At 41.3% G+C, this 60,948-nt stretch overlaps 2 long non-coding RNA genes across 5 annotated transcripts; one reads left to right on the forward strand and one right to left on the reverse strand.

The window, feature by feature from the left end:
• The first annotated feature begins 8,707 nt into the window (after positions 1 to 8,707).
• LOC129480453 (uncharacterized) lies at positions 8,708 to 50,388 on the forward strand. Of its 4 annotated transcripts, XR_008657047.2 has the most exons (5): positions 8,708 to 8,897; positions 32,867 to 32,965; positions 47,333 to 47,450; positions 48,245 to 48,362; positions 50,096 to 50,388. It is a non-coding gene; the product is annotated as an uncharacterized lncRNA (long non-coding RNA). The 4 variants fall into 4 exon arrangements; XR_008657048.2 differs by lacking the exon at positions 32,867 to 32,965 and having other exon boundaries at positions 47,314 to 47,450; positions 50,096 to 50,383; XR_008657049.2 differs by lacking the exon at positions 32,867 to 32,965 and having other exon boundaries at positions 50,096 to 50,382.
• LOC129480452 (uncharacterized) lies at positions 30,332 to 42,073 on the reverse strand. Its single transcript, XR_008657045.2, has 4 exons — positions 41,529 to 42,073; positions 40,524 to 41,260; positions 31,241 to 31,456; positions 30,332 to 30,810 (listed from the first exon to the last, which is right to left on the reverse strand). It is a non-coding gene; the product is annotated as an uncharacterized lncRNA (long non-coding RNA).
• Positions 50,389 to 60,948: the final 10,560 nt, after the last annotated feature.

The raw sequence follows: 60,948 nt of genomic DNA on the forward strand, positions 1-60,948 counted from the left end.
GGACTAGGCTAAGTGCTCTTCATGTGCTCCCATGGCACTTATCATGCTGTGATCTCTGTCTCTGCTGTAGTCCCAGCTCTGCCCCCACTCTAAGTTCCTCTGGGACAAAAATTCTTTTTCAGCTTTTTTACCAACGATAGGTGCATAGGCTGTGGCATAAACTGATGTTCAATAAATATCTGATGAGTAAAACATCGTGATAAAGTGAAAGAAATCTGATATATACAATTTATGCAACTATGTGAATGCTTAACTCTCTCATTTGCCATTTGGATAGATTCTTTTAAAATTAATATATGCAATAGTCAGCATAGTCAAGAAACAGAAACTCTGCTAGGTATTTCAGACAGAGGGGATTTAATACAGGGAATTTTTTCACAGATGTTGGAAGGCTGGAAGAGCAAAACAGGAAGTTGAAGCAACTGGTTATTAATACTTGTTGGAAGAAGTTATTTCCCCCAGGGCTGAGGTAAAGCAGCTACCACCCTGAGGACACTAGACAAAAAGTGACATTACCAGAACCTAGTTGCTCAGAAGGAGAAAGGGAAAGAAATTCAACCATATTAAAGACACACATGATTGTAAGATACATCCCAATGCCAAAAATGTTAAAATGTAAAGGAAAAAAGAGACGTGGTATTAACTGATAGACTGTCAAGAATATGAAAGAAATCCAGGCTGGCTAGGGGAATCTAGTATGTTGAATCATATGAAATTGTGAATATTTTTCCATTTTGGCCTATATAAATGAGTTTCATATGTTTCAACCTAATATTTGGGGAGGCAAGAGGCTAACTGTAGAGTACCCTTGTCCTGGGCTTCTATCTCTCCGAGGTCCATTGTCCTGAGCTGTCCCTTCTCTTCATAGCTTCACCCACTCTCCTTCTGAACTTCATGGTAATAAGTTTGTATGTGCTCAGGGGCTGGAGGACTTGAGCGCAGTGCAAAAACAACCATTTGAAAACATTAGTAATTTTAAAGTCAGATGTCAGATATTCTTAAGAAGGGGTTACATAAGTACAAAAAAGAACAAGTAGCATTTTATTGAATGTTTACAATCCTCCTCTGCCAAGTGTTTATCGCATTATCATATTCATTTTATTCCCCAACAAACTCAGCTATGCAATAAGAGCTGACTCTTGTATAGTGCTTAATATGTAACAGTCATCATTTTAAGCCTGTTGACTTAAACTTGACTCATGCACTTGCTTCTCTTTATAAGCCTGTAAGGTAGGTATTAGTTTGAATCACTTGAAATCACTGACATTCGACTATTTTTGACCTAAAAAATAGCAGTTTAAAGTAGTTCAATTTAATACAATCATTTTTGAAGAAATGATTACAGAAGAAGAAATTGAGGCATATGGTGGTTAAATAACTTTCCCAAAGTCGCGCAGCTGGTAAATGGAGGAACTGGGATTCAAACACAGGCAGCCTGTGCTCTAAACTATTACACCCTATTGCCTGTCCATGGGTACCATTTTATCCTCATCCACGAATGCGGAAACTGAGGCTTAGGACAGTTAAGTTACCTTGGCCAGAGCCCCAGAGCTGGGAAATGGTATAGCTGGCCTTCTGGGTCTAACTCCAGAGCCTCCGCTCTGCCCATGTATTATTCCACAGCCATGAATTCCCTGCAAGGGGTGCCCGGAATGGAAAGGGGGTGAATTCTCCTGGCTAATTACTCCGATGTATTCATCATCCCAGTTGAGTAGATATTTACAAAGCTATTTTATTAGATATAACTGAAAATATTGCCTCATAGATTCCCCCAACCCCACCCCACAAAGATAACAGAAATAATGCAAATAATGACATTGCAAATGACCACTGGGGTTGTCTAGACCCTTCTTCCAAAGGCCACCATCAATACATTCTGGATTCCTTTTTGAGAACTGACTTCAAAGCAACATGCTCACATGTTGAAGATTCTCAGCATGGAAAGATTCCCCTTTCTTCTACCTCCTTTTTATAAATCCTGGATTTATTAAGCACATCCTGTGTGACAGGCCTTGTGTTAATTGATGGGGATTCAGCAGCAAATAAAATGGACACGGCCTGCTTTCACTGTGTTTTCAGCCTATCAGGGAGGAAAGACATTACAGGAATATTAACAATAATATGCTTTGATAGAGTAATACAGGGAGCTCCAGGATCATAGAGCTGGGAGATTTAATTCAGTCTGGGGCAGTGGTACCCAAAGTGTGGCCTGCAGACCAGCACTATGGAGAATACCCGGGAGGCTGTTTAAACACAAATTCTTGGGCCCCATCCCAGACTTACTAAATCACAATTTGGTGAAGGGGACAGAGATGGGAAGAGGGAATTTATAGTTGAAAAAGCTCTCCAGGTGATTCTCATGCATACTGAAGTGTGAGAAGCCCTGGCATCCGGGTCTGCATGGTCTAAATGGGGAAGTAACATTTACTCAGTCTGGAAGGGTGAGTAGGTCAGATGCAGGAAGGTGGGAGAAGACTGTTCTAGGCTTAAGGGAAAGTCTGTGCCGACATCAGGAAGTCCAAGAAAACCAGATCCATGGGAGGAGCTGGTGGTATGTGGGGAACACAGGGGTTAGAGATGAGGAGCCGTAGAAGGAACAAAGAGAAACAGAAGGTGGGAGAATGGGATCCTATGAGCTCTCATAAAAAATAAGGTGAGGAAGGAATAGTAAGATGAAGTGTAAGTGACCAAACTTACACTAATCTTATAATAACCCAGCTGTAAAAGCAACATCATAATTTAGAGAGAGTCAACACCTCTGAGGCTACTCTTAAGAGAATTAAGGACTCCATGAACATTTGCTGTTGAGCTGTGTGTGGGAAGAACTGCCAAGCAGTCCTCACTCCCTTTCCCTTTCCCACAGAAGCAGACACTCTGAACCTAAATTAGACCAGTTTGAGTTAAATGAGTTCTTCCTGGCCTTTCTAGGGAGGATTTGTTAATGGGTTGCCCCAGGTGGAACCAGGGGGCTTAGTTGTCTTGCCAGGGAGAAAACAGGTGTCTCTCAATGTGAATTCAGACCACACTCTCCCTGAGACAGTCCATGTGCCTAATTTAGCAGGTCCATGATTAAAAGGGCTGCTATGCCTGCAGCTTGAAATTAAATGGAATTGTGGCCCGAAGGAGCCACATCTATCCATGGTGATGGTATTAAAAAACAAAACAAAACAAAAAGATTTGGGTGGCAATGGGCATTTCTGATCATCCAGCAGTGCTATTTCAGACTGAAAGCAAACTTGAGGCCTTGCATGGGGAAGAAGAATGAATCCAAAGAATAAGACTTCTCCATGTGGGTAAAAATGGGGAGTCCAGGTGCGGTGGCTCTCGCCTATAATCCCAGCACTTTGGAAGGCCAAGGTAGGAGAATGAGGAGTTCGAGTTCAGCCTGGGCAGCACAGCGAGACCTTGGCTCTACTAAAAAATTAAAAAATTAGCTCAGCATGGTGGCAAGTACCTGTAGTCCCAGCTATGTGGGAGGCTGAGGCAGGAGCATTGCTTGAGCCTGGGAGAGCGAGGCTACAGTGAGCTATAATTGTGTCACTCCACTCAGCCTGGGCAACAGAGTGAGAGCCTGCCTCAAAAAAAAAAAAAAAAAAAAAAAAAAAAAAAAAAAGAAAAGAAAAAAAGGGTGGGAGGTGGACAAAAATTTAGACAATACTTAAGTTGCTGGGGGAGAGGGCTCAAAGTAAACCGAGTCAGGAGTGGGAGAGAACCAGGGAGAGGACCTCATTGAGGAGAGGAGTCTAAGTTTTCAGGTACCCATACTGTGAAACTCAAGAAAGTTAAAAGTAAGTGAGACCTCTAGCCTTAAGGAATGGCATGGTCAATGTCAGAAGAGAATTGGAATGAAGGTGGGGGTCCTTACCTATAATTCCCTCTGACATGGACTTACTGTTCTGTGCTTTCACATGTCCGTATCTACGAAGCCTAGTGTGGAGAGTGAAAAGGCAGAAAAATGGAGCACTGCCCACCTGTATCCTTATTTGATACAGAGGAGAAGTTGCACATCTTTGCATGTCTGCACCCAGTGGATTCTGAGTGACCAACCAGTACCTTTGGAAAATAGATCCCCAGCAGATGTGGTAGAAGGAGCATTCCCGGAGGGTAAACTCTGGCTAAAAGTGTAAAACCAAACCCTTTTCTTACCCCATAGTTTGGACAAAATGCCCTCTGAAAGACAATAGGGGACGCTGGACATTGGGGTAACAACTGATTGCCTTGCTGCTGCCTTGCCTCTCTAAGGAGAGGACTCTTGGAGTCCCAGGCCATTGCAGATGCACATCTGAAAGTACGGAGCACACGGTCCCAGAGATCTGGGGTTTGCATAGCCACCTCCTCCTCAGCGATCATTGACTATCCAGTTGGTCAGCACTCCTCACTGAGCTCTCAATATACCCAGAGCAGGAGGGCATCTAGACTCTGTAAAGATACAAAAGATAAAAAACAACAAGACTTAGCTTCCTGGAGGAGCCTGTGCACAGGGCCTAGTGGTTTGTGGGTGTTTTGTTTTTAATCAGTGACTTTTCCAGTGACAGTCCCCTTGATATATTTCAGAATCTGCTCATTTTGTACTGTTCTTCCCATCCCCCACAAGGAAGGAACAGATTCTTTACCCCCAAGTAGGGTTGCCAGATAAAATCTAGAACATACCATTAAATTTAAATTTTGAATAAATATCAAATAATTTTTTCATTTAAGCAGTTCCCAAATATTGCAGAAAATTCAAATTACAGAGTGTCCTGTATTTTCATTTGTTAAACCCTACTCCCAAGGGATGCCTGTTTCTATTCTTGTGAGTGGTTCATTTTGGTTCTTTCTCTTAGGTTGAGATTACCTGGTGATCACTGGTTTTATTACATATGAAAACTTTCTGCATAGTCTTTACAGAAATGGAGGAAAAAGAAGTGATTCTTTCTCAAGTTCTTTGGTTAGACTATTCTATAGGCACATTTTTGTTCTTATCTAATATGGCAGTCTTGTAAGAAAATTGAGGAAAAATGCAGTATTACTAGCTTCCCATGAACTCCTTTCCTCCCTCTGCCCAAGTCTTAACTATACAGCATCACGATGTAAATGGGGGTAGACAAGGAGAGCACAGATGATACCGAAGCAATGCAATCTGAAACTATCAGAAGTTCCACTTCTCACACCCCAAACTCCTTTGTTGGTTAGTTGTGAGTGGGTATTTATAGAGCTAGCACTGTACTTTCATTTTGAGGCAGCAGCTTGCTTTTAGCCTGAGCAATAATTAGATAAATTATTCCCTTCACTTCAGATTATTAATGACTAAAACTCTGCCTAGAGATTTTTGAAACTTTGATCAGCATAAACTAGAAAAACAGTCACTTAAATGCTGCAAGTGATTTTCCATCTTGTAGGAAGTAGAGATATCAATAATCCTGTCCGGGTAGAATCTCTCTTTATCAGACCCGCCAGCCAGGTATCTTTTCACAAATGTAAAGCAAGTACATACCCACTGCTTCTTGCTGGAAAAACAAAAAGAGGAAAGTATCAAGTTACCATCAAATGGGATGTTGTTCAGACTAGAAGCTCATTGTTTTGTTTGGAAATACAAACTGTGTGTTTGCTAGAGTCAGAGCTGCTTCTCTGCATACTTTTTTGGTCGTGGGGCTTGCTTACAGGAGCTGAAGAATTGGATATAGAAAAGAGAAGAAAAGCATGAGATCCAAATCTCATGCTAGAGGAACTGGATGGAGTTTGGCACAGCTTAGCTCGGACTGGACCACTGCTGTCACATGCACGTTGTTATTTGAGACTGAATTACACAGAATGTACTGATGTTGGACTCTGATATGCAGTGATGTAATTGTCATGTTGAGGCCTACGGGGCAAGGCCACCCCCTAGTGGTAGGGGTTGGGATTGCTTCTTATGGAAGAAAAAATTACCACTGTCAATCATTCCAAGAAAAACCAATTACATCATGATTAGGTTAAACCTTAAATAGCAGTGGCTGAAATACACAAGGGTGTGCTTCTCTTTCTAAAAGGACGTCTAGAAGTAGGCATTCGGAGCTATTCGGGTAGATCCTTGTTTCCCAAGGACTCAGGATTCCTTCTTTCTGCTTCATTAGCCTCAATGAATGGCTTGTTCTCAGGGTCACAGGATGGCTGCTGGAGCTCCAGCCATCATATCCACATTGAAGCCTAGAAGGAAGAAAGATGAAAGAGGAAAAATAAATAGCATGTGTGAGTGTATGTGTATTGGAGTGTGATCTTCTCACTGATTCTCCCTTTAAATAGCTTTTCTGACATTCCCCCAAACACTTCCACAGCTGGCTGAGGAATTGAGAAATGAAGCCTTCTATCTGGGCACTTTACCCTCCTAAGTAAATCAGGGTGCTCTTACTAAGAAAGTGGGGGAATGAATGCCAGGCAGCAGTAGTAGTTTCTGCCTCTCTGGGAAGCCAGCCTGAAACTAGAGGGATAGAGAAGTCTTTTCTCTCTCAAAGCCATTTGACAGCTGGGCCCAAACTTTCTGGTGGCAGACATGTGCTGGACTCTCATGTGGAGCTGGACCTGCTACTGAGAATGGCTCTGGTAGGTGTGTTTCAGGTAGCTGCTTTGCCAAAAGTTGAAATTACTTTTGAGGCTGAGCTTTCCTTCCATTATCCATAAGCCTTCGAAGAAGTTTTGTTAATTGTCTGGTGGTGATATGGTTTGTCTGTGTCCCCATGCAAATCTCTATCTTGAATTATAGCTCCCATAATCCCCATGTGTTGTGAGAGGAACTAGGTGGGAGGTAATTGAATCATGGGGGTGAGTTTTCTCGTGCTGTTCTCATGATAGTGAATACATCTCATAAGATCTGATGGTTTTACAAAGGGGAGTTCCCCTGCACATGCTCTCTTGCCTGCTGCCATGTCAGATGTGACTTTGCTTCTCATTCGCCTTCTGCCATGATTGTGAGGCCTTCCCAGCCATGTGGGACTGTGAGTCCATTAAACCTCCTTTTCTTTATAAATTACCCAGTCTTGGGTATTTTATTAGCAGTGTGAGAACAGACTAATACAATAAATTGGTGCTGCAGAAAGCGGGGAGCTGCTGTAAAGATACCCAAAAATGTGGAAGCAACTTTGGAACTGGGTAATGGGCAGAGGTTGGAACAGTTGGGGCTCAGAAGAAGATAGAAAAATTTGGGAATGTTTGGAATTTCCTAGAGACTTGGAGGGCTCAGAAGATAGGAAGATGTGGGAAAGTTTGGAACTTCCTAGGGACTTGTTGAATGGCTTTGACCAAAATGCTGACAGTGATAGGGACAATAAAGTCCAGGCTGAGGTGGTCTCAGATGGAGATGAGGAGCTTGTTGGTAACTGGAGTAAAGGTCATTCTTGCTATGCAAAGAGACTGGTGGCATTTTGCCCCTGCCCGAGAGATCTGTGGAACTTAGAACTTCAGAGAGATAACTTGGGGTATCTGGTGGAAGAAATTTCTAAGCAGCAAAGCATTCAAGAGGTGACAGAGCATAAAAGTTTGAAAATTTTGCAGCCTGATGATGCAGTAGAAAAGAAAAAACCATTTTCTGGGGAGAAATTTAAGCTAGCTACAGAAATTTGCATAAGTAACAAGGAGCCAAATGCTAATCGCCAAGACAAGGGGGAAAATGTATCCAGGGCATGTCAGAGAACTTCATGGCAGCCCCTCCCATCACAGGCCTGGAGGCCTAGTCAGAAAAAATGGTTTTGTGGGCTGGGCCCAGGGCCCCTCTGCTCTGTGTAGTCTAGTGTCTTGGTGCTCTGTGTCCCAGCTGCTCCAACAATGGCTGAAAGAGGCCAAGGTACAGCTTGGGCCATGGCTTCAAAGGGTGCAAGCCCCAAGCCTTGGCAACTTTCATGTGGAGCTGGTCCTGTGGGTGTGCAAATGACAAGAGTTGAGGTTTGGGAACCTCTGCCTAGATTTCAGAGGATGTATAGAAACACCTGGATGTCCAGGCAGAGGTGTGCTACAGGGGCAGAACCCTCATGGAGAACCTCTGCTAGGGCAGTGCAGAAGGGAAATGTGGGGTTGGAGCCCCCACACAGAGTCCCCACTGGGGCACTGCCTAGTGGAGCTATGAGAAGAGGATCACTGTCCTCCAGACCCCAGAATGGCAGATCCACTGACAGCTTACACTGTGAGCCTGGAAAAGCTATAGACACTCAATGCTAGCTCATAAAAGCAGCCAGGAGTGGGGCTGTACCCTGCAAAGCCACAGGAGCAGAGCTGCCCAAGATCATGGGAGCCCACCTCTTTCATCAGCATGACCTGGATGTGAGACATGAAGTCAAAGGAGATAATTTCAGAGCTTTAAGATTTGGCTACCCCGCTGGATTTTGGACTTGCATGGGGCCTATAGCCCCTTTGTTTTTGTCAATTTCTCCCATTTGGAATGGGGGTATTTACCCAATGCCTGTACCCGATTGTATCTAGGAAGTAACTAACTTGCTTTTGATTTTACAGGCTCGTAGGCAGAAGGCATTTGCCTTCTCTTAGATGAGACTTTGGACTGTGGACTTTTGAGTTAATGGTGACATGAGTTAAGACTTTAGAAGACTATTGGGAAGGCATGGTTGGTTTTGAAATGTGAGGACATGAGATTTTGGAGGAGCCAGGGGTGGAATGATATGGTTTGGCTCTCTCCCCACCAAAATCTCATCTTGAATTGTAGCTCCCATAATCCCCACATGTTGTAGGAGGAACCTGGTGGGAAGTCATTGAATCATGGGGGCTGATTTTCCTGTGCTGTTCTCATGATAGTGAATAAGTCTTATGAGATCTGATGGTTTTATAAAGGGCAATTCCCCTGCACACACACTTTTGACTGCCATCATATAAGATGTGCCTTTGCTCCTCCATCACCTTCTGCCATGATTGTGAGGCCTCCCCAGCCACGTGAAACTGTGAGTCCATTAAATCTCTTTTTCTTTATACATTACCCAGTCTTGGGTATGTCTTTATTAGCAATGTGAGAACAGACTAATGCAGTTGAGCTCTGGAAAGTTAATGTAGGGGGTGGGTAAGCATGTCTGGAACTCAGTGTAGGAGGCCTATGTCTCCTTCCCCAAAGCTAGAAGGGTGGTATCTGTTGCCTGACAGAAATTGGCCAGGGAGAGTTGCTGGAGGTTATCAGAGCTCCCTGGGGTGTTTGGCTGAGGCAGTGGCTTGGCAGCTTGAGGAGAGGCCCTGAGCAAAAACATGTGAGCAGGTCAGACATGTTTCCAAACACACTTAGGATGAGCAACCTGGTTTGCTTTGGACTGAGAGGATCTTGGGCCCCAGAACATTCAGTGGTAAAACCAGGAAAGTCCTGGACAAGCTGGGATGAGTTGGTCATCTTAATAATACTCATAAGAAAGCATCTTATAGGGATCTTTAGAATTGCCTTAGGGGCCACGGACTAAGTGCCTGCCATGTGGCAGCTGGCAGCTCAGAGTCACTGCAATCTTATTTTTACTGGTATGCAATGTGGGAAATTTATTTTGATGATGCCTAAAGTTTCTGATTTCACAAACTATATGTCTCAGAAATAAACTGTGTCTGCATTGGATAAGAGAAGAGCAACAATTTAAAAGGCCAGAATAAAAATGGTAATAAGTAAGTGAAATAAAGTGGAAATGTCCAAGTCCCATGGCACTGCATAGAGACCTACTACCCAGAGCCCAGCTTGTGCCTTCTCTCCAAGCTCATCTCCTACCACCACCCCTCCTGTGTGACTCCCTTTTCTACTGCTACAACAGAATGCTACAGACTGGGGTAATTTATAAAGAAAAGAGATTTGTTTGGCCCAGACTTCTGGAGGCTGGGAATTCAAGATTGAATAGCCTCATCTAGTGAGGGTTTTCTTGTTGCATCATAACATGGTGGAAAGCACCCAATGGCTAGGAAGTGTACACACAAGATGACATAGGAAATTGGGCCAAACTCATCCTTTTATCAGGAACACACTCTCTCATGAACTAAGCCACTCTCTTGATAATGGCATTAGTCCATTCTTGAGGGCAGAGCCTTCATGACCTCATCACCCTTTAAAGGTCCTAGTGTGATACCATCACAATGGCAATTAAATTTCAACATGAGTTTTGAAGGGGACATTCAAACCATAGCACCTGGCAAACATCACCTTACCAGCCCTGTCATGTCCTGAATGCATTACGTTATTATGCACATCTCTGCCTGGAATGCCTTTCCCTCCTTCATGAACCTGGTGAACTCTGACTGTTCCCTCTAATTTGCAGCTTAAGAGTCATTTCTGTGGAGCCTTCTCTGGCCCTCCCCAGGCAAAGCTTAGTACCACCTCCCTTCAGCCACCTGTGCACCCTGGCATGTCTCACCACACTGCATCCCAATGGCAGTCTTGGAAATGGTCTGCCTCTTTCATGGACCAATTAGCTCCCTAAGCCTAGGAAGTCCTTACCTTGTAGCAGAACTTCAGGAACATGGTATATATAATAGACACTTACTAGCGTTAGTTAAGAGTCCATCAGTGTGTGTGTGTGTGTGTGTGTGTGTGTACATATTTATTTATATTTATATTTATTGACTCTTTTCTATTCAGGGCATCAGAATGCTGACTGAAATTCTCAATTGGATCTACTCTGTTCAGATTCACTTGTTAAAATACTCAAATCTTTCATTTAACCTGAGACTTTATAAATACACAAGAAAAAATTCATTAGAAATGTTATCCTCATAATAACTAAAACTTACAAACCCAAGAAAAGAATTCATTAGAGATGTTATTATTGAAAATAACCAAATCTGTGATGTGGGATGAACTGTTATTTTTCCCCAACAGCTAAACCCAAGAAGATATATATGAAAAATAACTAACATTTCAGAGTATGTTCAGATACTAACTTTTCGTTGCTTCTCACTCTGGAATTAGAAAAGTATTTAAATGAACATGACTGATGCATTAGAAAAGACAGAATAAGTTAGGCTTTGTTAAGAAAATAAAACCAAAACCAAAACCCAAATCTCAGAGATTTAACAGAGTGAAGGCTTATTTTCTCCTCCCTGCTGTATGGGACCACTTTACACATATTGCCCTCAAGGGCACCATGATGGGAGGAGAGCCCAGGATGATCCCACAGGCAAGTTCCCTTCCCATTCACCAGAGCCCTGTCACATGGCCCCAACCTACCCAGTAAGAAATGCAGAGCAGCCCGTGACCAGTGAGTTGAGAGTCACGGTACCCCAGGGAAGGAGATTCTGACCTGGAGATTAGCACGAAACTCACCTACTAGAGAGTGCTGTCAGAGCTATAGCTATAGAAGGGAGGGAAGGAAGCAGGATTGGGCAGAGGGAGAGGTCAAGCCTCAGGGTCATCTCAGGGGCATTAGCTGCTATTGTGGGGAGTTCTGAAGATGAGATAACTTCAGGGCTATTCTGAGTTGGGACAAAAGAGCTAGACCTTGGTATCCCTAAGTTGGTTGGTCGGTCATTGGAAAGGATATGACCGTGAGTGAGGCAGCTCAACTAAAGCAATTTCAGAAGGGATTCACACCTGAGGGCTAAGCACCAGCAGCTGGGGAGTAAGTCCTGCTCACACCCGTGATGGAGGATCAGGGAGGCTCATCTCAGCACTCCACAGTGCGCATGATGGTGTCTTCTGAGCAGATAGCTCTGAACAGGTTACATCTGAATGTGGCCACGTATGAATCCTCTTTCATCATTCTGGCTTGACATCAGTTGCTGGACTTGGCCTGTGAACCACACCAGTTGTCTTGCTAGCAGTTCCACTACGCTCAGGCTTAAAGTACCTTCTTTATCCCTAATTGCTGTAGCTGTCCCTTCTGACTACCGCACAGATTCAGGCACTGCTTAGCTCCAAAACAAAACAAAATGTCCCGCAAAAATTCCTGCCGGCCACGTGATCAAAGGATGGTCTCTCTTCATCTGTCTTTGCTGAGCTTACCATAAATCATGGATATCTGTCTCTCTTTGAGCTGTCTCTTGCTACGATGGGCCAGGACCCTTCAGAGAGCCTCTTTCAGGTTGGACTTCCTAATCAGCATCGTGGAACATCCACTCCTCCAGTAATAGAAACCATATTTGATTTTTCTGTTTAACCTTTTCATGACCACTACACACCAGTTACACTGGAAATAGTGTAACTCTGTTGAGAAATACCTGTGCAAATTCAGCATTTGTTTACTGGGTCTCCAGTAGCAGAGGATGTTGAGCTCAATCCTCATGTTCAAGAGGATGCTACTAGGACCTCACTTTTACTTGGTCTAACCACATTCTTTCTGTGGAGGCAATAATAATGACTGGCATTTATGGCAAAGCATTTTATACATGATAACTTAATTTTCACAACTACTCTATGCAGAAGCACTATTTCCCGATTTACATCTAAGAAAGTCAAGGCATAGATAGCTTAAGACAGTTCCCCAAGGTCACATGAGGCATAAATAGGGGAATTAGTATTTTAACCCAGGTAGTCTTACTGCAAAGTTCCGGCTCATAATTACTATGTTAAACAGCTTGTCAATCAATATCCAGGGCTTCTTAAAACTCAGGGATTGATGTGTCCCTCAATGCAGGCCCATAAGTCAGCAATGTGCGTTTCTATGGAATCCCTCATAAGGGTCATTTAATGCTTTAAATCTAAACCCTGCATGGAAAACCCAATAGGGAACTAAGCCCTAGCCAGGAACTCCCCTTGTGTGCCAGAAAATAGAAGTGAGTAAATTTAGAGAGGGAGATTCCCCATTAAAAAAATAACATGCAAATTCGTGAGGCATTCCATAGTTTTTAAAAATGGAGATATGTATTAAAATATAAATGTATAGGATTTAGTATTTTTAGCATGGGGCAACTTATGACTAGCTTTTGTGAATATGTATTGTTGTACCTTAAGGCAATAAGGTAGTAAAATACATTTAGACTTGGAGGAGAGGCAGCAACCACTCTTTGTGGGTAGGGTGGGACAAGAAGATGGAACTGTCCCCAACCAGCATTGAGTCTGCTCATTTCTCTCCCTGCACAGACAGGTAGCTATATCCCTCTCCATCCCCATTTGCAAAGGAAGCCTAACTGTCTACACAGTCTCTGGCATCCTCTATGTCCAATTATCTGGTGAGAATGGGAGACGCTTTATAAACCTGTTCTAAATGTTGGACAAACCGCTCCTTTGTCTTTAGGCGTAACAATCTGATGGACTTTCTCCACAGCACATTACCTGGGAAATGGGGCTAGAAGGAAGTTTTGTGCCATGTTCCTCTGATAGGAACGCTAACCTGTCACATTGGCCCCAGTATTAGGATACAAATAGCCCAAATGAGGCCATCCACCAAGCTTAGCAAGCCCTGCCTGGTGATAAAATGTGCGTGCAATAGGCAATATCTGGGGGCGATTTGGGCCTGACAGCTCAGCCTCCAAACCACATTTTGCATGTGTCAGGAAAATGAACACCATGTCCACTCCATGTGGTTTTAGCAATTAGACCTTTATTAATACCATGGAGCAGCTGGAACTAGAAATAGTCTCAAGTGCTTACATTCTTTGAACATACCAATTTCCACAGTGGGTGGCAGCTGTTGAGGCCCAGGTTTATCTATCTTGGGCCAAAATTCTCATACTCTTGACCCCATGTATTGCGCCTGGATTTTGTGGCTCCCCAAAAACATGGCTACAAAGCTCTCTTCTGAAAAATCAAAGCCTCCTCATTAGAGTAAGCATCTTCTCCCCCTAATCCTTTGTCCCCTCCATTGTCATTGGTTCAGATTTTAGAAAAGAACTACTCTTCCTGTACCTGGGGTTTTGTTTCTCCCCAAGTGGGAGTGTTGCTGGTTCATAATGCTCTTACACCTGTCCCCTACCCAAGGCTTCTCCCTGTAACCTTGGGCCAGGCTGGACTTTACAAGAAGACAAGAATTGGTCTAATCCAATTGCCTTTCCAGTGAAACAGGCTCAGTTTCCCCCAGGCATCACTTACTTATGGGATAGCCGATTTCCATGCCAGGACAGCTCTGGGTATTTTGACGTTCTTCCTTGTATTCCACTTAGATCCACTCCCTTAATCTGGCCTCATCGGTTCTGTCTCGTGTTATGTTCACTGAACTTAATGAAACATTGATTTTCAAGCAGACAGTTTTCTTGAGTGTACTGGTCATATATAATCTTCATTTCCAACCACACATTTCCTCATGTTGCTCCAGGGAAAGAGGGGAAAGGGCTATTGAAAGTAACTGCTTCTCTCTAGTCAAGGATAAAGGCCAATTTATCCTTCAAGAATGAAGTCCAATGCTACCTTCTCCAGAAAAATAAGGTATTTATTTTCTCTATTTCTATGAATTTTGTTGTATTAGGTATACTTGTGGGTTAAATTGTATTTCTTCCATAGAAGATACGTTAGTGTTCTAACTCACAGTGCCCCAGAATGCAGCCGTATCTGGAGATGGAGTCTGTACGGATGTAATCAGGTTAAAATGAGGTCATCAGGACAGGCCCTAATTCAATGTGATTGGTGTCCTTCTAAAAAGGAGAAATTTGGATACGGAGACAGATGCACACAGAGGGAAGATGATGGGAAGAGACACGGGGAGAAGATGGTCATCCACATGCCAAGGAAGGAGACCTGGAACAAATTCTCCTTCACAGCACTCAGAAGAAACCAGCCCTGCTGACACTTTGAGTTCAGACTTTTAGCCTCCAGAACTGTGAGACTACACAGTTTTGTTGTTTAAGACCCCCGGTTTGTAGTACTTTGTTACAGCAGTCCTAGCCAATGAATACAGGTATATTATGAGGACTTTAGTCTTTTACTTCTTTTTTCTTTACAAGTTTTTTAAATAGAAAAGTAGAAGTAAGAAAATAAAGCAGAAAAAAATGATGTTCAGTGTCCCTGTTGTGAAAAACTCCTGCTGATATATACATATATATAGTATATATGATATCTGAAATGTATATACACATGCATACATATACAACATACATATACATATATATGTATATAGTATTATATATGCTGAGTTACACCATTCAAAAAAAAATTTTTTTTGAGACAGGGTCTCGCTCTGTCACTCAGGCTGGAATGCAGTGGCATGATCTCGGCCCACTGCAACCTCCACCTCCTGGGTTCAAATGATTCTCCTGCCTCGGCCTCCCGAGTAGCTGGGATTACAGGCACCTGCTACCATGACGGGCTAATTTTTGTATTTTTAATGGAGATGGGGTATTGCCATGTTGTCCAGGCTGGTCTCGAACTCCTGTCCTCAAGTGATCCACCTGCCTCAGCCTCCCAAAATGCTAGGATTACAGGTGTGAGCCACCACTCCTGGCCTCAAATATTTTTTAAAAGTACAAAGAAAAAAGAGAGTGACTAAGAGCGAGCTTCCATGCCTTGACTTCTCTTCTCATAACTGTCAACCATTCTTAACAGTTAACCACTAAATCTCTGTACCCCAAAACTGTTTATACCAGCAACTCCATATCCATTTATCCATCTGTTCTTTTTTTTAAAAAAAAAAGTATACAAAAGGGATCCCATTTTACATACTCTTCTTTGCTTTGCTGTTTTCTTTAAACAATACGTTGGAACTCCATCCAGACCGGCACATACTGAGTGTCCTTATTTCTTCATGGCTGCACAGTATTCCACCATGTGCATGTGCAATGTTTCATGTAACAGGATCTACCCAAGAGCCTGCATTTTCTGCTGGGCTCTGCTAGGGCAGGTTAGGAATGCATCGGAGCACCTTAGGGCTGGTAGGACATTCAGAACTCATCTGCCAGCCCTCTTGTTTTTCACATGAGGAAAACTGGTACACAGAATGGAAGCATTTTGCCTAAAGTGACACAGAAACATAAAAAAAGTAGTTCCTGCTGTTAGAGATGTCAAACATTTTCCATAATTATGTTATTTTTTTGGTTACCAAAACAATATAAGGGTGTCACAGGCCTCATGTTTGCATATATTTCTTAAAATATTTTATTTCCATAGGTTTTTAAAGAACAGGTGGTGTTTGGTTACATGAGTAAGTCATTTAGTGGTGATTTGTGAGATTGTGGTGCATCCATCACCTAAGCAGTATACACTGAACCCAATTTGTATTCTTTTATCCCTCAATCCCCTCCCACCCTTTTCCCCAAGTCCTCAAAATCCGTTGTATCATTCATATGCTTTTGCATCCTCATAGCTTAGCTCCCACTTAAGAGTGAGAGTATACAATGTTTGGTTTTCCATTCCTGAGTTACTTCATTTAGAAAAATAGTCTCCAGTTCCATCCAGGTTGCTGAGAATGCCATTAATTAGTTCCTTTTTATGGCTGAGTAGTATTCACCATAACTTCTTTAACCATTTATTGATTGATGGGCATTTGGGCTGGTTCCATATTTTTGCAATTGCGAATTGTGCTGCTGTAGACATGTCTGTGCAAATATCTTTTACAAATAATGACTTCTTTTCCTCTGGGTAGATACCCAGTAGTGAGATTGCTGGATCAAATAGCAGACCTACTTTTAATTCTTTAAGGAATCTCTACACTGTTTTCCATATTGGTTGTACTAGTTTACATTCCCACCAGCAGTGTAGAAGTGTCCCCTTTTCACTACATCCACGCCAACATCTTTTTTTTTTTTTTTGATTATGGCCATTCTTGCAGGAGACAGGTGATATATCACGTTGTGGTTTTGAATCGTATTTCCCTGATCATTAGTGATGTTGAGCATTTTTTCATAATTACCAAAAAAAAGAACACAAAAAATTTAGAAACAGAATTTTCTAATCTGTCTGTAATGCTTCTAAGTGTCTCAGAGTTTTAGTGGGTTGAACACATTTTTTAAATACGTAAAAATGCAACAAATTCCAAATTGCTTGTCGCAAGAATTGATTGACATAAAGGGAAACAGAAATATAATAGCTGACTTTAAACAAAAACTTTGGTACAGTTAGTAAATGGGATTTTAAAAAATAAGCATCATGATTTAGTAGGTGCAGCTATTGCTTTTCTTATTTGTAATCACACGCCTTTGTGAGGTGATTAAACTTTTTGTTACTAGCAATTATTGCCATTGAAACCAGCATCAGAATAAGCCAAACATAAACCCAGATCTTCCTATTGCTTTATGTTAAAGCAGTGTCAAATTAAATGTTAAATCAAGATATTTTAAAATCAATGAAGCATGAATATCTACATTTAACTCTTTAAAATATTATTAATTATAACTAATAACAATTTAGCAAAAGCAAATGCTTTTTATTTTGATTTTAAAACTTTTTCATATATGTAGTCATTTATGTTTTTATTTTACATATGTTGTATTATGTACATATTGGTACATTAATACATAGATAACTTTATGTGTAAAATATTTACTTATTCTAGAGGATGAACACAAAGTTGGTTTTACTTATATGAATGTAAAATCAAACAAAGTTTGTAAAACTGTAAATTAAACTGCCAGCTGATTTCTTCATAGCAACAATAGAAACAAGTAATGAGACAACTTCAAAGTGCTGAGGAAAAATAACTGACACCCTAGAATTCTATTCTCAGCTAAACTAAAATCCAAGACTGAGAGCAAAATAAGGACATCATCAGGCAAGCAAGCACAGATTTAAATAAATTACTACTCACAGTCCCCTGCTGAAAGAATTCCAAAAGCTCTGTTTCTCTGGGAGAAGGCACAGGAAGTGAGAAGCAAAGAGGAGCAGAGACTGGTAAATATTAAGTATAAAGGCAAATCTAAACAGGCATTGATCCCAAAACAATATAATGGTGACTAGTTTGGGGTTATAAAAACAAGGTATAACTAACATGCTAGACAAAGAGAGCATGTGATTCAAGAAGGAGTGACCAGAATGAATAGGTACTATGGTAACGTCCAGCAGGAGGGCAAAGATATTGATTAACTCTAGGCTTCATGTCAAAATTCCAGTGTGAAGATGCCAGCAAAAATCAGTGTTTCACGGAAAGCATCTAAAAGCACCAAGAAGAGTGAAAAATAAAATTCAATCTCTAATTTTAACAAAGCTTGGAGATGGCTAAAAGTTGAATCACAAGATAAGTGGAAACGCTCCCTTACAGCAGTGGACGTGGAGCAAGGCAGAGCATGGGTGGCAGCATAAAGGGTATCCTGGAGCAAAGTTAGCAAAACCAGCTTCTCAAAAGTGGGCTATGAAACTTCATCCAGTCAGGTGTGGTGGTTCATGCCTGTAATCCCAGCACTTTGGGAGGCTGAGGCAGAAGGATCACTTGAGCCAAGGAGTGTGAGGCTGCAGTAAGCCATGATTGTGCCACTGCACTCCAGCCTGGGCCACAGAGTGGGACTCTGTCTCAAAAACAAAAGAAAACAAAACAAACAAAACAAATCAAAACAAAACAAAACAAAATAAAAACCCTCAATCCAAGAGCAGCGGGAATGGGGCATAAGCAATGGCATCAAGGTCCCTCTGGACCTGACTTAGTTCCAAGAGGAAGAAGAGTTAAAGACAACGGAGGTATAATCATACAGGTAGGCAAGGCACCATTCCGCATGAAGATCTAAAACTTCCAAAACTGTAGACTTTTAAGAATGTAGTCTCAAAATATATGAACCACAAATGACCAGAATCACAAAAAAGTCAAGCAATCCACAGCCACAATAAGATATTTTAAGACAATGCTCAATACTAAATAGCTCAAGCAAACAAAATAATTAGTAAACATACCAAAATTTGAAATAACATTTTAATAACTTGAGCATAACATTTCTGTACTTAACAATTAGAGAATACACATTGAACTTATTTTTGGTTGACCACATACTTGGCCACAAAAAAGTATCTAAAAATAAAAAATGAATCAATCCTACAGACAGCATTCCTTTTTCACACGCTATTAAACTGAAAATAAATTACAAAAATGAAACCAAATAAAGGAACCATATGTTTGGAAATTTTGAAACATTTCTATATAATTAATGAGTCAAAGTAGAAATCATAATGGAGATTTTAAAATAGACCTGAATGACAAGGGGAAAACAGAACATAGAAATTTTGGAGATGTAGCTAAAGCAATACTTTAGAGAGAAAATTATAGATATACATACACACATGCACACACCTGAAAAGAAGAAAGGTTGATAACTAATGAACACATGTAATCAATCCAAGAAGTCAGAAAAAAAAAAACTGTTAATGTAAGAAAATACAAAGGAAAGAAGACACAGATATGGGCAAAAATTAGTGAAATAGAAAACGAGCAACTGAGATGGTCAACAAAGGTCTAAGATTAGAAGAAAAAGAAAGATGGTACAAATGAACCATATTGGGAAAGAAAAATATGTAACAATAGATGTAACACACATTTACAAAAATATGAGACTGCTATATATGACTTTATGCCACTAATATTTAACTTTTAGATAAAATAAAACATTTCTAGAAAATGTAACTAAAAAATAAAAAAGCTGAATAAACCTATGGCCTTAAATATTTAATCAATAACTAAAAATTTAGTCACAAAAAATAGCTGTTACCTCAGATATTTTTGCAGATAAGTTTTCCCCAAGTTTCAAGAAAAATTTGATTTCTATTTTGTACAATCTGATACAGAAAAAAGAAAAGATTGAAAGTTTTTCAACCCATTATATGATATTAATATAACATTGAAAATGAAAACTGGAAAAGACAATACAGAAGAGGAAAAGTGTGGGCTGATGTCACTTATAAATATGTGACATTTTGAAATCAAATATTAGCAAACTGAATCTAGTAGTGTTTAAAAATATTACATTATGACAAAGCTGGATTACTTAAGAAGTAAAAGTTTAACAATAGAAAAGTTATTAAGGTAGGTTACTACACAGACATAATAAAGAAGAAAAAAATATGATCACTTCAAAAGGTGCAGAAAATGCATTTGGTAAAATTCAATACCCATTAATAACCAAAATATTTTAGCATGTTAGAAATAAAAATAATAACCCAATAAAGTGATCTACCACAAATCTACAGTGAAAGTTATGCTTTGTGAATCTCTAAAATAATTCCAGTTAAGTTCAGGAATAAGGGAAGGATGCCTGCTATCAAAAGCCCTTATTTAGCATTGCTTTGTAAGTCCTATTCGGTAAGGTGATAACAAGTAAAGAAATAAAATAAAGAAAGACTCAAAAGGAAGAAATAAAAGTATCATTAATTTTGTTTTGTTTTGTTTTGTTTTTTGGGGTTTGTTTATTTGTTTTTTGTTTTGTGTGTGTGGTTTTTTTTGAGACGGAGTTTCAGTCTGTTGCCCAGGCTAGAGTGCAGTGGGGTGATCTTGGCTCACTGCAACCTCTGCCTCCTGGGTTCAAGCAATTCTCCTGCCACAGTCTCCCAAGTAGTTGAGACTACAGGTGCCTGCCACCATGCCTGGCTGATTTTTGTATTTTTAGTGGAGACTGGGTTTCACCAGGTTGGCCAGGCTGGTCTCGAACTCCTGACCTCAGGTGATCTGCCCACTTCAGCCTCCCAAAGTGTTGGGATTACAGGCGTGAGCCACAGTATTATTAATTTTGGATGCTATAATTATCTAGTTTAAAAAATTCAAAATAAGTAACAGCCAACTATTGAAAGAAATAAGGAAATTCAACAAGTTACCTAATTAAAAACTGATTTTTAAGATGGTCCCCGAACACCTACAATAAATTGTTAGAAAATATCATTTTTCAGAAGCTACTACTTACAATTGTAGCAAGCACTATAAATACCTCATATGGGTAATAAAAATGTATAAATACAGAAAAAATTATAAATCCATATTAAATGATATAAATATAAAAAGGAGGCCTAAATAGAGAGATATATCACATTTACCATAGATAACTACAGTACAAATGGCAAAATTTTTCAAAATTAACCTATTTAGATACATGTCCTTTATCAATTCCAGTAGCATTTTTCACAGGAATCCACTATCTGATCCTAAAATACTGGAAGAGGAAAGACTAATGAAAACCAAAACAAATGTGAGCTAAAACAAAAAAAATAAGGGCAAACACCACACCAGCTATTAAGACTTGCTCTTTAGCTATAATAATGTTAAAATTCTGGTATGGGTGTGGGGATAGACAAATGAACCAACAGAATGGTAGAGTCTAGGAACTGATCCACTTATACATGGGAATTTGTATTTAACAGAAATGATACTTCAGCCAGGCGCAGTGGCTCTCGCCTGTAACCCCAGCACTTTGGGAGGCCAAGGCGGGCGGATCACCTGAGGTCAGGAGTTTGAGACCAGCCTGCCCAACATGGCAAAACCCCGTCTCTACTAAAAATACAAAACGTCAGCCGAGCGTGGTGGCGTGCGCCTATAATCCCAGATACTCAGGAGGCTGAGGCAGGAGAATCGTTTGAACCCGGGAGGCAGAGGTTGCCGTGAGCCGAGATTACGCCACTGCACTCCAGCCTGGGTGACAAGAGCAAAACTCCATCCAAAAAAAAAAAAAAAAAAAACACCAGAAATGACATTTCAAACAGTGGGAAAGTCTGGATCATCCTTGACAATTAACTTTCTGCTTGGAAAAAGATAAAATTAGATCCCTACTCATCACATAAGCAAAAGTAAATTCCAGATGGACAAAAATTTAAATGTGAAGGGAAAAAAAATTTAGAATTTTTAGAAAACAATGTGGGAGAATATCTTGAATGTAGAGTTAGAAACAGATTTATTAACTAAGGGACAAATGCCCACAAACCTTGAAAAGACATATAAATTTAACTACATGAAAATTAAAAAGCTATTTATAATAGAACATGACATAAACAAAATTAAAAGGCAAGATACCATTTGTGAGAACATTTTTCAACTCAGATAAGAACTTCAGAATAAATACAACTATAAATTTATAAGAAAAGAACAAAGGATTGAAACTGATTTCTCTCTCTCACATGCTCTCACGTGCACACACATGCACATACACAACTGGTTAGTAACCACGTAAAAATACTTAAGCTCATGAATAATTAGAGAGATGAAAATTAAAACAATAAAATGTCATTTGTACTTATTGGATAAGAAAAATTGAAAGCCTCACAAATGATGGCAAGGATGTAGGAACACAGGAATTTCTAATCTAGCATGAGTTCAAATAGGTACAACCACTTAGAACGATTTGTCTCTGCTAAGGAAGGTGCAGAAGTGTATTTCCTACTAATCAGCAGTTTCACTTCATGGCATTTAAACTAACAAACATGTGCACAAAGATGCATGCACCGGCATGTTCATTGCAATAAACAACAACGACAATAAAGCAATAACTAATTTTACCCAGTGGGGAAATGGATAAGTAAACTATGGTATTTCACAATTAAGTTAAAATGAATGAACTAGGTCTACACTGTATCCACACAACATAAATAAGTCCCTAAAATGTACTGTTGAGTAAGAAAAGCCAAGTTGCAAGAGAATTTACAATATGATGCCATTTATGTAAATTAAGAATGCACACAAAACAATAGTAAATATTGTTTTGGATATATAAATATGTAGTGAAAGCACAAGATCGTGCGTGGAAATGACACACACCAACTTCAGGCAGAAGTTGCTCTGCAGAGGGGAGGAGGGGAGGGATGTGAGTGAAGGGGGCCAAGGCTTTAGCCGTATCTTTTTGTCTTTCTTTTGTTTCAAGTGATCTGAAGTAAATATGAGAAAACGTTAACAGTTGTTTAATCTGGATGGTAGGCATATGGTTGTCTGTTTTATATTCTGCACCTTTCTGTATGTACAAAATCTTTCTTAATTTAAAAATTAAAATGTAGAAATATTTTTTAATAGCTTAGAACCAGAATTCAAGTCCTTTCCCTCTAAATTGTCTTTAATACAATCAACATTTACGATGTCTCATGAGCCAGGCATGGGAGAGCTAGTTGTTAGAGAGCTGTGGTCCCAAATTCAAACAGTACAATCACCTAACAGGGAGAAAGGGAACAATTATTTCTCATTCTTTTCGGTTATCGTTTGATGCCTGTGACTGAGAAAAACAACTGCAGCTTTTCGCTGGAACTAAATATAAATACGCCAAGAAAAGACCTGTGTGAAGGGCTTTCCCCAGGGTCACATTCTTGGCTGGCGCATCTACGGAGGCAGTCACAGGTTCCATTTGACTGTCAAAATGTCACTGGGTGTTGGTGCCTGTCCTTGTGTGTGTGGCACCATGAGGCCTCTGGGACCTAGGCCATGTCACTGACTGCAGGTAGCAGGGTTCCTCTGCAGCGGCCATGTTCTGTCAGGTGGCCCCTTGGTAGTTGCTACATTGGAGCAGAAAGATGAAGAAAGGAGCTCACATTCTAGTGGGGGAGACAAATACGTAGATCAAGCCATATGGTCCAGAGAGGAGGTAGAAACAACAAGCTAAAAGAATGGGTGGTAGGAGGCTGGGCATGATGGCTCACGTCTGTAATCCCAGCACTTTGGGAGGCCCAGGCGGGAGAATCACTTGAGCTCAGGAGTTCCAGACCAGCCTAGGCAAAAAAGTGAGACTGTGTCTCTACAAAAAATACAAAAAATTAGCTGGGCATGGTGGCATTGGCCTGTGATCTCAGCTTCTTGGGAGGCTGAGCTGGGAGGATCACTTGAGCTCAGGAGGTCAAGGCTGCAGTGAGCCATGACTGCGTCACTGTACTCCAGCCTGGGTGACAGAGTGAGACCCTCTCTCTCTCTCTTTCTCTCTCTCTAAAAAAAAAAGACTTTTCAACCAATCAATACAATTTTTTAAAAAATAGATAATTGGGGGTGGGAAAAAATGAGATTACAGATTTCTTGGTCTTATTTCTGGTCAATGAGTATGTGAAGTTCAGCCATTCCAATTCCATTCTGAAGGGTCATGCGGTATCATCCCAAATTGCTACTGACAGAGAATGCTTTAAGGAAGTGACACAGGAATCTGCTGATTAGGCTTAAAACACTATTCTATTCCCCTCTTCCACCTACCCCCCACCCCCTGCCCAATGCCATAGTGTGGCCACGGTGTTATTCCCACATAGACAACAGGGTCACTCAGTGAGTACAGATACAATTTGGTGAGTAGAGGGATAGAAAGGCAGCCACCCGGCAGGGTTAGGGAGGGAGACAGAGAGAGGGGTTCTAGCAGCAGCAGGTAAAAATATAACAATTAGTGGTGTTTCTTAATAAAGGCCTAAATCAAGAAGTAGGCATCCCAGCTGAGACCAGCTTGCCCGGCACAATAGCAAATGGGATAGCAAAAAGAAGATTCTGAGGCTACCTCACTTTGGGGCAAAGATAAACTACAGATTGAAATCACAATATATGTGTCTCAGAACTTGCTCTATGATTCTGTGGTAGGCTAAATAATGGCCCACAAGGAGCTCCAGGTCCTAATCCCCAGAACCTGTGATTGTTTCCTTATATGGCAGGAGGCTTTGCAGGTGTGATTAGATAAGGGTCTTGAGATGGGGAGGTTAGCCTGCATTATCCAGGTGGGTCTTAAATGCAATCATAAATGTTCTTACAAAGCAGAGGCCGAGAGAGATTTGACACAGAAGGAGAAAGTAGCATAACCACTGAAGCAAGACATTACGCTCTGGCTTTGAAGATGGAGGAAGGGACCACAAGCCAAAGAATGAAAAGAATTCAGCTCTAAAAGCTGGAAAAGGCAAGAAACTGCATTCTCCCCTAGAGCTTCCAGAGGAGCCCAGCCCTGCTGACACCTTGATGTTGGCCTAGTAAAAATGATGATGTTGGACCTCTGGCCTCCAGAACTATGACAGCAAAAATGTGTGTTGTTTGAAGCCGCCAAGTTTGTTGTCATTTGTTACAGCAGCCATAGGAAAGGAATACAGATTTCTTTAGCTGTTTGGATAGAAAAGAGCATTGCAGACGTTTGATATGGAGTTGTTGATGGAGCATTCTCCATCGGGTGACAAAATGCTGGCACCAAAGAAGGCAAAGGAGAATATGTCTGAGTGTGTGCAGTCTGTGTGTCTGTGGTATGTCAAGGCCCCTGGGAAAAAGATTCTGGGACAAAGATTTGCATGCAGGTGTTTACTGGGGAGTGCTGTAGCGAAACAACATCTGTAAAAGGGTGGGTGATGAAGGCTTGAACTGGTGGAGAGTTGCACTCCGATGCAGTAGCACAGAGGCCTCAGCCCAACCCCCAGGGAGCTGTGGAGCTGGGGTAGTCCTTCAAAGATGGCCCAAATTGAGCAAAGGGGCCAAACTTTTGTACCCCTACATTGACTTGTGGTCAGATGCAGGCTATTCCCAGGGAAGGCATTGCAATCTTGCATGAGGCAGCAACCTTTGACCAAGGACAATCCCTGGGGTGAAACTCAGCTATGGGCCATCAGCAGGCCACATTCCCAGCATCTGGGAGGGTATGTGCTTTTGTCCCGAGATGGGCAGGACAGCACACCACACAGTATCTGCTACACCATAGAAGCATCCCTCAACCCTATTTTGTCTGACAAATTTCCTGATGCAGAGATGTAAGGGAAAGTTTCTTATTGACCCTCCTCTCGGGACTTTCCTTCAGAGGCACAGTGCGAGTCCCAAGCTAGTGTGATTCTTTTAGAAACCTGCTGACAACAGCTCAGGGACACCTAGGGCAAAGCTGCTGACATAACTCTAAGTGGTTTGGTCTTGGACTGAGGTTTGAAAATAGACCTTCCAATGGACTATTTGGAAAGCCTTCTGAGAAAGCCCCTGAATAAATACCGTAGCCCCTTGCTACATGGGTTAGGATTGTTTTGGCCAGGTTTTCTGGGACTCACACTGTGCCCTGGCTGATAAACTAAGTCATGTAGAAAGCACAGGATCACAGAGCCAAATCCTATCCCAGCCATCACACCACACCAAGCATCAGCCAACTCCAGCTTCGCACTCCAATGCTGAGGCTGTAGGACACTGATTTCCAGTGAGCCCATACTCTGGAGAGATCCACTGTCAGAACAACTTTAAGCTAATCAAAGGCCTTTGATTTCAGCCTTTGTTGCTCTAAATCCTGCTAAAAGGCTTCATCTGCTTAAATACTGCATTGAATATAATTTAGTGGTACTGTAGTAACTTGGAACCTCCCAGGGACTCAGAAGAGTCACTCTGAACTGAGTGTGATATCTGAAGGTCTGGGGTCTTGTCCTGCTTCTGACAACTATAAACTGTGTGACCTGGGCAAACGCTGCTCTCTGAACCTGCTTCCCTCCCCTGTAAATGAAGTTGAATAAAATTACCTCTAAGATTCTGTCTAGTCTTAATGCTCAAGGAGTCTGTGGTCCCCCTATAAGCATGGAGGTTGCAGAGAATGACATGCGTTTATACAGATGCTTGCACATCCTAGAATCTGCTTTGTTGGGAGAAAATTCCTGCCATCAGATTTCTTTCAAACGGATGAATATATGAATATATCATGCTTATTTGCATCAGCTGCTTTTGCTCAAAACCAGCAGCTCAATATTCCCTGAATCACCAAAATAGATTGCTTTCATCAGCCTGTGAATATTCCAGGGGCTTGTGCATGAGTGGCCATTACAGTTTTAAAAATCCACAGGATTATTTTTTAAGTTGAGTAGAATGGTAGAATAGAAAGCCTGCTAACTTATTTGCCAGAATATTTGCATTGCAATTCGTGTCAACTTCTCACCTTGTGACATTGGCAAGCCATTTAATCCCACTGAGCTTCTGATAGAGATGCCAGTCAAGGTCAGCTCTGCTTACCTCACATGGTAACTGCAAATATCAAATGAAATGGAACTCGTGAGAGAACTCTGGAGCCTGTAAAGCTTATCAAAATGAAAGCAATTATTATCATTACTTTAACACCTTCAAAGCCACACACAGAGAATCTATTCCATCAGTTGCATTTGCCTGGGAAGAATATTTCCTTTTCAAAGTAGAGGATTTCAACCAGTGTTGTCAGAATATAAGCAGAGTGAATATAAAGATTTATTTTGCCAGCTTCTGAACTTCCCAAGAGAATAATTCCCAACAGTAAGAGTTGCTAAAACAGTGTATGAGGTCACCTGCTCTTAGCAACAATTGGTAAAGAAAGAAGTAGCCCAGCATTCTCCTAGAGGACTGGTGCTCACAATGGGGCCCTGCAACTGCAAGGGGCAATTTTTCATGCAACCTGCAGCCACTGAGCCCCTGCTTCTGCATTAGTTTATTCAGTTCTGTTTGCTCCTTCAGAGCACGCATTAGTCGAGTGGCTTCTCTTGTTAAAAGGATGGCTGCAAATGTGAATCTAGTTGCAATACAAAAATTGTAGTCCTTAAGACTTTCCTATCTCTTATTTCTGCTTCCAATTTCCTATTTCTGCAACTTTATTCCTTCCAGATTGCAGCAAGCTCACAGAGCAACTCCTCACCTATTCTCTTCTCCCAATGTGGTCTCTCAGAAAAATCCTACCCATGAAAGAGAAAAACCCACAGAAGGTGTCATCTCCATAAATGCAGCATGCTGCTGTTTGCAGATTTTTAGAAAATATTGAATTCAACTTCTCTTTCAAAATATGACTGAGAAAACATCATAGTAAGCCAGTTGACAGCTGACTTCCTATTCTTCTTGCTGCAAGCTTAAAAGGGCTTTTATAATGCAACAGCGAAGGAAATGCAAACTATATCAAGATTAGAATGGCTTACGAAACCTCTGCTTTTATTTAGATATATTTACTGAGTCTCTATTTTCCCCTTTCCACTCTTGGGAAATACTGATGATCAGTGCTGGTGCCTGAGTGGGAATTGGTGTGACAGGTCTGGAGGGGACAGGCTGAGGGCTGGGCTTAATCAGCATGGATTGGCAGGTGGCCTTGTGCACCATGCTGGTGATGGGGTCTGTTGTTATAGAAACCAGATTCCTCTGGGAGCACACAGGTAGGGGCAACAGGTCTTTGGGAACAGAGTGCAGACAGTAAATCCTAGAACAGTGCTGCAAAATTCAGTGCAGGCTGACAGGCAGACCCATGCACAATGCAACTGAGCATGACGGTCAAGCACAGAAGAGAGACCAGCACTCTGTGTTCAGGGTTGAAGCTCTGTCTTTCCTTCCTCCAGGCAGATGTCGGTTAGCAGGTGTGCTCTGCCCTCTCCTCACCAAGGCAGAGCTTTGCAGGTGCTTGTGATTATGGAGCCAGCAAGAGTTAGGTCTTCTGGGAGCCTTTCAGCAGTACTAGTGTCAGTTACTTGTGGGTTCCTATTTATTTACAGTCAATTAACTGGAGTTTCACACAATGTTACGAAAAACATGGATCCATGTGAGTTGCCTTCCTCTTCCTGCTGTGAATCTCTCTCTCACACACACAAACACACACACACATCCACATCCACAGGGTAACACAAATACAAGTAACAACCTCGACTCACACTCCTCTTTCATATGCCCATCCTCATCAACCGCCCCTTCATGGACCCACCTTCATAGGTATTTACATTTCTCAGGTTAGAGAAGGCTTGTATTTCAGAGAATAGAGCTCACCTGTGTTTTTAAACATTTCAACTAGCAGATGGATGTTTATTTTGGTGTAAGGTGGTTGCCAGGCTTGCAGAAATTTGGGTTTGAAGTAATGAAGCTCCATCTCTTTTCAAAACAGCTAAACTGCCTTGGTTATGATTGTTTGTTTTTTAACTTCCCTGAGAGTTTTCATGGTGTGTGCTTTCAAAATAGCCCTGTCAGGGACTCTGAGGTCGACACTTGCTTGCTCACTAGTTTTTCCAGGATATAAGAAATGTGTAGGCTGCCAGGCAAGAATACACCTGGACAGGGTGGCCTTGCTTTAAGGTGTCTGTGGACCAAGAACCTTTCTGCTCTGTGCCTCTGGATGAAGAATCTTGACCTCAATTGCCACTAAGACTCTCCCAGCCCAGACACCTCATGTTAGAAGTACCCAGTAGGGTTCTTTAACCCATGACTTTGTAAAGACAGCAAAAAAGGCCAACAGAGATTGATTGACTCCAACTCTGAAATGAGAAGTATGTACAGTTTATTACACAGGTAACCAGAACACATTTATATGTCCCACAAGCCATAAATAATATAGAGTAGAGTTCTGGAATCAATTTCCACGGTCTTTTAACCAAGGACTTGTCTGTAGGCAAATATCTCTGTATGATCCTGTTCGGATCTTTGTTCTTTTCCCTGTTCCAGTTCTCATATATTTGGTGCCCTCTTCGGCGTCTCTTTCCATTTAAGTTCTGAGCCAGTTTATGTGGATGGAGCAGAGATACTGCTATGTGTTCACCCAAGTCCTACTTCTGAGCACAAAGGAAAGCTCATTTCCCAGCTTTCCAGCCACTAGATGTCATTGACTGAGCCCTGCCAGTGAAGTACTAGGCTGCTGATCAAGGCCAGTTCCATGAATGCATGGAGCACAGCCTTCCTCACACCTCCCTCATACAGCCATACCTGATTGGGATGGGTGAGAAACAAACCTTTATTGTGTTACTCTAGCGAGATCTAGAGATAGTTTGTTACAACACTCAGAATAAATACTAACTTCGAGGAATTCTTAGTTTCTCTGTCTACTGTAGCTCAAAGTTCAGACTTGGAGAATATTTCTTGTTGACCATAGATGTACCCAGAGCTGCTCTGATCTAATGCAATGCCTACTGTCTGGTGTTCCAAGAATGGCTTCTCTGTATGCAATGCTTGAGTTCTCTGTTTTTTTCTATGTCACCTGAGTTTCATTGTATAGGAGGGGTTTAAGTCACTTAGCTTAATGATGGAGTTATGTTCTGAGAAATGTGTCATTAGGCAATTTTTTCATTGTGCAAGCTTCAAAGAATGTACTTACACAAAGCTAGATGGTGTAGCCTACTTCACACCTAGGCTATATGGTGTAGCTTATTGCTTCTAGGTTACAACAGCATGTTACTGTACTGAATGAATGCTGTAGGCAATTGTAACACAGTAGTGTTTTTGTATCCAAACATTTCTAAACAAAGAAAAAATACAGTAAAAATGTAGTACAAAAGATATTAAGTAATACATCTACATAGGACACTCAACATGAATGGAGTTTGCAGGACCGGAAGTTGCTCCATGTGAGTCACTGAGTTATGAGTGAATGTGAAGGCCTAGGACATGACTGTACACTACTGTAGACTCTATAAACACTGTACTCCTAGGCTACAGTAAACTCATTAAAAATTTTTCTTCAATAATAAATTAACCTTACAAATTAAACTATAACTTTTTTTTTTTGAGACAGAGTCTTGCTCTGTCACCCAGGCTGGAGTGCAGTGGCACCATCTCAGCTCACTGCAACCTCCGCCTCCCGGGTTCAAGCAATTCTCCTGCCTCAGCCTCCTGAGTAATGGGGATTACAGACACCCGCCACCACACCCGGCTGATTTTTGTATTTTTAGTAGAGATGGGGTTTCACCATGTTGGCCAGACTGGTCTCGAACTCCTGACCTGATGATCCACCTGCCTTGGCCTCCCAAAGTGCTGGGATTACAGGTGTGAGCCACCGCACTTAGCCATCTATAACTTTTTACCTTATAAACTTCTAAATATTTTGAAAGTTTTGATCCTTTTGTAATAACACTAAGCTTAAAACACAAACACTCTATGGCTGTACAAAAATATTTTCTTTCTTTATATCTTTATTCTGTAAGCTTTATTCTAATAAAACTTTTTAAATTGTTTTTTACTTTTTAAACTTTTTTAAAAACTAAGACACACACACATTAGCGTAGGCCTATGTGGAGTCAGGATCATCAATATCACTGTCTTCTACCTCCACATCTTGTCCCACTGGAAGGTCTTTGGGGCAGTAACAGGATGGAGCTGTCATCTCCTATGATAACAATGCCCTCTTCCGGAATACCTCCTGAAGGACCTGCCCAAGGATGCTTTACAGTTAATTTTATTCTTTTCTAAGTAGAAGGAGCACAGTCTAAAATTGCAATAAAAAGGATAGCATAGTAAATACACAAACCAGTAGTAACAGTCATTTATTATCATCATCCAGTATTACATACTGTACATAATTGTATGTGCTACACTTTCATATGACTGGCAGTGCAGTAGGTTTGTTTACACCAGCATCACCACAAACACATGAATAATGCATTGTGTGCTACATTATGATGGCTACGTCACTAGACAAGAGGAATTTTTCAGCTCCAGTATAATCTTATGAGATCACCATAGTATATGTGATCTATTGTTGGCTGACACATCATTATGCAAAGCATGACTGTATTAATAGTTCATAGCATTTTGGTACACGCAATGTGAAAAATTCTTCCCCATTGCACAAAATTCACTCACCCCTGGTTCTTCTCTGCTTAGCAGTATCAAATGTTCTCCAAGCTCAGACTTACCTGTTCCCATCTTGGCATGTGAGCCACATAAGCCTATAGGCAAGCCTGGAAGATATCAGCCTTCCTGGACCTCCCATGGGAGATCCTTACTATTCATCTTCAACAGCTGCCCACCATCAGGACAAGTTCTTCATAGTGAGACATCATCAGCTGCCCATAAACTGAGACCTCTCCTAGACCCAATAGGTTCAGGAACAGCTCATTTACTTTTGAGAACTGGCAAAAAGGACAAATATAGATTAGTGAACAGAGCATGGGATTAGGTTGTGACCTGCATTTTAGTCCAGGCTTTCCCACTAACTTGTTGGGTGACTTTGGAGAAGTGGCAACTTCCCTTGGCCTATGTTCCTTATTTTCTCACCTTAATACACAGATAATAAATATCACTTTCTCTGGCTAACCTCTCAGCGCTCTTCAATTGTTACAAAACAAAAATGTATAGCATACATAGAAACATGGAAAAATTACAGTGGGAAAAATATTAAAAATTATTTTAAGAAAGCTCACTTATAATCAGATAGTTTTGTGTCATGGGCTAATCAGACCTCTGCCAGAAAGAGTTGCTTTTTGAAAATGGACATCATTTTCTTGGGGTCTGTTTGACAGTTTTCCCACCTTAGTGCACATATGAAACTGTGGAACAATGATCTGTGTGTAGGAAAGGCATCATCAGTTTTCTGGATAGCTTGTTAGATTAGAGGTCTTGGTCAGTTAGTACTGCATTTGAAATGTCTACTCAACAGCATTAAAGTCAAGTTTGCCTATAATGAAAACTATTAAAACCACGTTTGGACAATTCCATGTCTATGAATTTATCTTATGAGTAGATAAATGTGAGAAATGACACACATAAGAGAATATTCACTGTTTGGAACAACAAAAGAGTAAAAACATCTATATTTGCACCATAAGGGGGACTGGTTAAACCAACCACGGAAATCTGTGCTCTGGGAAAATGTATAGCTCTATGAATGCTGGAACTCTGATACACTGATATGGAGCATTCCCCAAGAAATTTCATTAAGTTAAAATGCAAGTTGCAGAACAGTGTGTAACATATAATACCATTTGTGTCAAAAAATTTTAAAACACGCATTTGCTAGAGAATTCATAAAATATCTCTGGAAGAATATGAAAATGATGTTTTTATTGTTTGCCTCTGAAGAAGAAACTGCATTAGCTAGGAAAAGATTATGAAGGGGCCGTTTGTGTTTTTTACATTTAAAACCATATGAATATATTAACTGTTCAAAACAAAGCAAAAATAAAATCAAAAGCATTAGATCCAGTTCCCTTTTTACAGTGATTGGGTGATTGTAGTAAATATCATAAAATTTACTATTTTAACCAGTTTTTAGTGTACAGTTCGGGGGCGTTTACTACATTCACACTGTTGTGAAGCCATCACCACCATCCATCCATGTCCCATTTATTTTTGATCCAAAGCTGCTGCACATTTCCATAGAGGACAAGAAATTTGTGCTTCCCTCCCCAGGAGGAAAAACTAGAATATTTCTGACAGCTTCTCTATCCTTTTCTCCCCTCTCCAAGGGTAGGTGAATGAGTAAGCTGATGATTTGGAAGAAGGACTGAAGTTCAGCCTTTTCTGGGTTTTCTCTTTCACAGCATCTTGCTTCAGGACACATACATTTTCTGCTCCTCTAACCAGTAAACTTACTTAGGCAGATCCTCCCTCTGCACTGGAAGGCCTGCAGATCTGAGAAGGTGAGGACAATTTGGGAAGAAGGTATGGGAAGCTCATTTGGGGTGGCTCAGAAAGGTAAGCCCTAATGTGTCCAAGATTGATTCTCACTCATCAGCCTTCTAGAAAAGGAGCTGGATGCAAAGCTCCATGGAAATGAATTATAGCTGTGGGTGGAAGGCAGCCAGTCCCAGTGAATCCCGAGGGTTGGACCCGGCCTTCTGAGCAGGCCAGGAGAAGGGCGGTGGCTTCCCAATCATGAATGCTGGGGGAACAGGTCATGGTAATGTGAACCCAGAAAATTTGAGACAGGTCTCGGTTAATTTAGAAAGTTTATTTTACCAAGCAAGGTTGAGCATTCGTGCTGGTGACACAGCCTCAGGAGGTCCTGACATGTGCCCAGAGTGGTCAGAGCACAGTTTGGTTTTATGCATTTTAGAGAGACACGAGACATCCATCAACATATGTAAGATGAACATTGGTTTGGTCTGGAAAGGTGGGACAACTTGAAACAGGGACGGGGCTTCCAGGTCATAGGTAGATAGGAGACAAATGGTTGCATTCTTTTGAGTTTCTGATTAGCCTCTCCAAAGGAGGCAATCAGATATGCATTTATCTCAGTGAGCAGAGGGGTAACTTTGAGTAGAATGGGAGTCAGGTTTGCCCTAAGCAGTTTCCAGCTTGACTTTTCCCTTTAGCTTAGTGATTTAGGGAGCCCAAGATATTTTTCTTTCACACTGCGAAGTTGCCACAGTACACAGCAGCAATGGCCAATCACAGACCTAGCCTTCTGGTTGTGCAACGGGAGGGCTCATGTCCCCCAGCCACAAACCCTGAGCTGCCATGCCAGAACCTTATATTATCCTTATATTGTACTCTGACCTCTACTTACTCCAGAGGAGGGCTTGGCATTTCTTTATTAATGCAGCTCTAAAATTTCTCAGTCCAAGGGGCAGAGTCCCTTTCCTGAAAGTTGATATCTGAGTCCAGCGATCACTTTGCTCTTCTTTAGAAGGCAGTGGGCATGGGGACCCACACACCTGCTGCTATTCTTGTCTTTGTGGTCTCCCCCAGGAACATTGCCCCAACAGAGCGAGTGTGTCTGCTGTCTGCTTGTTTACTGTGTTTATATGACAATTTCCAAGCCAGTGCTACTAGTAATAAAGCTGAGGTTTTCGTCTTTAGTCTCCTGTATCTAAATCTCTAAAGGTTCCAAATTCAGAGAGGGGGGATAGAGGAATGACTTATCATCACCTGCTTAAACACTAAGATTTTTTTCATTAAATTATTAAACTATGACTTTGGCCACCACCTGCTCTTGTAGAGTTTCCCTCAGTTATTTCAGAAAATCCCCTATGACAGACTCTTATGTTTAATAATGATACCTCATGCCCTTGCCACTACTGCCTGTGATCCCAAGGGATCACTGCTCTGTGGTGCATGGTGGCATGTATGATGCTTTTACCATTCGGGCCTCAGGAAAGGGCTCTGCTCTGCCCTTCACCACCAGGACCCAAACATGTCCCAGGCATGTTCTTCTCTCCCTACCACCTTGCTTAGGCCAGGCTGAAAGTGAATTGAAATTGACTCAAGGGTTGGGGAAGCACAAGAAGAGAACTTAGAGCTAATGTAAGATGTGATTTCTCTGAATCTGCAGGCCAACCCACTGCCTTCTGCCTAAATGTTGACCTGCTTACAAAGTACACGCTCATGCCCACCACTGAAAGTACTCAAAGCCTGGTCAGGCTCATCACCAGAGGCCCACAGAAAGAGACGAGTTTCTCCTCCTCTCTAGTCTGTGGTCTACCTTCTCAATCCTTACTTACTGTCATAGGATCTACTTCTTCCCAGGGCAATTGACAGTGGTGATGTTCACTCCTTTCAAGAGAAACACCACCCTCCATCTACTGGGGTTTTACATGTTCCTCTGTGCCCCACTCCCTACCAGGCAATTGCAATGATAACACATTGGTCTAATAATGGTACTTTCTAGGCTAATCTCCAGCCTCTTGGGGTAATAGTAGCTGCATTTTAGAAAGTAGTATTTATTTTACATTTTTGTACTGTAGACTTCTTGAGATGATATCCCAAAAAAACAGAAGTCTTTATCTTTCTAGTTTAAATTTCTATATTTTGAATGACTGAAAACTACTTGCGGCTTTAAATGTTCTGTTTGTCCAGGCTGTATTAACTAAGTTTCAAAAAGTCTCAGCCTGGATACCACATTACATGCTAATCACATGCTAATCCAAAGTCTTTAACATTACTTGCAAGGCATAACTTATTTGGGCTCATCCTACCAACACATATGAATGCATCTCCCATCATCTCAAACACACATATCTCTCCTCAGATCCAGGCACAGTCCTCCCAGGAGAAGCTACACTTGCATATTTACTCATGCCACTCTCCTGTCTGGAATCCTCCTCATCACTCGAAATTTCCCCCATTTGATGAAGTCTTTTAATTTATTCCTTTGGATTCCTATAAGACACTTCTCATTCATCCAACTCATCCATCTACTCAACAGGAGCGCATTGAAGGCCTATGGTATGCAAGATGCTATGCTGATTCTGTGGGGTTTCCATAAATGTATAACACACAGGGCCTCCCCTAAAGAGATTATAATTTTGTAATAAAGTATAGAAACAGCAAAGTCATGTTTCACTTCAAGAATACCTCACATTTCTTTTCTCACCTCAAATCTTTACTACTCCTTCTCTTGTGCCCCATCCCTGACAGTCAGAATAGTCATTCTCTGATTCCAGATTCTCTCCATGTTGTATAGAGAAAATAGATCAGGCAAAGGCTTCCATTCAAGCTCTAGATCATTCTGCAATTATCCCCATTCTTTCCTGCAATATCAGTTTTTCCTTGCTAGTGGCTCATTTCCATTTGCAAATAAATATGCTTAATATTATTCATTAAAAAACCAAAACCAAATTCACCCCTTGGACCCATACCTTCTCCAGCTCCTACCACCCTTTTCTGTTCCTCTTTGCAGCCATACTTTCAAGCAGGATGTATATATCCACTGTCATTGCTTCCTTTTTCTTTTCTTCTTCTTTTTTTTTTTGAGACAGAGTCTTACACTGTCACCTAGGCTGGAGTGCAATGGCGTGACCTTGGCTCACTGCAAACTCTGCCTCCCAGGTTCAAGCGATTCTCCTGCCTCAGCCTTCTGAGTAGCTGGGATTACAGGCGTGCATCACCATGCCTGGCTAATTTTGTATTTTTAAAAGAGATGGAGTTTCACCATGTTGGTCAGGATGGTCTCAAACTCCTGACCTCAGGTGATCTGCCTGCCTTGGCCTCCCGAAGTGCTGGGATTACAGGTGGGAGCCACTGCGCCGGGCCCATTGCTGCCTTACCTCCCAGACTCTCCTAAATTCTCTCCAGAGTTGTTCATCCACCACTCTAAGAAAATGGCACATGTCAGAGTCACCAATGGCTGAGGCTCTTGACCAACCCCACCTTTGTCTTTCTCGACCTCTGCTATGGTTTGGTTGTGGTTTGTCCTCACTAAAACTTATGTTGAAGTTTAATTGCCAGTTCAGTTGTATTGGGAGATGGGGCCTAGTGGAAGGTGTTTGTCTCATGGGAGCAAATCCCTCATGAATAGATTAATGTTGTGAGTAGGTTCTCACTCTCTTAGGAATGGATTAGTTCCTGCAATAGCAGGTTGTTATAAAGTGAGATTACTCCTCCTGCATGGCCTCTTTGTTTGCATGTGCTTGCTTCTGCTCTGCATTCTGCCATGAGTTATAGGAACATAAGCCCCTCATCAGATACAGCTGCCCAATCTTGGACTTTCCAGCCACCAGAATTGTGAGCTAAATAAACTTCTTTTTTATAAATTACCCAGACTCAGGTATTCTGTTATAGCAACATTAAATGAACTAAGGCAACCTCCCAGCTGGGCTTGGCCTGACTGACTCCCATTCTTCCATGGAATCCTTTCTCTAGGTTTCTGGGCCACCACCTGCCTAGTTTCCCTCCTATGGCATTGCCTGCTGCTGGTTGGCCCTCTTTGCTGATTCTGCTTTTATACTAAATTTCTAAATGTTGAAGACCTCAGAGCTTTATCAAGAATCCTCTTCTTTTCCTTCTCTATAAACTCTTTCCTTAGGAATCTTCACAGTCTCTTAAAGATACTAACTATGCACTAATTATACCCAAACTTATATGTCCAACCCAGAACTCTTGAGCTCCAGACCCATTTATGCAACTACCTACATCCATTCAGACGGTAAATGGACATTTCTAGCTTAACCTAGCCAAAAATGCCCTATTAATTGCCGTCTACATTACATCTCCCCAAACAACAACAATCATTTGCTCCATGTCAAGCCTTTCCTATGTTATTGAGTGATGACACTTGCCAGGAGCAGGTCCAGGTTTTATGGTCCTGAAGCTTAAACAATTTGAGGAGCCCTCTTTCACATAAAGAATACAAAATTTAAATACATATTTAGTATAAAAGTATTTGTTTAGTCTGAGAAAAGGAAACTACAATGAACTACAAATTTTAAGTTACTGAAAAATAGCACAATAATCACAAAGTCAAGCAGGACAACATTAAATTTTATTAATTACCTGCCTGACAACTCTCTATAATATGTTTTCCCTACACTTTGGCTGCTTGCTCTTTGATTGCCTTTTTGTGTAACAATAGTTTTATAATATGTTCTATAGCAAGAAAAGGATAAAAATTTAGATCACGTCTCTTGCAAGGTTAATAAAAAATTCATTTGAAAAAATTATGGATAGTTTCAAAACATTAATTTTAGCTTCACAACTCCCTATTGGCATTATTTAAATAAAACGTACTTAAGACTAGATAGTTGCACACTTTGGACTGACCAGAACTGTGTCAATAAGAGTTGTTCCTTGAAAATGGACCTGATTTTAAGAAGGTTTATTGGGCAGTTTTCACTGCCTGGGGCATGTATGTATGGTGATATGGAGGAATGGCCCATGAGTAGGGTCCATATCGCTGCTTATCCAGGTAGATTTTCAGATTGGAGTTCTTGATCACTTAGTGCCACATCCAAAATATCTGCCTAGTACTTCAGAGTTTATGTTTTTTTTTATTTTGAAATATGTCATAGACATGGTTAAGCAATTCCACCTCTAGAATTTATTCTACAGGTAGATTATTTTTCTTTCTTCACACTGCATATGCAACCCATCAGCAATTCTCGTTGGCTTTTTCTCCAAATGCTTTCCTAAATTGAGTTCTTCTTATCAGCCTCAGTGTTCTCCCCTGTTTTAAGCTGCAGTCACTTCCCTTGTGGATGACAGCAGTAGTCTATAGCTATCTTGCAACTTGCTAGCTTATTTTTACTTCCCTATCATCCACTGCCCCTACCTCACAGCACGCAGAAATATATTTCTAAAGCAAAACTCAGCTCTTGTCATTCTCCTGCTTAAAACCTCAGATGGCTTTGAATCAAGCTGAAAATAATGTGCAGCTCCCTCAGGGCCTCATAAATATGGCCTTGCCCGTTTCTGGACCTCACCTTCTTCCACTCTTCCCCTTGGTCATCATGCTCCAGCCCTACAGATCCTTTTTCTGCCGCTCAAACACGCCAAGCTTATTTCCAACAGGACCTTTGCACATGCTGTTCCTCCCACTTAGAACATGCCTGACCAGCTCTGCAAGCCAACTATGCTCATCCTTCAGGCTCAGATTAGGCGTCCCCTCTCACAGGGGCCTCTCTTGTTGCCTTATCTCACATAGCACTCTCCCTCCAGGTTTTTACCATATGCTTCCTTTTATAGCATTTTTTTTTTAGTATCAGGAAGTATCACATTGTATATCTTTTTATACATTTTTGTCTCTACGAGAATATGGGCCCTCGAACTGAGATACACATACCACCGGAGGTACGTGAGGCCTTCTAAGGATATAAGGGTATAAAGAATCAGTTTTAAGGGAATCTTTTTCCAGATACCTAATTTCCATATGAAATTGACCTGCAATGGAGACATTATGCTAGTTCTTCATTTCCCATTTCCCTATCACAGTCATGCTTCTCTTATGTACATGCCACTCACTCAGCCTGAACTTACTGTGGGTATAAAAAAGTCTGGGGCTGGAAAAATGGGGCAATTAAAAATAAAATATTTCAAAAGTAAATGACTTTAATGACAGGATTTAAAAAAAATCTTTTCCCAATCATTATGGTGTTTAATGATTTGCTTCAGGAAAATTAAAAGAGGGCCAAATATTTTTTTCAAAGATCATTAAAAATTACTTTAACATGGATCACTATGTGATTTTCTGAATATAACTTAGAAGGCACTCAAATGATTAAGTTGCATTGAGAAAGCAAAATGTTTTCCATCTAAATTTCCATCTAATTATTTATGTAAACCAAGTTTCTTAATGCTTATATTTATAAAAACAAAACTGAGAAATAGAATTGATGTTGAATCCTCTTATTCTAGCAATAAGTGATTTTATCCATAAATATATAAACCAACTGAAAAAATAGTCCTGTTAAGTTTCAGTAAGAGAGGACTATTCAATAAAATTTTATTTCTCATGTTTAATAAGTACTCACTAAAATTTATAATACAGTTCTGTTGTTTTGATCAATCAGGTTTTAATATCTATTGTAAGTTAACTGAATCCAGATGAAAATTTTAACACTAAGAACTTTACAGTCACAGGAATAAAAATAATGAATTGCAATTTACAAAAGTATATCTGTTCAAGATAACTATCAACAAAAACTTTCAAATTTAAAAATATATTAAGATGAAATTATACAGAATAAATGGATTGGAAATACAAGTTATGGGAGAAAAGGAACAAATTAAAATTTGTGATTATTAAAATGAACTTTTCATACATTTTTAAAATGAATAATGGTCATATAAATAAGAAGAATTGGTTGGACATACAAAATACTAGAAACCTAGCTTCCAAAATTCCATCCAGAGGGTGAAGTGTTATTAGGGAGTTTATAGACTTTTCCATCTCAGTAGGAACAGAAAACTTTTATTACATATACTTCTGTGTGGTTATCACATGTCCAACTCAGGTGTGTTTTCCATCACTTTATGTAAGCAAGCAGGGGCTGCCTGAACTGTCCTTCAACTCCACAGGGCCTACTTCCATGTTAGTCACTCAGTGGTGACAGTCATAAGATGAAAGCAAACAAACAAACAAATGAAAAATTTTCTGTCTTAGCCAGACTGTAGGCAGGAAGGCTCTTTTAACTCAGAGAGGGGTTTCTTCTAGGAAAACTAGATGGGAAGCCCACTCCCATAGCCCACTCCCCTCATAAGAAAGAGAAAGACAAACAACCTTTTCTTTGCTTGAGATGTGGTTTTCTGGAATCAGAGTAAGAGTAAAAATGGCTTCAATAGACAAAGATTCCTGTCAACTAATTGCCATAGAATATAAGACTTAGATCAGCTGCTCAAAGCAAAGGAATTTTTAAGTGGTTTTATGGCCTTAACCATTTGCTCACCTAGGGGTACAGCCTTGTATGAGTCTATTCTTGCATTGCTATAAAGAGATATCTGAGACTGGGTAATTTATAAAGAAAAGAGGTTTAATTGGCTCACAGTTCTGCAAGCTGTACAGGAAGCAGAGCAGCTTCTCGGGAGGCCTCAGGAAACTTTCAATCATGGTGGATGGTGAAAGGGAAGCAGGCACATCTTACATGGCTGCGGCAGTGGCAAGATAGAGAGCAGGGAGGTGCTACCTGTGTTTAAACAACCAGATTTTATGAGCACTCACTCACTATCATGAGAGCAGCACAAAGGGGGATATCTGCCTCCCTGATCCAGTCACCTCACATCAGGCCCCTCCTCCAACATTGGAGATTACAATTCAACATGAGATTTGGGCAGGAACACAGATCCAAACCATATGAAGCCTGCACTCATTTATCCTGGAGGCGTCACCTTTGTTCTGACTAGCCATTCTAGCAGTGACTACACAAGTGGCCTGCATCATTTCCTGACTTGAAAACTGCTTGCATTAAACTGTGCTTTGGTGTTTTGTCATCAGGATGTTATAAGAAACAGTCCCATGAAATCCGTTAATTCATTGTCATATTTATTGTAGGAATATGGTTGAGGGTGTGAATCATCATTTTACACAGCATCTTCCTTATAAGCAGCCCAAGGTAGAATTTTTTTTTCAAGTATCATAATCAGGAATATAGTTTTATTTCTTCTGAGCATCTGAGTGAGTTTTAATCTTGTGGACACTCTGGCCAACATGGCTAAGCAGGTTTTGCCCTGTACTGACGGCTGTGAAGTTTGAGTAGACGGATCAGCCTGTACCAGCAAGTATCCTGGAATTCATGGCAAACATTTTTGTGAATGTGTGCTCACTTGACTACTAGTTTCATTTTTTTCTTCACCATTTTTATTTTTTTCACCCTACTTTTCTCATATACTGAATTAATCAGGACCTTCAGCCAGGTCAGAAACTCAACATAATTGAAAAAAAAAAATAGAGAATATATGATATCTACTAAGAAATCCCAGGAATCAATCTAGCTTCAGCCATGGCTGGATCTGGGCACTAAAAAACAAACAAACAAAACCAAAAATTCTCACATTTCAGCAGTCTCTCTCTCCATCTCAGAGCTCTTCTCTCTTCTGTGTTGACTCCATTCTCAGATTCCTGCCTCCCTGCCTGGGGACTCTGGCTGCACCAGGCTTGTATCGTCCTACAGTTAGAAGTGCCAGTGGAGGCCGGGTGTGGTGGCTTGCTCCTGTAATCCCAGCACTTTGGGAGGCCAAGGTGGGCAGATTATGTGAGGTCAGGAGTTTGAGACCAGTCTGGGCAACATGATGAAACCCCATCTCTACTAAAAATACAAAAATTAGCCTGGTGTGGTGGTGCATTTCTGTAGTCTCAGCTACTCAGGAGGCTGACGCATGAGAATTGCTTGAATCCAGGAGGCGGAAGCTAGAGTGAGCCGAGATGAAGCCACTGTACTCCAGCCTGGGGGACACAGGGAGGATCCATCTCAAAAAAGAAAAAGTTTCAGTGGAAGAAGAGCTTCTCTTTCCCCATCATTTTGACAAAGGACTGAGTTTCTGTGAGTCACTTGGCCAAGCGACTGCAACCAGATGGATGGAATTTACTGATAGGCCAGTTGTGTGTTACACGCCTTCACTCAGAGCCTGTGATGAAATAGTACCAGTTCCACTTGAGAGGTAGATTGTTTCCCCAGAGAAAATAATAAGGGTAAAATGGATATGAGGTAGGCAAAACCACAACCCACTGTGTCCATTTACATTTAATTTTAACTTTTAAACTGAAGCATATACACTTTTATAAGCCCCTTATAAACTTTTTAGAACAAAGTGAACCATGGAAAAATAAATGGGAAATCAAATCGTAATTTGTCAGTTGCTTAGGGAGAATAAAATCAGAACAAAGGAAATTGTGTGTATGGTTCAAGTATTTTATGGCTTTGGGCTCTTAAGGGCTGAATCGTCTGTCAGTGCAACTAGGAACAAATAAATCACATCTGTGGGTCAGCCCCGGAGACAAACTGCAGGTGCCTGCTTCCTGGACTTTCCTTTTATACAGCTACTGCTGTCCAGCTATTCTGACCCCTCTTGGTTATGATAATACTATTCACTCTGTGCTGTTTCAGACAAGCCAATGTTGCTAGAATTCCCGGACCTTCCTGCTTCAGACCTGAATGGCAATCTGTCTTTTATTTGTCTTTGTATATATTTTGTCACATCAATCACGGGCTGAATTTATATTTAACTCTGAGAGCTTGAGTGGTAGGGAGGATGCTGTTGAGCCAATTAAACATTTACAATGGAGGCAAAAGATTACCTTTTTTCTTTTTACAAATGTTGTATGCCAGAGGCAAGTTGGAAGGTTGAATGCCCTTAGTTGCTAGTGGTGATAGGGCAGCCTTTGCCACCAAGTGGCTCGCAGTCTAAGGTAGGGAGTGGTAGAAATGAATAAAACAATTACACTGGATTTGTGCTGTACTCTCAGAATATAGGAAAGTGTCACTTGAGCAGTTTCTCTAGAAATCATGAAGAAGGCAGTGTAATCAACATTCAGATTCAACTGTCTGCTAATATCTTCATAATGTCTCAGGGGACAAACACTTCTTGGACTCCTATAGAAGGATACTGCTAGTATTAACATTAGCACTTGTATTTCATTGTTACGAGGTTGGCTGAGTCTTTACTATTCTCTGCCTCCTTTCCCCCACCTGGGAAGGGGAGAAATTAGGGATAACAGGCATCCATCATTGTCAGTTAACACCAGAAAGCTTCATGATAACCCCAAGCATGGAAGGGACAAACACTCCCTGAGCTCCGTAAGTCCAGAGTTATTATTTCACAAGACAGAGGACCAAAGTTCTGTTCAGATGGGAATAGGATCTCCTCACATAGGATACTGTGGTATTACCAGAAGAAATCAAGTCCTCTTACTGGCGAATAGTGTCAGATTTTAGAATACTAAGGAGGAAACTAACGGTAACCTGAAATGGAAGTCTGTCTTTTCCGTCCCTCTACCTTCACTCCATTCTCATTCAGCCGCATCCTCTCCCCTCATCTGTGGAAACTAGAAACTCATGCTCCTAACCTCACCTTCTACTCTGCAAGATCAGCATGGACTGGCCAGAAGTGAGAGCTGGAGGGAGGTGGGCATCCACCATGAGGCCCCGGGTCCCCGCAGACTGTAAGGACTGCAAGGTGATTAGTGGATGGGGGGACCAGAAGGACAAGGCATGGATAACTCTCTCCTTCATCACAGCCCTGCTTATCACTGCTTGTTCTACTTGGGATCTTTTTTTTTGGTTTTCTTTTTTTAGAGACAGGGTCTCACTCAATCACCAGGCTGGAGTGCAGTGGTGTAATCATAGCTCACTGCAGCTTTGAAGTTTTGAGCTCAAGTGATCCTCCCCCCGCAGCCTCTTGAGTAGCCTGGGACTACAGGCACACACTACCACAGCAGGCTAGTGGTTTTGTTTTTATTTTTGTAGAGACCGAGTCTCCTATTCTCCTCAGGCTGATCTCAAACTCCTAGTCTCAAGCAATCCTCCCGCCTCAGCCTCTGGAAGTGCTGGGATTTCAGGCGTGAGCCACTACACACAGCCTCTAGTTGGGACCTTTAAGGCAACTAACTGAAAGTTTTAGAAAAGAACTACATAGCTTCTTTGATGTTCAATATGTGTTTGTTTTAGGAAAATGGGGCATGGGCATCGAATGAGCATCAGCAGCTCACTTCCTGTGTCTTGGTAGAAACAGGATCCAGGAAGCCAGGATTGTCTGTCCAGAAAATAGCTCTGTTCCAACAGTTTCTACTTCCCAAATGGCTCCCTAGAGTCACATGTTGTGGGAGAGAAGAGGAAAGACTGCCAAGTAGTGTGCTGCATGTCTACCTGTCTGGTCCCACAATGAATTGAACCTTCCTTAAGGAAAAGCTCATTCCTTGTTTGTCCTTCCTGTCTCCCCTTATGTAGTAACCAGACTCGATATCTTGCCCAGAGAGACTTTTCAATAAATAATTATTAATATTTATGCCCAAATCAAAAAATAATAACATTTATTGAGCACAGTCTCCCAGATTGGCTTTATGCTACTGGTGGTAGAAGATACAGGACAAAGTACCATAGGTGAGAAATACTGCTCTTAAAGAGTTAAAAAATATAACAAAAATAACAAATCGCATAGACGTAAAAAGAAAGCTAGCAATTTAAGTCTTTACAATGAGAAAAGCTTAGAGAGGTTCAGTCACATACAACAGGCATATAGATGGTAAGTGATGAAACCAGGATTCTAGCACTCTCCAAAACATCAAAACATTTAGCCAATGAAGGCAGTAGGGAAGGGATTCTGGGGCATTAACCAAATAGCTCCAGGAAAAAGGTTTCTGAAAAATTAGCATCAAACCTGGACTAGGGTCTGATCTTCTAACTCCTGGCCCAAATTATTGTGAGATCTGGAAATTATTTTTTTTAAGCCAAAGATGTCTGAGTAATAGGCCAAGGTCCACGTTTTCTTATTGAGCTAGCTCTTTCTCAATACTCAGCATGGTTAGCAGGTCCTCACACTGTCATTATTTCTGGCTGACTCTCTTAAATGATGTGTTTAAGTCAACAGGTCAACTGTCTTCAGAAACATGATGAATGAGGGACACAGGAGGCTTCTTGCCTAGTTTAAAACTTTCAGGGAGTTGACAGTTTTCAATCAACTTCCCTCTTGTTATCCAAATCTTTATTGGTTTGTTTTTCTTACTGGTGATCCTAAGGCACCCCAAATTTAAGCTTCTTAGGCATCCCACAGCAGCAAAGTCTATTAAAACCAGAACCACAAGTAACTAAAACCCAAGACTCACTGTTGTTAGGGAAAAGCCTCACTGAGAGAGCTGCACTTTGTAGCAGACTTTTTCATCAGTTTGTCCACTCCGCCCACACCCCCTCATCATAAGAGGGAAGCAGATATACAGAGATAAGAGGCCATGTGCCTGGGTTGCTGGCAAGAGGGATGCCCTGGTGGCCCAGCTGCTGGTGCCAGTGCCCGTGGGGCCTGCTGTCCTGTCTGCCCTTGGGTTCCACTTTTCGTCTTAAGATCATTTTAATGGTCCTGAACACAGACATCATTGCTTTTTATCCATTTGTCACTAGAGTCCTTTATTACATTTTGTGAGTTTTCATTTACATCTTTGCTGTACCGCTCTAGGTTTGTGAGTTTACTTACCTAATTAGAGTAGTTACTTGGTTTTGCTTTCATGTAATCAGAACAAAATACATTTGGCTTATCCACAATAGAACATAACAGTAAGCCAAAAAGTAAATTGCAAGTATTTGGGGAGATAGGAAAAGATTATCTTCAGTTATAAATCAGAATTCTATCTCTAGTCACAAATTGTGAAGGGGGTTTCCAAATAGCTTTTAAAAAAATTACTTGTTTCTTTTATTTATACAGTATCACCACATTCCATTATCTTAACTCTTAAAGTCTCTGAACTGGGAATGCCATACAGACTAATTCAATTGTCATTTTACAGATCAGGAAATTGAGTCTCAGAGAGGTTAAATGTCCCATTAGGCTGTTTGGCCCAGGAAAGGTTATTTTAGGCCAGCGCCTCCACCCCTGGCCTTCACATCAGTGGGAAACAGATGTTTCTACATCTCTTCTGTCAGTAGGAATTTCCCTAATTGCTTTGGGCAGGGGATCCCATCTTTGATGCAAGTCTTTAGGGACAAATGGGGGTCTTTTCATTGCCAACAACTCATTTCTACGTGATAGGATGTTGTGAAGTATTGATTGAGGTTTTTCCTGCTCTTGACTTTGATTTATGACACAGAGATAATGAACTATGGAGGTGTAAGTTATCCAAGTCCCTTGGAATTCAAAGAAAGTCCTACTTCTGGCTACAGGATGCCCCTCTCACTTGTCACCACTGACCACAGGGTGCAGTAGAGGCCACCCTGGGGCCCCTTGGGGAGGAGAGATATAAGCGGACTGGAAGCTGGAAAGAGGTTGCTTTTGGGGAGATCCTTCATGTTTAAAGCGAGGCTGCCCCCCTCTCAAGGAGAAGGCCACCAACTAGTTTCTCCCTAGAGGCACTGAAGTGATGCCCAAGAGAACTGCCTTGTAAACTATGGTGGGCAGATGGTCATTTCCATCCCTAGCTGAATGTCTCCTCAGCCTCTTGATATGCTGATTCACCCCAGTGGTAGATGAGCCCTGCGGAGAGATCAGAGGCAGGATAGGGAGAAAAAGAGGGGAAAGAACATCTCCCTCAGGTTCTCATTTCTCTAAAGGCAGAAAAAAAAAAATCAATGCCTCATGTGCCAAAGTCTCCAGAGGAGAGATAAGGTTGGACAGAGGAAGGAGCTCCAGGGCTTCTGGGCCACCACAGTCAAGGGCGCAGAGAAAAACAAGGCACAAGGCCCCTAGCTGGTGGAGGAAATGGGTTTTTGAAAGGGGCTACTAATGCTTTTTGGGTGTGGAAGGGGCTGCTTGGGGCTGAATAACTGGCCAGCGAGGTTCCTTGTGTTTCCAGTTTGTCCAACCCCTGGACAAGGAGCATGGATTCAGGAGAGAAGCTTGCCAGAGGGACCACATCTGGAGAGGTTATCTTGGGGGGCTTATCATTTCTCTGTCCCACATCCCAATACCAGAAAACTAAGTGCAGAGAAGTGAAGGGCAGACCGTTCTTCAGCTGCATTTCCCCCTCCATCCCACTGTTCCATCCCAGGCAACCAGAGCCCCCAGAGCAGCCTGAGCTGGGCAGCAGGGTTGGGAGGAAGAGAACTTTGAATCGAACAAGGCATGGCTGTTTCAAAATGAATAGGTCTGTTTGTTGTTGTTGTTGTTGTTGCTTGTTTGTTTGTTTATTTTGAGACAGAGTCTTGCTCTGTCGCCAGGCTGGAGTGCAATGGCGCGATCTCGGCTCACTGCAACCTCCACCTCCTGGGTTCAAGCGATTCTCCTGCCTCAGCCTCCCGAGTAGCTGGGACTACATGTGTGGCCCACCACACCCAGGTAATTTTTGTATTTTTAGTAGAGATGGGGTTTCACCATGTTGGCCAGGATGGTCTCGATCTTTTGACCCCATGATCCACCTGCCTTGGCCTCCCTAAGTGCTAGGATTATAGGCGTGTGCCACTGCACCCGGCCAGATCTAAGTTTTAAGACCCTGATAAGGCTGTTCCAATAACTAAAAGTGATGAGAAAGTATAGAATCTAACCATGATGCTCTTATCTCCCTGGAATGGAGGGTTTGAAGGTGCCAACATTGACTGAGTGCTCTTCCTGGGTTTTGTACTATGCTAAGTGTTTTGTACTATGCTAAGTGTTTTGTATGCTGCAGCAGTTATGGTGGGTGGTGGATGGACGAGCAAAGAAAAACTAGATTCAAATCCACCATGTGCTTATCTTATGTGCCTGATTTATCTAGCCAAGAATCCAGAAACTTTGAGAAGCAGATAGCACAACAGGGTGGGACGAGGTGCAGTTTTTATATCTGTAGACTTGATTCTGGCCTCCAGAGTCTCTAACAAGTGGTGAACTTCTGGTGACAGCATGCATACAAAGCAAAGTCTGCACAGATCTGAGAAGCTCTTGGCTTGCTGTGCCATCACTTTTTTATACCTGAGATTGCATTACTATTCTGCAAAAACATGCAGTTAAAATCTATGTGCTTGTATTCACAATAGCAAAGACTTGGAACCAACCCAAATGTCCATCAATGATAGACTGGATTAAGAAAATGTGGCACATATACACCATGGAGTACTATGCAGCCATAAAAAAGGATGAATTTATGTCCTTTGCAGGGACATGGATGAAGCTGGAAACCATCATTCTCAGCAAACTATCACAAGGACAGAAAACCAAACACCGCGTGTTCTCACTCATAGGTGGGAACTGAACAATGAGAACACTTGGACACAGGTTGGGGAACATCATATACCAGGGCCTGTCAGGGGTGGGGGCACTGGGGGAGGGATAGCATTAGGAGAAATATCTAATGTAAATGACGAGTTGATGGGTGCAGCAAACCAACATGGCACATGTATATAGCTATGTAACAAATGTGCACGTTGTGAACATGTACCCTAGAACTTAAAGTATAATAATAATAAAGGTGCTTATATTTAAGGATATGTTTATAAATATTGGATTCTCCTGGTTCCTGAACTAAACTTGCTGTCAGGCAGACCATATTCTCATCCATAGGGAAAAATAGAATCATGCCCATGTCTTGCTGATCGTTATCTCTGTCTCCAACCCTCCATTTCCCCACATATACATCATCCTTGTGATCCTGTATCCCAAACAGATGTCACCTTATTAGTGCTCACGGAAGGCCTGTGGAATAGAACACAACTGGGATTAAAGACATTACCTAAGTCACCCAAAGTTACACAGCCAGTAAGTGGCCAAGCCAAATTTTAAACGCTGGCCTGCCTGACTCTTACCAATACTCATACTGCCTTTTTCAGAAGGAGGCACAGAGCTTTCCCCATCTTCTCCATCTGGTGGCTGGGTCAGGATGGGGGCAGCACATTGGAGAATATTGCATCCCAGGGATGTGGTAAGCTTTAGTCTCCAAAGTCCTAAGACCCTTTAGCTGTGGCCAGCGTGGGTCCTCAGAAGGTCAGCCCCCACTCGACCAAGTGTTTGGGGAGAGACTCGAGCTTTGGGCTACCTTGGCGGCCTCTGCAGAGCATCCTGAGCTGTAGATAGCAAAAGGCCTATCAACTCAGACACTGCTCTTCATAATCAGAAGAACCATCCATTTTTTTCAGGTCCCTCGAGTTCCAAGCACTATCCTGGATACATTATATAAATATTATTTGATCATTATAATATGCTTTGAAATAGATGTTATTATTGTTATTTTTTTTTTTTTTAGTTAGGGAAACCAAGGCTCAGAAGAGTGAGTTATCTGATAAGTGCCATGGCTGGGATTGGAATTGAGTTATATGTGGTAGATTGCCTGCATCAAGGCCCTGAGTCTTCATCGCTCCCATTGTGGCCAGGGCACTCTGCTCTGCCAGACTTTGGACTCAAATGACATATTTGGCTAATGAGCCATTGTTTTACTCCATTTGTTAACATATGGAATACAAGCCAATTATACTTCTTGCCCTTATACTCTTCTTGTTTCTCTGACTGTACCATAAGAATATGCTTGGGTAGCCTAGAGGATGAGACAGACAGAGAACGACCAGGCCAGCCCAGTTGTTCACAGATGAGTGAGAGAGCCCAGCTAAGATCAGCAAGCCATCCAGCTAGCAAACCTGCAGCTGACTGCAGATATATGAGCAAGCAGGCCCTTCTGATCCCAGCTCAACATAGTATAACCCCTCAGCCAACCCTATAGGTTCAAAGAAAATAATAAAAAGTGTTGTTTAAGCCAGCAAGTTTTGGGGTGGTTTATTAACAGCAATAGCTGTTGGATACAGTATGTCTCCAAACCTGCACACCTGTGTTTTTTCCTCTTCACTATATGAAACGCATAATCTTAAATCCAACACAGTGTCAGAGGGACTTCATTGTCAGGGTAAGAGGTTGTGCTAGATGACTTCCAAAGTACCCTCAGCGCCAGGATCTATGATTCTCTGTGCAGCAAGCAAAATCTGTCAGCAGTTTTCCTTCATCATTTTTCTCTCTCTCTCCAGGTAACTTTGGGCCACTTTATAATGGCCCAGATGTCTCTGATCCTGTAGTGTGGTGCCCTAGCCTGGTCAACGCTTGGAGTTTTATAACCCTCCAGAGCTTCAGTTTCTTCATCTATAAAATAATCATGGGGCGTCTACTAGTTCTTGCAATTAATCTGGTAAAACCTTTTTCTTCAACAAACACCAATAAAGAGGATCAAAAATAGCTTGCTTTTTTTTTTTCATGCTGGAGAGTGGCACATATCCACTGTTTTATCTAGGGTTAAGTCCCAGGAATATCTCCTGTTCTCTGTTACAATGAAGTCCAAAGGGCCTTGATCATATTGACATTCCAGAGAGCATCATTCAGGTCCTCATATTGATTGAACTTAATAAGTGGGAAGTGGCAAGTAGTTTGGATACTGTAGTAAAAATACATGTATACCAGAGGGAGGGAGCTACATCCCAGGGCGATTCAGATACTCTCCACATTGGTCTAGTTTTTGGGTCCAACAGTCTGAGTCATGCTGAGAAATCCCATCCAAGGTAAAGGACAAGTTGTACTTTGCTTCTCCTACCACTAAGAACAGGCACAGTACTAAATAGGCTTCCTTGGATTCTGGAGGCAACATATACCATACTTGGGACTAATTCTCAACACATTTATTGAGTGACTCAGAATGCTTCCAGGTTTGAGTGGGACCAGAGCAAGAGAATCTGCAGCAGATTCAGGCTGTGATGCAGTGAAAAGTGTTCTGTCATTCAGGACATATGACTCATCAGATCAGTAGTGCTAAAGATAGCTATGGCAGATACCAATTCTGTGTGGAGTCTCTGCCAAGGTCCAACAGAAGAGTCACATCACAGACCTAAGGGTTCTGGAGCAAGGCCATGCCATCTACGGCAGAGAGGTAGTTACCATTTACAAAACAGCATCTGGTGTAGTTCTGGGCCTTAGCAGAGGTTAAGTACCTAAGCATGGGACATAAAACTACAGATCATGAGATGGGTATTATCAGATTCACCAGCTCATGAGGTCAGGCAATCTATTGTACCATAGACATGGTACATTTAGACTTGGATCCAAGCAGACCCAAAAGGTACAAATAAGTTTACATGAATAGAGTGCACAGACCTTCATGTTACCTAGCTCTGTTGCACAAATTCCTCGACCTCAGTTCTCACCTATGACCTCATGGAGATTCCCCTGCAATCAACTAACAGAGGAGAGAAAAAACTCCAGCCTGGCATAGAGATGGAATATCTGAATAAGTACAGCTATCACATTTCAGAAATACTCAGAGGTAGTCCCAAAGGACAGTGCAAAAGGAAAATCCTCCCAGTCAGCAAGACTTTCAGCAGTGTAAATGATCATTCAGTTTAAATAAAGCAAAAAACAGCTTGAGGTACAGACATACACAGAACCTAGAGAAGTGAAACATGGCTTGGCTGGCTAGTAGGGATCCTGGGAAGAGAAAGATTGAAAGACCAGAGAAAAGGAAGTTTGGGAAAGAGTGGTGGAAATGGGAGCAACACACTTGTATCTTTGAAGAGGAGGCACTGAACAGGTAGGCAGGATGAGTTGTCCTATGGATCTAAGCCAGCATCTCCTCTTAGCCACCTCAGTACTTGGGCAATGGGCCCATGAGTGGCCATTGTTGTAGAGATGGTGCTATCAATGAGCCCAAGATTATGGCATTCCTCTTATTATGGCTCTTCCAGACACTGGCATTCATGAATGCCCTTCCTGACAGCTGCAGAGACTGACACTGAGCACTTGCTATGGCACTATTATTGTAATGAAACCAACCAGCCACATGGTAGCATTTATTATTGATCACGTGATTACTATATTACTAGAAAGGGAGGTTTGGATCATAATCCTGCAAGGCACTGTCTGGAAAGCTGTAATCCCAAATGTTGAAATCATGAAAAATCAAATCCCTAAAGTCTAAAATCCCTGATGCCTAAAATTCTGAAGATCACAATCACAGAATAGCTGCATCATGTTAGAACTATTACCTTGATGTTGTCTTATCTGGAAATTAAGTATGGCTTAAGAAGATGTTTATGGGTGCCAAGTTAACAAGGGGCAGATTTGTGGGCTTCATTTTACGTGTCAACTTGACTGGATTGGGAAATACGTAGACACCTGGTGAAGCATTATTTTGGGCGTTGCTGTTCAATCGCCAGTATTGTTTCCACCAAATTTGTGACCTGTATATGAATGCATGCAGTGTGGACTTCCAAGTACCCCAAACAACACAGAATATTGGAAAATTTAATAGGGAACGTTCATGTCGATGACTCATAGAAAAAGTTCAAACAGAGCAATGCCACGTAGAACATGAATATGAATGTATTCTCCAAGAAGAGCGATATTCAAAAAGAAAAATAGCAGCTATTCATCATGATGCAAGATTTCAACGTATAGTTGATGATCGTGAAAGTTAGCTAGGTCTTATGAATGATCGCCATGCAACTGCCCATAATCTATTCCTGTAATATACTTTTTCTTATGTTAAATTTTCTTTTTATGTTGTTTCTTTTCTTTTTTTAGCTTTTTTCACTACTTTAAATTGTGAACATTCTTTTTTACAATTTTTTATGCTATGTGTTTCATCTTTGCATCATTTCTGATATGGGAGGTAGACATTGCGTAGAGATTTTTTGAGAGTTCTAATTTGTTTTATGCATTTATTGCAAACTTGACCTCATAAAAGTTCATTAACACAACTTTGTGTGTGAGCATTATGTGTATACATAAAAACATTGAAACTTTCTCAATAAATTAAGGGACCTTCTTTTCGTACATCTGAGGTTGTGAAAGATGAAATTTCTCGAAACCTCAGCTCTTTGGGTAACCTCATACGCGGTGGTGACCTATGGCGATTTTTTATTGATCTTGTCAAAAGACTTAGGTTGTTCATCACAGTACTTCAGATGACCACAATTATAAAGCTGAGTGCACACAATTACCAATCATAGTGACATTTGTTTATACATTTCCCTTTTTGATCTATTTCTTTACCATAAAGTTTGCCTACTCATACCTGTTATATCTGTGTGACTGTCATTAGCATACCTGAGTATTTATGCTTGCAAAAATATGTGTGTTATTATTGTCCATTTTATTGTTTAAAGTGGCCCATTAGATGTTCCTATGTGTTTTTGTATGTTTCTCAAATAAATCCCCTTTTAAAAATATAAATAAGCATATTTTAAATAATTTTAAAAATTAGTTTTTCCAGACCTTTTGGAATTTCAACATTTGGGATTGTGGCGTTCAGGATTATGATTGGGTAGGATATGCTGCATCCCTTCATATCCAATGATTCATCCTCACCAGATTTGATATTTCTCTCTCTGTGTATGCGTTTGCCTTCGCTGCCTGTGGTGCCTCTTCCAGCACCCCCTACTCCAGGTCTTATAGAATGCCTGATTTATTGACATGAAATTTACATATTATATTGTATCAGACCAACAAACCTATTTTACAGTGAAGAGGAGGTGATTTCTGGCATATAACTATGGAATTCATTTGTCCTACTATATACTAAATCACCTGGAAGAAGCCAGAATGATAGAATGGGGGAATGATCAATTAAAGGCTCAGCTATGGCATCATATCAAGAAAAACATATCCTGCAGAAGTGGGTTGCATTCCTCTGGAATGCAGTATACACAATGAACCAATAGCTGACATATTTTGTATACCCAGTAGCTAGAATACATGATTCTGGGAACCAAGAGGGTGGGAGTAGCATTGACCCCTCTCACCATAATTCTCAAGAACTCACTTGTGAATTTCCTATTCCTGCAGTCTTAGGTTGTGATCGGTTCTTTTTTATGAGCAGTAGGAGAAGGATGTTTCCACAAGGGCACTCAGTAAAAGTTCTATTGAATCTGAAACTACTATTAGCATCTAGTCATGTGTGATTTTTAAAGCCAGTGGGCCAAAAGGCAGATTCAGGAGTTATTAATTATTAATATAACTCTTTTCCCGGGTTATTATGAGGAGCTAAGATTAATGTTGTATAGTCAGAGCATCTGGAATCAGAGGTATTTCTTGGTGTTTCCATGCTCAGTGATAACCATAAATGCGCAATTGTAGGAATCATGATCCAACAAGGAAAAACTAACCATGGGCTCCAATTCCTCAGAAGTGAAAGTCAGGTCACCCCACCGGACAAGCATCCTATACCTACTGAAGTGAAGCCAAAGGTGAGAAAAATATGGAAAGGATAGTAGAGGAAGAAGATGATAAATACCAAATATAGCCTAGGAGCAGTGGCAGCCACAGAGGCTCCAGCTTGTTCCATCAATCCTCCTGAATTGAGTATTTAATAGATTTTGAGACCACACAGCACCTTGAAGGGTCTCTGATGCACTAGATTTAACATAAGGCAGGAACGGATCCAAGCAATGTGAAGGGACCAATGGATGTTGGTCCAGATTTATTCCTTGCTTCACGTCCTCTTAGTCCACCTTTTATTCTGGTCATTGCTGCTACAACATGCAGGTATAACCTGGAAACACTGTTCTCTGTCACTGTACTAGTTTCTGATGGCTGCTATAGCAAATTACCACAAAACATAGTAGCTTAAAACAACATAAAAATTTTCCCTTACAATTCTGGGTGCCAGAAATTCAAACTAAGTCTTACAGGGCTAAATTGAGGTGTTGGCACAGTCATGTTCCCTCTGGAGGCTCAAGAGGAAAATCTCCTTCCTCGCCGTTTCTGGTTCTTGACATACATTCCTTGGCTCATGACCCCTTCTTCCATCTTCAAAGCCAGTGGTGTAGCATCTTGTTTCTCTGAATCTGGTTTCATCACACGGCCTTCTTTTTCAATGTGTAGTCGAATCCCCCTTTTATAAGGACATGTGGGATCGCACTTAGGTATCACCCAGACAATCAAGGATAATCTCTTCATTTCAAAGTGTTTAACTTAATCACATCTGAAAGGTCCATTATATATATATATATATATATATATATATATATATATATATATATGCATACACATATATAAAGTAATATTCATAGGTTCCAGAAGTTAGGACCTGGATACTTTTGGGGGTCGTGATTAAGCCTACCATAGCAACCATCATATGGGATGCCTAAGGGAACATGATCAGGCATTCTGGTACACACACAAAAATATGGAAGTTTAGCCAGGCACAGTGGCCCACCCTGTAATCCCAGAACTTTGGAAGGCCAAGGTGAGTAGATCATTTCAGCTCAGGAGTTCAAGACCAGCCTGGGCGGTATGGCAAAACCTCATCTCTACTAAATATGCAAAAAAAAAAAAAAAAAAAAGCCAGGTGTGGTGGTGTGCACATGCGTTCCCATCACTCAAGAGGCTGAGGTGGGAGGATAGCTTGAGCCGGGAAGTGGAGGTTGCAGTGAGTTGAGACTGTGCCACTGCACCTCCAACCTGGGTGACAGAGCGAGACCCTGTCAAAAAAAAAAAAAAAAAAGTCAGTGGTTGGCAAGATGGCCAAACAGGAATAGGTCCAGTCTGCAGGTCCCAGCAAGATCAATGCAGAAGGCAGGTGATTTCTGCATTTCCAACTGAGATATCTGGCTGATCTCACTGGGACTGCTTAGACAGTGGGTGCCGCCCACAAAGGGCAAGCTGAAGCAGGATAGAGCATTGCCTTGCCCAGGAAGCGTAAGGGGTTGGGGAACTTCCTCCTCTAGCCAAGGGAAGCCAGGAGGGACTGAGCCGTGAGGAATGGTGCGTTCTGTCCCGGATACTACACTTCTCCCACAGTCTTCGCAACCCATATGCCAGGAGATTCCCTTGGGTGCCTATACCACCAGGGCTCTGGGTTTCAAGCACAAAAACTGGGCAGCCGTTTGGGCAGACACTGAGCTAACTGCAGGAGTTTTTTTTCATACCCCAGTGGCACCTGGAACACCAGCGAGAAGGAACCGTTCACTCCCCTGGAAAGGGGGCTGAAGCCAAGGAGCCAAGTGGTCTAGCTCAGCAGATCCCACCCCAACGGAGACCAGTAAGATAAGATCCACTGGTTTGAAATTCTCCCTGCCAGCACAGCATCTGAAGTCGACCTGGGATGCTTGAGCTTGGTTGGGGAAGGAGTGTCCACCATTAGTGAGGCTTGAGTAGGCAGGTTTTCCCTCACAGTGTAAACAAAGCTGTCTGGAAGTTTGAACTGGGCAGAGCCCACCACAGCTCCACAAAGCCACTGAGGCCAGACCACCTCTCTAGATTTCTCCTCTCTCAGAAGGGCAACTCTGAAAGAAAGGCAGCAGCCCTAGTCAGTGGCTTATAGATCAAACTCCCATCTCCCTGGAGCAGAGCACCTGGGGGAAGGAGCAGCTGTAAGCTCAGCGTCGGCAGAATTAAACATTCTTGCCTGCTGGCTCTGAAGAGAGCAGCAGATCTCCCAGCATAGCACTTGGGCTCTGCTAAGGGACAGACTGCCTCCTCAAGTGGGTCCCTGACCCCTGTGCTTCCTGACTGGGAGACACCTCTCAGCAGGGGTTGACAGACATCTCATGCAGGAGAGCTCTGGCTGGCATCTGGTGAGTGCCCTTCTGGGATGAAGCTTCCAGAGAAAGGAACAGGCAGCAATCTTTGCTGTTCTGCAGCCTCCGTTGGTGATACCCAGGGAAACAGGGTCTGGAGTGGACCTCCAGCAAACTCCAGCAGACCTGCAGCAGACGGGCCTGACCGTTAGAAGGAAGACTAACAAACAGAAAAGAATAGCTTCAACATCAATAAAAAGGATGTCCACACAAAAACCCCATTTGAAGGTCACCAACATCAAAGACCAAAGGTAGATAAATCCACAAAAGCGAGGGAAAATCAGTGCAAAAAGGCTGAAAATTCCAAAAACCAGAACACATCTTCTCCTTCAAAGGATCACAACTCCTTGACAGCAAGGGAACAAAACTGGATGGAGAATGAGTTTGACGAAGTGACAGAAGTAAGCTTCAGAAAGTGGGTAATAACAAACTCGTCTGAGCTAAAGAAGCATGTTCTAACCCAGTGCAAGGAAGCTGAGAACCTTGATAGAAGGTTAGAGGAATTGTTAACTAGAATAACCAGTTTAGAGAAGAATATAAATGACCTGATGGAGCTGAAAAACACAGCACAAGAACTTCCTGAAGCATACACAAGTATCAATAGCTGAATTGATCAAGTCGAAGAAAGGATATCAGAGATTGAAAGTCAACATAATGAAATAAAGCATGAAGACAAGATAGAGAAAAAAGAGTGAAAGGGAACAAACAAAGCCTCTAAGAAATATGGGACTATGTGAAAAGACCAAATCTACATTTGATTTGTGTACCTGAAAGTGACAAGGAGAATGGAACCAAGTGGGAAAACACTCTTCAGGATATTATTCAGGAGAACTTTCCCAACCTAGCAAGACAGGCCAACATTCAAATTCGGGAAATACAGAGAACACCACAAAGATACTCTGCAAGAAGAGCAACCCCAAGACACATAATCATCAGATTCACCAAGGTTGAAATGAAGGAAAAAATGTTAAGGGCAGCCAGAGAGAAAGGTCGGGTTACCCACAAAGGGTAGTCCATCAGACTAACAGCAGATCTCTCTGCAGAAACTCTTCAAGCCAGACGAGAGTGAGGGCCAATATTCAACATTCTTGAAAAGAATTTTCAACCCAGAATTTCATATCCAGCCAAACTACACATAAACGAAGGAGAAATAAAATTCTTTACAGACAAGCAAATGCTGAGGGATTTTGTCACCACCAGGCCTGCCTTACAAGAGCTCCTGAAGGAAGTACTAAATATGGAAAGGAAAAACTATTATTAGCCACTGCAAAAACATACCAAATTGTATGTATGACCATCAACACTATAAATAAACTGCATCAACTAATGGGCAAAGTAACCAGCTAGCATCATAATGAAAGGATCAAATTCACACATAACATTAACCTTAAATGTAAACGGGCTAAATGCCCCAATTAAAAGACACGGACTGGCAAATTGGATAGAATCAAGACCCTTCGGTGTGCTGTATTCAGAAGACCCGTCTCACGTGCAAAGACACACATAGACTCAAAATACAGAGAAGGAGGAATATTTACCAAACAAATGCAAAGAAAAAAAAATAGCAAGGAGTTGCAATCCTAGTCTCTGATAAAACAGACTTTAAACCAACAAAGATCAAAAAATACAACAAAGGGCATTACAATGCAACAAGAAGAGCTAACTATCCTAAATTATATATGCACCCAATACAGGAGCATCTGGATTCATAAGGCAAGTTCTTAGAGACCTACAAAGAGACTTAGAATCCCACACAATAATAGTGGGAGACTTCAACACCCCACTGTCAATATTTGACAGATCAACAAGACAGAAAATTAACAAGGATATTCAGGACTTGAACTCCGCTCTGGACCAAGCAGACCTAATAGACATCTACAGAGCTCTCCACCCCAAATCAACAGAATATACGTTCTTCTCAGCACCACATCACACTTATTCTAAAATTGACCACATAATTGGAAGTAAAACACGCCTTAGCAAATGCAGAAGAATGGGAATAATAACAAACAGTCTCTCAGACCACAGTGTAATCCAATTAGAACTCAGGATTAAGAAACTCAGTCAAAACCGCACAACTACATGGAAACTGAACAACCTGCTCCTGAATGACCACTCGGTAAATAACGAAATTAAGGCAGAAATAAATTAGTTTTTTGAAACCAATGAGAACAAAGACACAATGTACCAGAATCTCTGGGACACAGCTAAAGCAGTGTTCAGAGGGAAATTTGTAGCACTAAATGCCCACAGGAGAAAGTGGGAAAGATCTAAAATCGGCACTCTAACATCACAGTTAAAAGAACTAGATAAGCAAGAGCAAATAAATTCAAAAGCTAGCAGGAGGCAAGAAATAACTAAGATCAGAGCAGAACTGAAGGAGATAGAGACACAAAAAACACTTCGAAAACTCAATAAATCCAGGAGCTGGTTTTTTGAAAAGATTAACAAAATAGACCACTAGCCAGACTAATAAGAAAAAAGAGAAGAATCAAATAGACACAATAAAAAATGATAAAGAGGGTATCACCACTGATCCAACAGAAATACAGACTACCATCAGAGAATACTATAAACGCCTCTATGCAAATAAACTAGAAAATCTAGAAGAAATGGATAAATTCCTAGACACACACACCCTCTCAAGACTATACCAGGAAGAAGTGGAATCCCTGAATAGACCAATAACAAGTTCTGAAATTGAGGCAGTAATTAATAGCCTACCAACCAAGAAAAGCCCAGGACCAGAGGGATTCACACCCGACTTCTACCAGCAGTACAAAGAGGAGCTGGTATCATTCTTTCTGAAACTATTCCAAATGATAGAAGAAGAAGGACTCCTACCTAATTCATTTTATGAGGCCAGCATCATCGTGATACCAAAACCTGGCAGAGACACACACAAAAAAAGAACATTTCAGGCCAATATCCCTAATGAACATTGATGCAAAAATCCTCCATAAAATACTGGCAAACTGAATCCAGCAGCAAACCAAAAAGCTTATCCACCACAATCAAGTTGGCTTCATTCCTGGGATGCAAGGCTGGTTCAACATACGCAAATCAATAAACATAATCCATCACATAAACAGAACCAACGACAAAAACCATATGATGATTTCAATAGATGCAGAAAAGGCCTTTGATAAAATTCATCACCCCTTCATGCTAACAACTCTCAATAAACTAAGTTTTGATGGAACGTACCTCAAAATAGTAAGACCTATTTATGACAGACCCACAGGCAATATCATACTTAATAGGCAAAAGCTGGAAGCATTCCCTTTGAAAACCAGCACAAGACAAGGATGCCCTCTCTCACCACTCCTATTCAACATAGTGTTGGAAGTTCTGGCCAGGGCAATTAGGCAAGAGAAATAAATAAAGGGTATTCCAATAGGAAGAGAGGAAGTCAAATTGTCTCTGTTTGCAGATGACATGATTGCATATTTAGAAAACCCCATCATCTCAGCCCAAAATCTCCTTAAACTGATAAGCAACTTCAGCAAAGTCTCAGGATATAAAATCAATGTGCAAAAATCACAAGCATTCCTATACACCAATAATGGACAAACAGAGAGTCAAATTATGAGTAAACTCCCATTCACAATTGCTACAAAGAGAATAAAATACCTAAGAGTACAACTTATAGGGGATGTGAAGAACCTCTTCAAGGAGAACTACAAGCCACTGCTCAAGGAAATAAGAGAGGACACAAATAAATGGAAAAATATTCCATGTTCATGGATAGGAAGAATCAACATTGTAAAAATGGCCGTACTTCCCAAAGTAATTTATCGATTCAATGCTATCCCCATTAAGCTATCATTGACTTTCTTCACAGAATTGGAATAAACTACTTTAAATTTCATATGGAATAAAAAAAGAGCCTGTATAGCCAAGACACTCCTAAGCAAAAAGAACAAAGGTGGAGACATCATGCTACCTGACTTTAAATCCTACTACGAGTCTACAGTAACAAAAACAGCATGGTACTGGTACTAAAACAGATATATAGACCAATGGAACAGAGCACAGGCCTCAGAAATAATGCCACACGTCTACAACCATCTGATCTTTGACAAACCTGACAAAAACAAGCAATGGGGAAAGCATTCCCTATTTAATAAATGGTGTTGGGAGAACTGGCTAGCCATAGGCAGAAAACTAAAACTGGACTCCTTTCTTACACCTTATACAAAAATTAACTCGAGATGGATTAAAGACTGAAACATAACACCTAAAACTGTAAAAAAACCCTAGAAGAAAACCTAGGCAATACCATTCAGGACATAGGCATGGAAAAAGACTTCATG

This window comes from Symphalangus syndactylus, chromosome 4, assembly GCF_028878055.3.
Source record: "Symphalangus syndactylus isolate Jambi chromosome 4, NHGRI_mSymSyn1-v2.1_pri, whole genome shotgun sequence".
Taxonomy (NCBI): domain Eukaryota; kingdom Metazoa; phylum Chordata; class Mammalia; order Primates; family Hylobatidae; genus Symphalangus; species Symphalangus syndactylus.